This window comes from Coptis chinensis, chromosome 5 (assembly GCF_015680905.1).
Source record: "Coptis chinensis isolate HL-2020 chromosome 5, ASM1568090v1, whole genome shotgun sequence".
In the NCBI taxonomy this organism is placed as follows: domain Eukaryota; kingdom Viridiplantae; phylum Streptophyta; class Magnoliopsida; order Ranunculales; family Ranunculaceae; genus Coptis; species Coptis chinensis.
Genome location: NC_141460.1, coordinates 61475227 through 61547315, shown reverse-complemented (window position 1 = coordinate 61547315; position 72089 = coordinate 61475227). Strand labels below are relative to the sequence as shown.

Below are 72089 nucleotides of genomic sequence, written 5' to 3'. Positions count from 1 at the left end.
ACAGCGTTTTTATGCATTTCGGGGCTTCAAAGTCCATTATGTGCGAAAATGTACCACTTGCGAGATAAAGGAGCAAAAGTCAGCAGAACTTCCTAAGCCGTATCTTTGGACTCGGACCTCGGAATTGGGCATACCTTATGTCAAAACGACCGGCTCGGAAAGAGCTTTGCAATGGTCCAAGCCTTGACCCAATCAGAGGAGCAAAAGTGGACGAAAAGTCTGTGGAAGTCAACTGCAGCTGAAGAGGCCTTTTGGATTTGAAAGAATGGGGTTTTGGTCCGATTCTCAAAAAAAACATGGCTCCAAGCCCATGCACGAATTTTGGATCTGAATGTATAAGAAGAAAAGCTTAAGTCTTTGTTAATGGTAGATAAAATAGTAGAGAATTAGGGTAGATAGCTTAGAATAGAAAGTATCCATTAAAATAGCTTCTAGATCTAGATTTAATTGTTTTCTTTAATTAGTTTCAAATCCCTTATTAGATTAAACCTTTGAATCTTGTTCTTCATTTGATTAGATCAATAAAGTAGTATTCTTTATCCATTTCGATTTTGTCAATTCCAATTCTAGATCTAATTTCAATTCATGTCCTTAGTTCAATTTAGTCATTAAATTAGATTTCATTATTGTTTAATTAAATAAATTTCAATGCTTTATATTATGTTTAGTTTTAATATAAATGGAAATGATTGCTTGAATGATTCAAGGCTAAACCTCCATTAGAGGGGTTGTGAAGCCTTGATGAAAGCTTGAGTCCGATTATCGTAAAGTTAGTCGTATTTTCTATTCCACTCTAGAAATGATTAGTTCACCATGAGAATGGGTTTAATTGTTCACATGCTAGTTATGAATTGGTAGAAATGCCATGTATAATTAGGGATTAGGAATAACCAATTGTTTTCTTGAAAGCGATTCATTCGGATTACGACGATTAAATGTTAGTGGATTAAGTTGAGTTAAGGTGGAATCAATCCCCTCTAACTCCTTATCATAGAATCAACGTAGCATTCCCTTAGTTGATCGATAACCGACTAGTTGCATCTTGTGGGTAGTTGCATCGTAGTAGTCTAATTCCCTTCATAAAAACTCTCATAGACTTAAAAACGACTAGTTAGATTAGAAAACATCCATGCTAGAGCACTAGGAGTGGAACGAACTTAATCTACTCCACTATATCTCATAGGATTGAGAGTAGAAAGATTTGATAAACTAAGAGCATCATTAAGTTTAGTTTACTTACGTTTTGGTTTCATCGTTTATTTCGTAGGTAAACTATTCATTTTACGTTTATCAAATGGCGCCGCTGCCGTCTTAGTTGCACTTTAGCATTGTTTTCATAATAGAATTAGTAATTGTTAAGTCCCATTTCACCCACCCACCCTTGTTTGATTCATACTTTGGTTTGCCGTTTCAGTTTTGAAAAATTCCGCGAGAAAATCGAAGGCCGAGCCAGCTTCAAAGAGAGCGACCAGCTATCTTCTTGGACTTCGTTTATACATTGAGCCAGCAAACAAAGAGAGCGACCAGCTATCTTATTCTTTTGGAGCTTCGACTTTGCCTTGGCCCAGCCATGCCTAAGATAGAAGCCGCCAACGCTTCTCTCGAAATTCGGGATTTCCACGGTTTGATTTGAACCCGAGTTGTCAAGTTTTTCGGTGTTCTATTCTCTTATATACTGAACACGCATAAACAAAGGCGCTATTCATAAAGCGAAGCAAGGGGGCCTTAATCGGGTATTCCTTTCTTCCACACCTCGCATCTCTGTTAGAGGTTTATACTAGTATATCGAGAATTGTTGGGAGTGTTGCATGTGTAGTTAAGCTCGACTTAGTCTTGCATGAGATTAAGATGCAGTGGTACAAAAACACCCGAGCGTAAATACACAACAACATCAACAATCAAGTCTATCTAGTATACCACACACTACACCTCTAACTACTATCACACACACCATACGATATAATGGGGAAGAAAGAGAGACTCCTCTCGGACTTCTACAAAGCCTTGGCGATAGCCCCAAATCTTGCATCGTTCTAGCAAACCCAGCGGGGGATTTCAGAATCCCTCCAAATATTTTTAATTTGTTACCCGTTTTTCATGGTTTAGACCATGAAAAACCTTACCAGCACATGCGTAGGATTGAACAAGTCCTAACAACATTCCACCATCCCTACGGTTGGTTGAACAAATTAAATTAAGGGTATTCCCTTTCACCTTAGCCGATAAAGGCGTCTTGGTTAACTGCCCAAAGCGCCTAATTACGTGGACTCGTGGGCTAAACTTGTTCAGCTGTTTATGGAACATTTTTACCCACCCCTAAAGACGGATGAGATGCTTTCTAAGATTCATTTCTTTCGACAAAATCCTCATGAAACATTTTCAGAGGCTTGGAATCGTTTCACCGATCTGCTTATAGAGTGTCCACATCATAACTTAGCGAAAGACACGTTAGTTCGTGCCTTTTTCAAAGGACTTCAACATCACCATAAAGAAGTCCTTGACATAATGAACGGGGGTAGTTTCTTAAACAAAGGAGCCTCGGGAGGCTTATAAATTTTTAGAGGACCAAACTAAGCGTAATAATAATTGGGGGTAGTGACGATTACTCCCGCTCCGCTAGTTCTTCTTCCACAGTTAAGGCTACCAGTATGTTTGAGGTTAAATCAGATCCTGAGCTTAAAACTCTAATTGAATCCCTCACAAAAAGGTAGATGCCATTTACGTACAACAAAAGCCAATCCCGTTATGAATGTAAATTCAAATCCATGTAGTTTACATTGGAGTCCCGAGCATCCCCGATCCCAATCGTCCTATTGCCTATGAACAAACTTGTTCCATTAATAGTGAACCTAACGCCCCTTGGAGACAAAATCCCATTTCGGTTGGAGAAATAACCAAAACGTCACACCTCGAGGGTACAATCATCAATATGTTAGGCCAGCAGAGCTTTAACCAAGCTCCACTCGACAAGGGCGAGTGGTCGGGTAATTTTAATAATTATAACAACCAAGTGCAACCTCGACAAGGTCAAGCACAAGGTCAAGGTAATTATAATAATTATAATGCTAATAGAGGTATCGTTCCCAAATAATAACTATCAAAATCCACCAATAAATAATTCACGGAAATAGTTCGGTAACACCACCCGTGACTACTACACCCACACAACCGATCGTCTTGACACCTTTATACAAGTGAGCCAAAACTTTTCCAAACCATGGCTCAATCCAACCAACGGCTTCTACAATCCGTAACTAATTTAACCCAACGGTTGGCTCAAGATAAAGCCCAAACCAAAGGTGTGTTTCGAGTAACGCAATACCTAATCCTAAAACAACAAACCACGACCTTTGAGGTAACGGATAATACTAGTAATGAATTTGAAAATGTAGGTGAGATAAATGCCATCACCACTCTCCGGATTCGGGCAGAGTGGTTTGATAACAAAGTAACTATGCCTATAGTTACCCCCCACCATAGTCCCTACACCGCTATATTTACTAGATCTTGAAATAGAAACTGAAGAGCCTACCAATCGTAGAGGTACCGGTTACAACACAACCAAAGAAACGCAAAAGCTACGGTAAAACATCCGGTGACACCATTGCTAAATATGAAGCGAAACCACCGTTTCCACAAAAATTAGCCATGTTAACTAAGGATACAAATTATGAGGAGATTAGGGATGTTTTTAAGAATCTAACTATAAACCTTCCTTTCCTCGAAGCTATTAAAAGCTACCACATCATGCTAAGTTTCTTAAGGAATTGTGTACTACTAGGCGTAAGACAAATATACCAAAAGGCGCCTTTTTAACGAACAATTCCCAACCTTATCCTCAACATAATGGAATTGTTAAGTACAAGGACCACAATTCGTCCCTCTTGTCTGATGCACCTTAGGAGATTCCTATCGACGACGGCTTTATTAGACACGGGGGCTAGTGTTAACTTACTCCCATTTTATTTGTACGGACAAATAGGTCTAGACAAGATGCAACCCACTAAAATGGCGTTGCAATTAGCTGATCGGTCTATTAAGTATCCTAAGGGTGTAGTCGAAAATGTGTTGGTAAAAGTTCGAGGTTTTCTACTATCCGGCTGATTTTGTAGTCCTCGTCTGAAGTCGCTGACTCTCCCCCGACATTTTAGGCGTCCTTTCCTGCAACCCCCAATGCTCATTAATTGCGTGATGGTTCAATGTCCATGTCTTTTGGCCATCTTGCTGTTGAAGTCAATGTTTTAAAACAAGGACACGTTACCCGATTAGTCTATGGATGGAGAGGTTAGCATGATCGAGAGCTTTGCTTTCGAGATTATTTCAACAACACGTTCCATGATGATCATATGCCCAAAATTCTTTCCTTTGGAAAGTCGGACTCCAACATTTTCATTCCTACACTAGTCGATACACATATTATTGATGAGGGCCGGGATAGATGACTTTCTCAAAAGTGAGGACTACCATAGTAATGTGGATATGACCAATCTAGATGGGGAATTCGATGAGTTTCTTCGAGTAGGTGACAATTCACCCTATCAAGAACTAACTTGCACAACATCCACCTCGATTCCCCTCCTTCCACCCTTTCAAAGGAACCCCGAGTTTGCACTCGATCCTGTTGTTTCTTCTGTGCTCTATAATTTTTTAAATCCTCCTAGCAAACAGATACTTCAGAAGGACAAACTTTGTGACACCTTCATTTTCAGAATTGAGACAGTCCCTACACACACAATGAATGAGTTCGGTGCTAAAACCACAACCTCATTGTGTACAGGCTGTCTTTCTACAACTTATCCATATCCACCATATCCTTCACAACCATTCACTTTTCCACACTTATTTACAAGAACACCCACTCATTCAAAAATGAAAAAGAAGGTGCATGATAGGTTACACAATAAGGTTATCCAACTTCGTTTGGATTCCACTAGGTCGTGGTCGTAGGAAATCTTGGTGTTTCATTGTATTTGGATATGTTTCCTCGATATTTATTTATGGAATGATCCACAACTATTTAGGTTGTTGATATATGATCAACTGCATGTTCATACATATGTTTTAGATAAAGTCTTGAGTATCGACTATAAACGACTCAAATTTCTGTGTTGGTGCATTTCCTTTCATTCCAATATATTGGTGAGTGCACCATTAAGGTAACCGGGCCCTCCTATGGAGTGTGTGGCTGTAAAGTACCGGATCCTAAGTCCACGGTTCACATAGTTCCGTTTTCCACTCTTGCATGTTTTCTCGATTTTTGAGTCATGTCTCTCTATATGGTGTGAATTATGTCTTTATTGCTTATTGTTTTTCCTTCTAAAAAAAAAAATAAATAAAAAAAATAAAATAAAATAAAATAAACATAGTAATCTACGAAGTCTCGGGAATCTGACTTTAAAAGACCCACTGCTAAAAACAAATTTTCTAAAATTCTTGTAAAAAATTTGTTTGGGGGTGGGGTGTTCGTGTTTTCGTACTAAATGTTTTATATCCCATTAGAGTTGCTTAGGCCGTGTTATTGTATTACGATTCGGATTGACATGATCTATTAATTTAGAGTTCATTCGTTCGCATAACTTACGTCATGCACGCACTTCGAGGCATTTTCCACTATCACGTATGTCATCCGAAGTCGGAATAGAGTGTTTTATGGATCATTGGATAGGAAATTCTCTCCTGATCATTTCCATATCTCATTCGCAAAAATCGGACCGGTAATGAAGCGGGAATTTTGATTTGAAATTCGCGAAAGAAAAAAAAAAAAAAAAATCGAAAAATCGAGAATTTCGATTTTGGGCTTAGCCCAACTTCAAGCCCGACCAGCCCATGGAGAGCGCTGCCTTTCGCATTCTCATTCTCAATAACAGTTCATCGCGTTCTTCATCTTCCACCGCCATTACCATCTTCCAAACCTAGAAAAATCAAAATTAAAAAGAAATACCATAAACCCACGCCCAAAATCATATCCCAACCCATTTTTGTTTGCAAACACCAATCAAAACAAACTCCACCAATTTAAAACTCGAAAAACCACCGAAAAATCAAACCAATTGGTGCTGCCGCCACCACTCCACCACCACCACTTTTCTTTAGGTCGGTCAAGTTAAACCACAACTACCACACCCTCTACAAAGCCCAAACCGTAATCAAACTCTAAATGGCTCAACGCCGAATTATTCCTGGCGGGTTTTCAACCATTTCGCTACCGTTTTACGGTGACGAAATGGCTAGTAAAGACTGGAGTAGTCACGGGTACTTTCGACCGAGGACTTCTATCACGAAGACTTGGTCGACGGTTCTATAACACCGGGGGAGTTGGAGGGGAGTAAGATTTTTGTGTTGGTGAGGAAGAAGAGGGAGGGAGTTGACTACGGATCATTTGTTGGTGAGATTCTAGGCATTCCGCCTAGAATCAATCTGATGCCGTTTTTACAGATCCCCGGTTTGACGGGTTGAGCCTTTGATGGGCGTTCGCCATCAATGGGAGCTACAATCCAAACTCCCATTGTGTGCGCCGAGGCTTCTCGAGGACCAACCCATTTTCTGACCCGGTGGATTGGTCGGAATGTCCTAGGCAAGGACAAGGTCGGTGACATCGGTCCGACCTGCCTCCGCGCTGGGTACTCGTGAGGCGAAGTATGATTTCGTATCCCGGAGTTTTTTTGAACATGATCGGGGTTCGGAAGGTCTTTGGCACCTCTCCACATTGCTTATTACTAAGATCATCTTGAAGATGAAGGCAACTCCGACCACGAGAGGATTTACATTACCCTCACAAGAACCCCGCGTATCTATAGGGGAGTGTGTCCAACAAGTCTGGTTGAGGGCCGAGGATAGAGATGAAGAGGATGGTGGAGCTGGGAATGAAGAGGAGGCCGGGGACGCCGGATGATTCGGAGGAGGATGAGGAGGATGGCACTTGCTTTGATCGGATGCCTTCTCGCGGAGGTGTTGGTCGATCTTTGGCGCATGGCTATGCTTCATAGGGGCATCGTTCACTCAACACTCTCTGTCGCAGACCTCCGGACTCGGCAGCGCCATTCATTCATCACAACTTCGAGATCCGCACCCGAGAGGAGGATGAGAGATGGGAGCGAGGGGTGGGCTGAGATGGAAGCCCGGTTTAGGTTTAGTAGATATGCTAGCACGCTTCCCACCTCATACGAACTCTGCCTCGAGGACACAAACTAGGCATGGCGTCGTCCGACGAAGGACGGCTCCTGGACCCGACCTTCGGAGCCCGGAGCCACCACTAGAGATCAGACCTCCGCCACCAATGGGCGAGGTGTTTAGAAGGATGAAGCAATGATAGTCGTGTTATTTTTATGTTATAAGTTGTTGTTTTATTTATTTTTTGTTGTTTTATTATAATGTAATTTTATTTTAAAGTAATTTGAATTACGTAAGTGAAAGGACCTCGAATGAAAATTTTAATATAAGGGGTTATTTTCAGGTTGTGTGCTTGTTTCATATTAATCCCACCTTCCAAACTTGTTTGGGGTGGTTTGATCATTTCACGCTTTTATTTTTATAAAAACCCTAGTGTTAGAATTTCATCATGGAGTAAGGTGAAAATATGGCGATAGGCATATCTATGATTGAGAATCATTGTAGGATGAAATCTAGATTAAATAGGTACATTCACCATCAAATATCCAAATAAGAGATACTGGGTTTGAATTAGAATCCAGGATATGAGTTGTTTCCGTTTTCGAGTTTGGAAATTTTAGGATTTCCGGAAACTGCCGAAATTAGTTTTGGCAACTTTCCGATCCATTCTAGCAACTTTAAGCCTATATAAACTTGATACAATCTATCCTCACAACTCACACTACACCTAAACTCCATCACTCACCCTTCAAACCCGCGATTCCCACGTTTCGACTTCATTTTCGCAATTCTGCAACTCGGATAGGCGGCGCCCATGCCTAGTTGGCCTTCAGCTCCCCTACAATTCTGTCGAAAAATTTGGTCGAAGGCCAAAACAGCTTCAAGTCAAAGCGACCAGCTAAGTTACTGGAAATCAAAATACAAAGAGACTGGCCGACTTCTGGACCAGAAATTTTCCAGTTTTACGCGCGTAGTATCCGCATCATTCGCAGCTATTCCAAAGCGTAATTTTGAGATGACATCTCCAATATTGATACCGGAACAGTCTTTCGAAGATTTGTTCCAAAGCACTACTTACGGTGCTTGGTTTCGCCAAGTTGATCACATATGTTGGTGGGAACCTCTTATGGTAAGACCGGCCGGCTGAACTTTATTCTCCAAAGACTTGCATCTTATTTTTATAATAACTGCATTTTCTTTGAGAGACCGGACGGAGAACAAGTGTTCTCCATCAACATTGACGATGAACCAATGGAGATTACCAGGTTCTTGCTAGCATTTGTTCTTGGACTTGCTATGCCCACGAGATACAAGACCCATGGTGCTATTGGGTCGATAATATGCATGTCTACACTTATGAGTCTTTTGCACGCGAGGCTTATGGGGCGGCATTTTCCAGATTGAGGACCAAGGGGACTATAACGCGTTGCCCTTGGTAGCTTTGTCCATGAACATAGGAACTGTTATGTTTTGGATTATGCTAAACATTTTAGGGAATGGCGTTTTCTTACGTGAATGGCGCCACTTGCGGCGTTTTCCTTGCTTTAGCCAATGGACGCCGATTCTATGACCTTCCCGAAACTTTGATGTCTAGTTTAGCACGAGCCTATACCATGAGGCATAAGTACCTTCTTATGCCTTTCTAATTTCACGTATTATGCTATGTTTCTTTCCTGTTTTTGTACATTTCACGGATTGGATTAAGGTAGACACGGTCGACCCACCAATAGTATTATCCGATCTTTCCGTGCAATGACTTGGCATGGGTGGCGGATACAACCTCACCAGGTTGCACCCTACACCCCATCGGACCAAGTGGCACTTAATAGGTTAGCAACCATAGATGATAAATGGCGTGAAGCCGGCAAATTATCATAGCATGGCGGGGCCGAAGGAACCTCACTTCTTTATAGAAGTAGAGGATGACGAAGATGATACGAATAACAACGTGGAGGTAAAGTTTTAGTTTACGTTGAGTATCGCTTATGTCCCAAGCAATTTAATTATGTTAACCCCATAATGGGTGGAACTCTTATAGAGTTCGTCGGTTTTATTTCCTATATTAGTGCGTTCTAACATTGTTTTGCGGATGTTTACTGCATTTCACGCCAGCTTCAATGGTATTTTTCTTACCCTCTTTATTTACAATGCTTTGAGGACAAAGCATGCTTCTTGTTTGGGGGGGCATAGAATCAGGTGTAATTAAGACATCTGTTAGGATATAGATATATATAATATGCATTTGTTTTCTAGTTAAAATTTCAACAATTTAAAAATATAAATAAATAAGTTTATGCTATACACTTAGGAATATTTGTATTGTTTTCTTTCTCCATGCTCTTAACAATCTAGAAGTCTCACATAGTTGTTGCATCGTAATAATTGTTAGAAACTTAGGTTAATATAGGTAATAATCTTTGCATCTATCTATAAATATATTACACGAGTATCTATGATTGTTAGCAATAAAGTTTCTGAAATCTAGGCTAGAGTACTTATTCTACAAATCCTGTGAGAATATAGCCTAAAAGCCTTATATGAGCCAAACATTTGAGAAATGACACAAGGGAGAAGTAAAATCGGATAGAGAAATCACACGTCCACTTGCTTGATCACTAAACCATATCCTAAGTGAGAATTTAGGCTGCTCTTTGGATCGATATAGCCGAAAATTCAAACCTATGAATTATTTTCCGCTAGTCGCCACTCTGAGGCTTTCATTAGCCCTTCCATACACCACAATTCCTTTACCCTGTTACAAAAACAAAAAAAAAAAAAAAAAAAAAAGAGAATAAATCAACCTACCCAATTTAGAATAAGTCTGAGAATAGAATGAGTGAAGAAAGAAGAAGAGAAAAACCTGTGTAAACAAAAAAAATTGTTACTTGCTTCAGAAAATAAAGAAAAGAAGTTTCCATCCAAAGAAAAGAAAAATAGAAATAAAATAAAAACTCCAAAAAAAAAATAGAATAAAAAGGAGTCAAAAGCCAAAGAAAAAGAAAAAAAAAAAAAAAAATATGGCTAAGGATGGAAACAAAGTGTAGAAGCAAAAGAAAATAACAAGGTTTACTCTAAGTTACATAATACGAAGACTCTATTATCTCAGACTTGTCCTTTTGAATATCCATTTCCTTCCTTCTTAAACCATCTCCTAATCCCTGTAACACCTAATAAAGACCTCTAGCTCAATTAGGAATAGGTTAGTGTGATAGTAAGTGGCAGATGTGTTTGATTGACCCCGGCTTCCTTGTTGTCATGGAGATTGTAAGGTAAAGTGTGCCCACTGTACACTGGAGTAACGAAACTTGAGTGAAAAATCAGAGTGTTGTTTCTTGACTATTATTGTGAGAACCTACTTAAGGACGCTATTCCGAGTTCTCAGAAACAAACCTGCTAAACATTTGATAGTACTACTCATTGTATATATGTGTATTGTAGATGATTGATTATTATGCATATATTAACTTAGGGCTTTGACTGGTTATTCTTATGTAATTGCTAGAGAGATGTATAGATAGTTGAGCATGAATAAGGAAACAATAGTTTTATTTTCTTAGTCGTTGTAGTATAGATGAAGTTTGTGAGTACCTTCAATTTGGAAAACTCTCACGAGGCTATAACTTCGTCCACTAGGGAATTCCTAGTGGTTTAAGGCCTTGTGCATATGGTCAATGCAATCGCATTCAATAAACGAGATTAGGTAGAACTCCATTTTGGTCACTTATTCTAATTTCTCATCTTTTAGCGAGGACAAGCAAAATGCTTTGTTTAAGGGGTGGTTTGATAAGAGCCCAAAACTGTAGTTTTAACCCCTTAATAATCATCTTGTTAGACCAATTATGTGAATAATAAGTAAGAGTTAACACCGATTCGCGTTTTTATGCATTTCGGGCTTCAAAGTCCATTATGTGCAGAAATGTACCACTTTAGCGAGATAAAGGAGCAAAAGTCAGAGAACTTCCGAAGCCGTATCTTTGGACTCAGACCTCGAATTGGGCATACCTTATGTCAAAACGACCGCTCGGAAAGAGCTTTGCAATGGTCCAAGACTTGACCCAATCAGAGGAGCAGAAGTGGACGAAAAGTCTGTGGAAGTCAACTGCAGCTGAAGAGGCCTTTTGAATTTGAAGAATGGGGTTTTGGGCCCGATTCTCCGCCCAAAACATGGCTCAAGCCCATGCACGAATTTTGGATCTGAATGTATAAGAAGAAAAAAGCTTAAGTCTTTGTTAATGGTAGATAAAATAGTAGAAATTAGGTAGATAGCTTAGAATAGAAAGTATCCATTAAAATAGCTTCTAGATCTAGATTTAATTGTTTTCTTTAATTAGTTTCAAATCCTTATTAGATTAAACCTTTGAATCTTGTTCTTCATTTGATTAGATCAATAAAGTAGTATTCTTTATCCATTTCGATTTTGTCAATTCCAATTCTAGATCTAATTTCAATTCATGTCCTTAGTTCAATTTAGTCATTAAATTAGATTTCATTATTGTTTAATTAAATAAATTTCAATGCTTTATATTATGTTTAGTTTTAATATAAATGGAAATGATTATGAATGATTCAAGGCTAAACCTCCATTAGAGGGGGTTGTGAAGCCTTGATGAAAGCTTGAGTCCGATTATCGTAGAGTCGTCGTATTTTCTATTCCACTCTAGAAATGATTAGTTCACCATGAGAATGGGTTTAATTGTTCACATGCTAGTTATGAATTGGTAGAAATGCCATGTATAATTAGGGATTAGGAATAACCAATTGTTCTGCGAAGCAGTTCAATTCGGATTACGACGATTCGTCGTTAGTGGATTAAGTTGAGTTAAGGTGGAATCAATCCCCCTCTAACTCCTTATCATAGAATCAACGTAGCATTCCCTTAGTTGACTGATAACCGACTAGTTGCATCTTGTGGGTAGTTGCATCGTAGTCTAATTCCCCTTCGTAAAACTCTCATAGACTTAAAAACGACTAGTTAGATTAGAAAACATCCATGCTAGAGCACTAGGAGTGGAACGAACTTAATCTACTCCACTATATCTCATAGGATTGAGAGTAGAAAGATTTGATAAACTAAGAGCATCATTAAGTTTAGTTTACTTACGTTTTGGTTTCATCGTTTATTTCGTAGGTAAACTATTCATTTTACGTTTATCACTTGCCAATGGTTCTCATGCACCCAAATGGATAATAGTATAAAAATTACATAATCCTAAAATTACAAAATATTTAAATTCTAACGAAAGTCAAGTTTCTGAAAATGTTGAAATTAAGAGCCTAAATATTAAGGAACAAAACCAAAAATAAATCGCCAAAGGCCACATCATAGGAAATTGGGAAGACAGACTGACAGAGATAATGCATGGTAAAGTTTAATGCCAACATTGCCCACTACTATTAGCGTATATTATATGTGAATTCATACCTCGTTATATACATTGTAGCCTTGTAAGCCTTCATCTTCATATATTGAGAAGATATGGACAAATCCAAAACTTGTTCAAATAGTAAAAAGTTTATTTCTTGATGTTCAAATAGTACAAACTGAGAGCGCCCACACACACATAAAAAGAAGAATAATAAAAAGTAAAAGAGAGCCATAGTTTAGTTAAAACATTTCAAGAAATAACTTTTATAATGGGTGAAACGTTTATGTTTCAATAACCATAAAGCAAAAGGAAAGAAAGAAAAGAAAAAAATATTAGAACACAATGTACATATGCCTCACCTTCAATGTCACGATTGAATTTCCATCTTTGTCACCTCCCATCGTAGACCCAACCTGATAGTATGCAAGTGAATGGAAGTGGACTTCCAATATGCTACATAACCAAACACAATTAGATCCAAGAGTATAGGAGGACACATTGGTTTTAAAGAATAATAAGAGGACATCTTGTCATATATACAAAGGAAAATAGACTTACAAACGTCTACTACCCAATTGTGAAACCTTGTTGAACATCTAACATTATGGCCTGGTATGGAGTTGGAAAGCAGCTTCTTCTTGCCTGATTACAATTTGCACATAACCACCATTAAAGGAGAAAACACAGAAGAAGGTTCTGACCATTTTTAAAAAAAAAAAAATGACCACTACTTCCAAATGCAAAGAACACTAATGTATTAAGAAAATTACACTTCTTAGAGCATCTTTAGGAGAGAAACCAAGAAAACACCAAATATTTGAACCAAACCAAAAACCCAACCAAAAGAACATAACAAATAGTTGAAGAGCATCAAATGACGACATTTGGATAAACCCGATAAACCACTATAGCCCATGCAGCTTTCACAAAACCGTACCACAAAAGCCCAAGCCCACACGGTTTTCCAGAAATCGCGCGATGTGTTGCACATCAACTTTCTTCTTTCTTCTCTTTTGAAATCTCTAGCGTGGTTTTTGGAAAACCGCGTGATTGAAGCCCACACTCTAGCCAAAGCCTATGCGGTGTTCAAAAAACCGTTCGTTTTTTCCAAAACCGCGAGAGAGATTTGATACAGCACCAAAGCAAACACCAAATTTTGGCCGATTTGGTGTTTACTTTGATATTTTTTTGGTGTTTTTATCAACATGTGTCTCTCCTGAAGATGAAAAAGCACCAAATTATTAAAAATTTGGTGTTTGATGCTAGGATAGTGTCTCACATAAAGATGCTCTTAGCAAACCTTATCGACATTTAAGAAAGTATGTCAACTTCCATTCAAAGTTTGGATTCACATACATTTCCTACCACAACTACCAGCTTGTTCAACATGAATGGAGGGTGGGATTTGCTATGGGAGTGTTGCACATGCTTGAAAAGTTTTGAATTTAGATTAAACCTTTAAAGTACGTATATTTTTCTTACATAAGGTAGTCCTTACAATCTTCTCAATCAAAACTGCAACCAATAAAAGTACAAACTAATTTTTATAAAATAATGTTCTTTATAATGTACAATGAAATATATTAAAGGATCAACAGCTACAAAATTAGTGTCTTCACCATTTTATAAAGGTTCCTACTTTCCAGGTTCCACTTCTCTCATTGTTGGTAGGAACTCTACATCCTTCAAAATCTCACAAATAAAGTTGTTGCAGTGCATTACAAAAAAAAACAATGATAAAACAAACAAAAAATTGTTTTATCACCACCCCAATCTCATTGTAAACACTATCATTATCACCATTACCAAAATCAAGTCACTTTTGTTCCAGCTTGAAGCAAACTTGTTCAAGCTCTTTTATCCCAGTATAAGAAAAATTACATCAAAAACAATATTAAAGGACTATGCAAGATTAAGACCATGAGTTAGATATAATATCAACATTGTTAAACATCTACTCAGTCATACAAACCATTTAGTTATATTTTCTTATTATTAAGAGAAATCTAACACAGATAGCAACCATAAAACTAAATAACTCAAAGTATATTCATCATTCAAAAAGGAAACACACTTATTTGGTGAAGCTTCTGGTTCATGCAATCTAAAGAAATGATGACCGTAACTAACATTCGCTACTACCCAGGGTTCTCATTAATAATACTTATGTGACAAATTAACTGTAAACTACATTTGTTGGCACCAGCTAGTTTAAGCAGGAAAGTATAACTCTAGGCTAAAAACATTTCCGTTCATGTTTAATTATGGAACGACAAACTCTAGCCCAATCAATTTATTAAAAGTTGATTTAGAGTATTGCTCTAATGTATAACTTGAAAACAATGACTGACGATAATATGCACTGAAACTGAACGCTTAAGTTTATAAATATGCTTCAAGAATATACAAAAATATAGCAATCTACAAAGAAAATATGAAGTATTCAACATATTCAAACGCCATTTTCGGTCGATGCACTAATATGAAAAGCTCCATAAACACCATTAGAAAAACTAAGAATATGTTCTAATCTTTAGAGGCATTTCATCAAACATTTGGGGTTTTTTCTTTAGTTACAAATGGTGGATCGGACAAGGTAGGAATTTTGTTTTGCAAACCTTGTCCGATCCACCATCTCCTCCTCCCCCACTACTGTATCCTTAGAAGTCTAGTAAAGACCTGAACCCGCTGACGGAAGTGATAGATTATCCACTGGTGGGTGAGCGAAGAAAGAGATGAATGAGATGGGTGGCTGCTTTATCCGACCAGAAATAGGTGATTTTAGAACAACAAGTGACTTCTTTCCTCTTTGGCTATTTGTTAATACATATATCCGATCAGTTGGTTCCCTGCTGACTGGACTAAAAAAAGTTTATTCAACAATAGGGGTTTGAATCCTCTATAAATTCTGAGTATGTTTTACGATTGTGACTGAACGTGACTCGAGGAACTGGCAAAATGGCATTGCCCAAAAATCCAAGAACTGCGAGGATTCTCTTGACATTACATTATTATCATGCAATGTAGTACATAGGATTTGGAAGTTTGAAAGACCGAGTAGCTGTTGGTGAACCAAACAAATCACTCCACTGATCTCTAGAGTTTTCATGAATTCTATAGCCTTCGTTTTCCAGCTCCTTTCTCTTTTCCGATTTATATACCTCAACTATTTTCCTGTGATCCGAAGGGTCCCTACGTCGCACATTATAATTTTAATTAAACATTATTGATCCTCATAAAAAACATGAGAAAGAATAGAAACCATACCGTAATATAAGCCTCTCATAGCCATTGTACCTTGCTATTAGAAGATTTTTTATAGTGGAACTCCTTTGGTGTTCATCTCGTCCTGTCAATAGAATTATAGTAAATCCTAGGCGTCGGAGCTCATTGTACAACCTTAGACTTGCTGGAATTGCAAGACACGCTATCAAATCCACCCACTAATTGAATGCAATGTCATTGAAAATCTTGGTCCTATACATAACGCAAAACCATCAATACAAGAATATGCATATAACATAATACGATAACTACATTAAAACTTAATTAATTAGTAATGGCATACCCGAATCCATGTTTAGTATAATACGACAAGTTCGAAAGCAAAGTCTCGTCAATATCAAAAATCCAAACATCCTTTCCATCACCACGAATCTCAACAGTCTTTGCAAACTCTAACGAATCGTCAACAACTAATCCAAAATTAGAAACACACTGATCCCCAGTAACATAATTTTTCACAAGTTCAAGACACTTTTATGGAACTTGTTTCCATGACCCAGTGTCATTAGTTTCAACACTAAACCTCCATCATCTTTTGCGACTTTCCGATTAGCTGAGATGATAATTGATTGTGGTATTACGCCGTGTCATGGGCAAATATTGTTAATCCAATATTCCAGCCCGAATATCGTAAATAACTAGAGATATTGACAAAATCATCGACATCTTGCGTATAAGTTCATGTGTTACAGGAACAAGCGGGAAGAAGGAAGGAGAAGAATGGGAATGGACACGTGTCAGGATAGGATTGGACTTCACTATAGCTGAAGGACTATATAAAGTGATGATCAGGAGAAAGAATATTCATTTGATTCATTCTAGAAAAACTTGTAAAACCAGAGCAACAGAGATAAAGTTTGAGAGACTTTGTAACCGCCATTATTGATGAATACAAAAGCTTAAGTTTTATTTCTTTTTGATTCTCAATTCAATCCAAACCATTTCAATCCATAACTGATATTAAAAGAAGAACTTGATCACTATATTGGCGCCATCCGTGATTCAAAGACAAGAAAAGCTATTTTTTTTCTTTTTCTTTGAAGATCGAATCCATTAGTAGACATTTGAGAATAAGAAGAATTGTTTGTGTTCAAGGAAATTATGTAAGATCAGTGAAGTGTTCATTTTCTTGTCAAGATGCCTCCAAAGTGTGCCACAAAGTTAAACGATGATGATTAATGAAGGAAGTACTTCTCAAGCAACATCCAAGAATGAAGAATGCAGAACAAAGTAGATTGGTGGAAGAAGTATAAGAGATACATGAAGAAGAGGTGTCTTTAAAAGCCTTGTTGAGAAAATTTGAAGAATTGGAAAAGCAGAACAAAGTTTTAATGGTTGAAAACAAAGCTGTGAGAGAAGAGAATGAGAAGCGCGCAGTAGAAGCTATGTACGAGAAAGATGGTGAGGAGCCGAGTTCAGGCACTCTAGTAGTGAGAAAGAGCCATATCGAGGAAGGGAGAAAAAGCCACCTCGAAGAGGCGCAATCAGTAGAGAAATCAACACCAAAGGTGGTGTTGTAGGAACCGTTATTTCATAATACAAATTTCTACAAACCGCTAGAACCACGCGCAGCGGAATTAATAGGTTCTCACGATTTTGGATTAGAGAACATACTTTTTAGATCCAGTTTTGATAACACTGAAAATCCAAGCTTTATGAATCCGAATCAACAATCAACCCCTTGATCTTCTGTTGTATTCCTTTAGAATAGATTAGACGTTGTGTGGGCAACGATCTACCAATCCCCTTCTTTCTCACAAAAGCTAGATCCAATTTTGGATATATCTTTCCTTGCCTCTTTTTCTAATACAGTGAATAGTGAATTTCGGCCAGAGAGAGAGTATTCTATTTATAGGCTACAATAGGGACCATGAGGTGAAATTAGGGTTGGGCCTCCTGACAGGCTTAGGCTTCCCATGTTCACCCAAAACACACGGCCCAAGTCCGTCAACAAATGGCTTATTCCAGTAAAGGCCATTGTTGCACTACCGCCCTAATCCCAAATTACGTGTCAGAGTTTATGGGCTCCATATTATATGCTCGTTGATCTCCCCGTGTTTAAGATATTGAATGTCCGTTGATTAAGTCAAGTTACTGACAACTACATTAATCAACTTCTTATGTCCTTGAGTAGTACCACTCAACCTCATTGTCATGTCGGAATAAATCCACCTGCAGGGTTTACATGATAATCTTTTTGAGCTCCTCAAGAGGACATCATCAACCCGACTTCCTGTGGGTCACAGATACCTTCTATAATCAACAGCACACCTTACATATAATGTCATTACCCAATCCATCGAGTTTGTTGATTCACAAATGAATCTCACTCATTGATGATTTAAAGCAATGTACAATGCACGTAAGTGCCCGTTATTATATCCGGATTAAGAGGAAAAACATCCATAATAACAGAGGCATTTGTTCTCTTATACAGTCAGTATAAAGAGAAACAACCTCACTTGGTCCTGTTCAATACACACAAAGTGTACTAGTGTAATCCTATAGTCAAGATAGACTAATACCAGATTATACTACAACCGTACCAATAGTTTGTCCAAATCCATCTAGGTTGTGAATGATTACTTATACTTTATAAGGTAATCGATGATATGATCTTACGTGTGTTCACACCATATCATCTACAACATAAAGTATTAGACACATGCATATAACTAATAACATATATAATATGCATAACATTTGCCCATATGATTCTCATTCAAAAAATGAAGAATTAGAGTTAATACAAAAGTAATGCTTTTAGTATATAACCCTATCAATCTCCCACTTATACTCAAAGCATTGCTTTTTAGTATACTACTAACAAATCTCCCACTTATACTTAAAGCTATGCTGCCAAGTATCTGATTCCCATCCCCTCAACATGCTGTCAAGGGGTCAATTAGTTTATCTTCTGATGCTATCTTGGTAACATAAACATCTCCTTTTTTCTAGATGGTACTTGCGCTCAATGTGTTTACTTGCTTACAAGAAGTTCCAGACCCAAAATTGATTCTTTGGCTGCCTCAGTGGCTGCCACATATTTAGCTTCCATGGTGGAGTCAGACAAGCATTTCTGCTTGACACTCCTCCATACTATGGCTCCACCTCACAAGGTAAACACACAACCTGAGGTAGACTTACTCTTGTCCCTATCTGACCCTTCAGCACCCTCCACACCGAGAAGTAGTAAGCCACGATAGTGTGGATGTTTACCATTCTTCATTCGTGGAAATACTTTTAGGAGTTCATAATAGTGTAGACTGTATACCCTAAGGGAACCAAATTATCTGCATGGTATACTAACATATAATCCTTAGTCCTTTTCAGGTACTTCAGTATATGTTTTACCGCAATCCAGTGCCCTTGTCCTAGGTTTTTCTAATATCTGCTAACCATGCCAATGGTAAAGCAGATGTCTAGCCTCGTGCATAACATGGCGTACATTAAGCTTCCTATAGCCGAAGCATAAGGAACCGCTTTCATGTGCTCTATCTCTTTTGGTGTCTTGGGACACATATCCTTTGATAGAGGAACTCCATGCCTGAAAGGCAAGAAACCTTTCTTGGAGTTTTGCATGTTAGAATGAGTCAACACAGTATCAATATAGGTAGCCTGAGATAAGCACAACATCATTTTCTTGTGATCTCTTATAATTTTGATCCTAAGGACGTGACCCGCTTCTCCCAAGTCCTTCATATCAAATAGTTTTGATAACCATACCTTTATGTCTGTCAACACTTTCACATTGTTTCCAATGAGTAAGATGTCATCTACATAAAGCACAAGAATTACCACTATGTTTCCATCAAATTTCTTGTAGAAAACAAGATGCTCTTGACCTTTTTCAATGAATCCTTCTGGTTGCTCCATATAGATGGTTTCCTCAAGACTTCCATTAAGGAAAGCTATCTTGACCTCCATTTTATAGACCCACTTGCATCTAATGGGTTTTATACCATTGGGTGGCTCTACAAGCTCCCAAATCTGATCAGAATCCATAGATTCCATCTCAGAATTCATTGCCTTTTGCCAAGATATTACATCTCTATCTTGGAGTGCTTTATTGTAGGTCCAGGGATCAGGATCTTGGTTATCAGTTGTTATGTCTAAAGACATTCCCAAACCAATCACCTATCTGGTTGTCTAACAACCCTCCCACTACTACGAAGCACCTCTTGTTCTTATACGTCATTTGTAACACGTTGTGGTTCCTATTCTTGTACAATTGGTACTGAAGTAGTTTAATGTCTCTCCTCTCAATACTTCTAAAATAATACTACTCTGGGTAAAATCTAATGCACTTGGGTGGAATAAGATTAATGATGTATAAATTGCCTTCTAATGTACCAGAACAGATAAAAAGTTTATTTTTCTTAATGACAACCTTGTCATTTAAAAGAAACAGAATATCCATCCTTAATTAACATAGAAACTGAAATCAAGTTCTTTCTAATATTAGGCACATAAAGACAATTCTTTAACACCTTAGTCTTATTTCTATCAAAAGATAAACAAACATCTCTCGCAACAGCTACTACTCTGGTAGCATCCCCAAAGATAAGACAATCTCTCCAGCACTAAGTTTTCTGGTTTCCTAGAATCTCTGCAATGAAATGCATACATGGTTAGTGGCTTCCGTATCTACACACCAGGTACTAGTAGATAACACCGCTAAACATGTTAAACGACTAGTGCATAAGATATACCTTCATTATTCTCTTTATTGAGAAGAGGACAATCTGGCTTCCAGTGTCCTGACTGCTTGCACTTGTAGCATTTGCCCTTAGAGTTTTTCACAGCTCCTTGAGGTCCCATACCCTTCTTTGCCATGTTCCTATGCTTCTGAACATTATTCTTCTTCTTACCGCCATTAGGCGTAGAAGTAGAAACCTTCTCAGTAGCATAAACCTGAACATAACTATGCTTAAAGAGACTCTCAGCTGACTGATGTTCTGTCATCAGTTCCACCAAAGAATACAACCTTTTGTTCATGTTGTAGTTAAGGCAGAACGGTTCAAACCTCTCAGGTAGTGTCATGAGAATGATATCGACCTGCATTTCCGCATCGATATCAGCTCCAAGGATCTCCAACTCATTTAGATAAGCCATCATCCTGAGTATATGATCCCTTACAGGAGTCTCTTTAGTCACAGTTGTGGTCATCAAGTTTTTCATGGCAGTTTGCCAAGTAGCCCTATTCTGGTGTCCGAAGAATTCCTTGAGATTGAGCATCATATCATAAGCCGTGGTCATGGCCTGATGCTGATGTTGCAGCATACCTGACATAGATGCTAGAATGTAACACCGTGACATCTCATCTGCCTTGTTCCACTTCTTATATGCCTCTTTCTCCTCTTCACCAGCAATATCATCAGGCTTAGGTGGGCATTCCTCATTGAGTACATATTTATACTCTTCAGCAGTCAAAACGATATCCAAGTTGCGTTTCCAGTCTATGTAATTAGGGCCAAGAAGTTTGTTTTCCTTAAGAATAGTTGCTAGTGGGTTGAAAGTAACCATTTTGAAAACCTGATAATCACATAAAATAACTATTATGTAGGGCAAAAACTTCTTGAGTTAATAACAAAAATTAATTAATTAATCAACCAATCACTTGCACCCTCCACACCGAGAAGTAGTAAGCCACGATAGTGTGGACGTTTACCATTCTATATTCGTGGAAATACTTATGGAGTTAACTTAAAAATCAATTAATTAACCCGTCAGCACCCTACACACCGAGATGTAGTAAGCCACGATAGTGTGGACGTTTACCCTATCTACATTCGTGTAGAGAGGTTATTCCTATTAGTTCTACTTCTCGTCAACTTAACAGCACATCACTCGTTAGAGTGGACACATGCCATCTAGACAAGTAAAACTAAAATGCTGGCCTTCTTTTAGTCCTACAAATAATAGTAGTGACTCCGATGGGGAGGATACCATTACTTGCATCTAAGTGTATACCATTACTTAACTTCTTAGTCCATTATTTGTAATGAATCCCTTCAAATGGAGAAGTGAATCCATACATTAATAACTTCATATAGTTGTCCTTTAGAAGTTTGTTCTAGTAATCCGTAATTAGACACATCCGATATGGAGGAAGGTACTAAAACCGACGCGCAAGTATAATTACATTACCAACAAACCAGTAATGGAGACCGTGGGATTTATACGAAACTAAATTCCCGCTCCCACCTAGTTATTTAGAACTGAGGATCTTTCTGTTTACTGGTCAGGCCTATGTCCATGTTATCTAGTATTCATATGGGCTTAGTTTTTAACAAAAATCCACAAATAAAAACATGCATATAGAGTGTCCATGTTATCTATTATTCATGTAGGCTTAGTTTTAAACAAACATCCACAAATAAAAACATGCATATAGAAAAAGCAAATATGAACAATAAAATGGAAAACAAATTCCCAACTGTTATGGCCCATATTCATTCTGCATCCTGTTCGCCGAACTTTTTTTTTTTTTTTTTTTTTTTTTTTTTTTAGAAATCGTGACCTGTTTCCTTCACTGGAAACCTCACGAAATCACTTCATAGACCCCCGAACAGCAAACAAAAATCATCTCATCTTAGAGAAAAAAAATTCTCTTTCTGCCTTGAAGGGCGCGACCCGCGCTCCAAATATACCTATATAGGGCGCGTGGCGTGCTCATACCTTCAGTGACTTCCAGGCGCATCAGCGCGCGCTCAACTTTTGCCTGTATAGGGTGCATGGCGCGCTCACTTACAATTTCTCTCTTTCTGGCGTTAAAGGCGACGACCCAGCTCGGTTGATACTGCATAAGGCATGTGTGTCGCTTCACTTCCGGCGCTTTGGTAGCGACTGCTTGTTTACGAGAAAAAACTAAGATCCAGATTTTGACCAATCCAAATCTTGATCTTTTTTATCTTTTGATCTTTATAATAGATTACATCAATGATAAAAACAATAACACTAATACATACCGTGATTTAAATTACATCCATTGATAATCAAAACTTGTAAAAACGATCAATTTTTCATAAAATAAAAAATGATCCATTTCTTTCCAGAAATCATTCTGACCCTAACAGTTGGTCTAGATGCCTGCAAAACCATGTTGATAAATGTAAAATGAATAGTTTACCTACGAAATGAATGATGAATTCAAAACGTAAGTAAACTAAAACTGATCTTTTAATCTCAATTATCAAAGCTTCTACTCTCGATGCGAATTGCACTAAGTGGAGTAGGAAGTTCGTTCCACTCCTAGTTCCCTAGCATGGATTGTTTTCTAAGTCTAAGAAATCAGTCTGAAGTCTAATGAGAGCTTTACGAAATGTTATGCTAACAAGACGCGTTAATTTAAATAACAAGATATAATAATATAATAAATAACAAGATAAAATATAAACTAAAGTTAATCTACGAAAGCTACGAAATCTGATTGTTTGAATCTAGATAAAAAATAGGGGGAATTAAATCCACCTCGAATCCAACTTAATAACCTAGTATAGATTGTCGTATCTCGATTCTTACGTTTTCCGCGGCAAGAATTTGAGTCTAATCCCTAGTGTTCATGGCATTTCTACCAAGTACTAACTAGCATGTGAGGTTAAGCCCACCCATTCTCATGGCGAAACACGACCTTCTAGAGTGGAATAGATTCTACAACGATTCTATACTAAACAACTAAGTTTTCATCAAGGCTTCATCAACCCCTCTAATGGATGTTTTAGCCTTGAGTCATCAAAACATCATTTCCCATATTATTATAACTAAACATAATATCAAGATTCGAAATCTACTTAATCTAAACTAAACAATGATTAAATTCTAATTAACAACTAAGAAATGGTAACCAACAATAATTAAAACTAGATCTATAAATTGAAATACCACAATTCAAACTTGCTAAAATAACTATTTTTTATTTATCTAATCAATCAAGAATAATGATTCAAAGACTTAATCTAAAACAAGAACTGAAAATGGAACTAAAACTTAAATTAATTAATGAAAACAGATCTAGATTTATCTATATTATTTTAGGTCTAACTAGCTACCATTAACAAAGAGCTAAGCTTTTGTTTTTATATGTTCGATCCAAAATCGTGCATGGGCTTGGAGTCATGTTTTGGGCGAGGATCGGGCCCAAAACTCAATTCTTCGATCCAAAAGGCCTCTTCAAATGCCGTTGGCTTCAGCAGACTTTTCGTCCACTTCTACTCCTCTGATTGGGTCAAGGTTGGTCCATTGGAAAGCTCTTTCCGAGCGGTCGTTTTGACATAAGGTAGGCCCAATTCAAAGGTCTGAGTCCAAAGATATGGTCTTCGGAAGTTCTGTCTTTGTCTTTGTGCACTATTTCTGCCTGCGTGGACCTTGACTTTTCATCTTTTGACCGGGCTTTACAAAGGCTTTGTCTTCTTGAATCTTGGCCTTTAATCACCGAACTCCTTAGTAACCAACCATTGCTCCTTTATCTCATCAAAGTGGCACATTCCTGCACATAATTGACTTTGAAGCTGAAATACATAAAACACACGTGTCGGTATTAACTCTTACTTATTACTCACATAATTGGTCTAAAAGTATGATGCTAAGGGGTTAAAACTACAGTTTTGGGCTCTTATCAACCACCCCAAACAGCATTTTGCTTGTCCTCAAGCAAATATGAGAAATTAGCATAAGTGACCAAAAATGGAGTTCTATCTACTCTCGTCATTGAGTCGCGATTGCATTGACCATATCAACAAGGCGCTTAAACCACTAGGAATTCCCTAGTGGACGAGTTATAACCTCGTGAGAGTTTTCGATGAAGGTACTCACAAACTTCATCTATACTACAAACGACTAAGAAATAAAACTATTGTTTTCTCATTCATGTCTCAACTATCTATACATCTCACTAGCAAATACATAAGAATAACCCAGTCAGAACCCTAAGCTAATATATGCATAATAATCAATCATCTAAAATAAACATATAACAATGAGTAATACTATGAAATGTAATAGCAGGTCCGTTTCTGAAAACTTCGAAATAAGCGTCCTTAAGTAGGTCCTCACATAAATGTCAAGACAAAACCACTCTGATTTTTCCACTCAAGTTTATTTACTCCGATTAATGCGGTGGGCACACTTTACCTTACAATCTCAATGACACACAAGGAAGCTGGAGTCGATCAAACACATCTACCACTTACTATCACACTAACCTATTCCTAACTGAGCTAGAGGTCTTTATTAGGTGTTGCGGGGATTAGGAGATGGTTTAAGAAGGAAGGAAATGGATATTCAAAAGGACAAGTCTGAGATAATAGAGTCTTCATATTATGTAACTTAGAGAAACCCTTGTTATTTTCTTTTGCTTCTATACTTTGTTTTCATCCTTAGCCATATTTTTCTTTTTCTTTTCTTTGGCTTTTGACTCCCTTTATTCTATTTTTGGAGTTTTATTTATTTTTTTTTTTTTTCTTTTCTTGGATGGAAACTTCTTTTCTTTTTATGAAGCAACTACTAATTTTTGTTTACACAGGTTTTTCTCTTTTTCTTTCTTCCTCATTCTATTCTCAGACTTATTCTAAATTGGGTAGGTTGATTTATATTTTTATTTTGTTTTGTTTTTGTAACAGGGTAAAGAAATTTTGGTTTATGAAAGGCTAAGGAAAGGCTCAGAGGGGCGACTAGTGGAAACTAATTCATAGGTTTGAATTTCTGGCTATATCGATCGAAAGAGGGCCTAAATTCTCGCTTAGGATATGGTTTAGTGATCAAGCAAGTGGACGTGTGATTTCTCTATCCGGATTTTACTTCTCCCTTGTGTCATTTCTCAAATGTTTAGCTCATATAAGGCTTTAGGCTATATTCTCACAGGATTTGTAGAATAAGTACTCTAGCCTAGATTTGAAAACTTCTTGCTAACAATCATAGATACTCATGTAATAAATTTATAGATAGATGCAAAGATTATTACCTACATATTAACCTAAGTTTCTAACAATTATTCTGATGCAAAAGCTATGTGAGACTTCTAAATTGTTAAGAGCATAGAGAAAGAAAACAATACCAATATTCCTAAGTGTATAGCATACTTTTTTATTTATATTTTTGAATTTTTTGAAATTTTAACTAGAAAACAAGTGCATATTATACATATCTATATCCTAACAGATGTCTTAATTACACGTGTTTCTATGCCCCCCCAACAAGAAGCATGCTTTGTCCTCAAAGCATTTAAATAAAGAGGGTAGGAAAAATACCATTGAAGCGCGTGAAATTCAGGAACATCTGCAAAACAAGGTTAAAACATACAAATATAGTAATATAAAAAAACTGACGCAACTCTATAAGAGTTCCACCCATTATGGGGTTAACATAATGAAATTGCTTGGGACATAAGCAGACACTAACTTAACTAAAAACTTACCTGCACCCCAGCATTTACTCGTCATCCTCCTCTTCTATATGAGGTTCTTTTCGCATCTGCCATGCCATAACAACTTGCCGCCTTCCGTGGGTGTATCATCAACTAGTGCTAACCTCTCTAGTGTTACTTGGTTGCGATGGGGTGTAAGGGGCAACCAAATGTGGTTGCACCTGCCATCCCGACAAGTCATGGCTCGGAATGATCTTACCACCGCGATTGGTGGGTCTCATGGTTTCGACCCTTTCCCAATCTGTGTAATGCGTATACTGAGAATATGGGTAGGCAAGCGCATAATCACGGCAAACCCAAGACAGGCATAAGAAGGTACTTATGCCTCAAGGTATGGCCTCGCCGAGTAGTAGCAACTAAAACTTCGGGGAATGTCATACCGACGGCGTCCCTCGGCTAAAGCAAGGAAAAACGTCACCGGTATTATTATTGGCGAATAAACCTGCCGTTCCCTAGAATGTTCATCATGATGAACAACATGGTTGTGCCTACATTCAGCGATAGGCTACTTTCGAGGCGATGTTATATTGGTCTTGGTCCATGATACTGAAACACCCCCCCCATAATACTCATGGAAATAGGCATATTCATATAGGTATGAGTTATCGTCATATATCCCCACGTGTGCATAGGGTTAGGGTAATGGCAACCCGAAACCAAAGCTATCAATTGCTTACTGAATTCCATAGTCGTGCCATCAATAGCAAGGGAAAATTTTTGTTCTCCTTCTTGGGTACAAAAAAAGTAATATTATTATAGAAGAATTCAGTTAGCTTAGGTGAAAAAGAATCGTCATCACTCACCGTAAGATGCCGCCATCCTAAGCTGCCGCGATCCGGCTCGGCGAACGATGCTCCATAGGTATCGGTTCCCATCAAGTCTTCAAATGACTGTTCGGGAATCACTATAGGAGGTGTCATCTCAAAACTACTCAGTAGAACAGCTCGCGAAAACACGGAAGAAACCTCGAAAAATCGGAATTTCACATTAACTTACGGGAGGAGGCTGGCGCTCAGATAGAGCGAGTCGCTCGTAGGTTTTGGAATTACATGTTTGAAGTGCGGTCGCTGCTTCTGCTTAGCGCCGCTTCGTGAGATTTTTCGATTCTGAGTGTTGTAGAGGGCGAAGTCGCTCTGCTTGAAGCGCGGCGTAGCGCTGAAAAAAAAAAATTTATGGCGGTGTAAGGCGCTTCTTTGAAGCGAGTGGCGCTAAATAAGTCTGGCCGAGTTTACAAGAAAAACAAAAAAAAAAAGCTTGGAGTGAAAGGTGAGAGATGATTGTGGGGTGTAGTGTGGGTTGTGAGTGTAGAATGATGGAAGTTTAAATAGGTTACGGGTTTCCAAAGCGAATCGGCAAGTTGCCAAATTGTTTTAAAGGCAATTTCGAGGAAATAGAAAACTGCCAAACCAAAACGGAAACTAACCATAGTTTTGATTTCCTAACAACCCTGGTATCTTTTAAACTTGGTTTAGAATAGTAACTTCTAAACTCTCCTACATATCATGCTACCACAAAAAAAAAAATCATAGATATGCCGATATCGGCCTAATTTTCAACTTTTACTCCAAGACAACCTTACGAAGATGATCAAAATAAATTATATTAAAATAATATGAAATCCAAGCAATCTAAAACAAACAACTTAATATTTAAATCTAACTACTGAAATAAAATTCCACTAACAAAACAATAAAAACAATGAAATAACGGGGACCACAACCGATGGTGAACACCTAAGCGTGTGAAGAAGATGGTCCACGAGATGGAGACCGGTTACGTGGTGAAGAATGGCTTGAGCCATCGGCCTGCTTGCGACGACGCCATGCCTCTCGGACTTCGGTGAGACGGACTCATCCCCGAGTGGCATCGTCGTAGCATCTCTATCTGAACAAAGCGGCGTGCTTCCATCTCGATCTTGAGTCGCATCTTGGGCTTGGTGATTACGGTGGATAATCTCCAATTTAGACAAGATATCTTCCGACCCCTTTCGAGCATTTCAACTCTCGTCTGAAAGTTCGTTTGCTTATTTCAATTACAATTTGTCTATGTCGGATATCTTCCGCGAATCGATAACCGCGATCGCATGAACCGGTTCTGAAAAGATTATCATTCGTTCTAAATTAGAAGTATGACTATCGAAATTATCCTCAACCAACCATGTCATATCTTCCCCTTCATTATCGAATCAACTTCATCCTCTGCGGACAACGGCCAAGTCTCTTGGATGCATTCCTTATAAATACTTGCATTAGAATACAATTTGATCTTAATAGGAGCAGATTTTGCGGCGACTCTAAATGAGAGCATGATCTTAGTAATCAATCTGGGAAGAGGTGCCATGCTCTTTCCCACTCCTCAATCACATTCAAAATTAAACCAAGGATGCAGAAATTACACTCATTCGTTTGCAAAATCCGAGCGTCTGTCAACGGTCTTGAAGTCCGATGTCGTCCGACTTTGTCTTTCAGGGGCGTTCCTACCAATCCAGCGATCTGACCCGGTTGATTGGTTCGAGTCGTCTGGCGAATCGCAATGAGATATCGTATTGTATTCACCCTCTATGACCGTATCTTTCATCAAAGCGGGAACTCCGATATCTTTGGGATTCCCGAATGGTCGTATCTAGGTTGGTTCTGGCGTGATTCCTAATAGCTCGACCAACAAGCTCTCGTTACTTCCCTCCTCGTTCTGCTATCCTAATGAAAATCCTATTTCCCTCAATTCTCGTTTCTTATAAAACTGTTCTACCAAATCATAGTGATAGAACTCCTGCAGTCGAATACCACGATCTGTTCCAATCCCTCTTAATCATATTGGGCGTAAAAAATGGTGCGAAATGGTCGGCCTCAAACGCGCGTGCTCGGCAACATTCTTCGTCGTAAGCGCCATTGAAGTTTCTTAGATAACTAATGGTTTTGTAGCCTGTGGGGGATGCGAGTTTGATAAAAACAACGAGAAACAATGGTGGTGGGCGGTGGTGGTTTCACGGTGGTTGTTTTGGAGTTGTAAAATTGTTGGGGTAGTTTGTGGTAATGGTTTGAAGAAGATTCATTGGATTGAATTACTTGGCGTGAGTGTAGTTCGGTTTTAATTTCTCCCTCTTTTTTTTTATTTGGTTTAGGGTTTGTTTTAAACCATGGTAGCGGCGGAGTGGAATAGGAAACACTTCGCGTTTTTTTTGGAAGGAAGCGAGACGATGTATGCGTCTTGCGGCTTGGGCCCAAGCCCAATTTGAATTCGAAATTTTTCGATTTTTAAGCGTAATTTCAAATTCAATTTGCCGCTTTATTCTTGGCCCGATTTTGGCGAATGAGTTATGGAAATGATCGGTAGAAATTTCCAATCAATGATCCATAAAACACTCAATTCTAACCATGGGTGACGTATAAGAGTGTGGAAAAATGCCTCGAAGTGCGTGTGTGGCGTAAGTTATCGCGAGCGAATGAACTCTAAATTAGATGGCGTCAACCCCAATGAAGTATACTAATGGACCTAAGCAACACAAATGGAAAGTTCGAGCAATCCGGATGGAAAGACTGATTTCCCACCCCAAACAAAATTTTTAAACACAAAATTTGTTTTAACATGGAATTAAAAAGTCGTTTAAAGTCGATTCCCAAGACTTATTGGATTGCTAGTTTTATGGGTTTAGATATATATCTATATCTAAAAATGAAAAACTAACTATTATTATTATTTTTTTTTTTTTTTTTTTTTTTTTTTTTTTTTTTTTTTTTTTTTTTTTTTTAACAATAAGCAAATAAAGACATAATTCACACCATAGAAACATGACTCAAAAATCCAAGAAAACATGCAAGAGTGGAAAACGTGAAATATGTGAACCGTGGACTTAGGATCCGGTACTTACAGCCACACACTCCATAGGGAGGGCCGGTTACCTTAATGGTGCACTTACCATTAAATGGAAGTGAAAGGAAGTACACCAATGACAAGGGTCATTCCTCATAGATAGGGTCTGTAAAAGGACTTCCTCTATATCGAGGGGGCGAAGTTAAGTGAAAATGTTTTAATCGTTGACCGTTAACTTGAAAGATACTGTTGTCCTTGGGATTTACCAAGGTAATTGCCCGTAAGGGGGGTGACTTGATAACGAGAAAAGGACCGGACCAGCGGGTTTTAGTTTCCACAGGAAAATATGTAGGCGGGAGTTGTAAAAGCAAAACCTTTTGTCCGACCACAAACTCTTTGCGCAAGATATGCTTATCATGAACCGTTTCATGTTAGCTTTATAATCCTTCAGCGAGATCGTAAGAATCGCTACAGTTTCTTCAAGCTCATTTAATTGTAACTTGCGTTTGACACCCGCCTCATCAATATTGAAGTTAAGGCTTTTTATAGCCCACGAGCCGCGGTGCTCTAATTCAACGGGCAAATGACATGGTTTCCCAAATACAAGTCTAAAGGGAGACATACCTATAGGAGTTTTGAAAGCAGTTCTATAATGCCATAAGGCATCCGATAGGCAGACGACCCGATCTTTCCTATCGGGGGTTTCTGTTGTTTCTAAAATCTTTTTGATTTCCCTATTAGAAACTTCTACTTGGCGCTAGTTTGTGGATGATAAGGAGTTGCTACTTTGTGTGTAACTCCATACTTTTTCACTAGGGATGCAACAACTCATTTGCAAAAATGTGTTCCACCATCACTAATGATGGCTTTAGGAATGCCAAACCAACGAGAAAATATATTCTTTAATAAAAATACAACGGGTCTTATGGTCATTGCTTTCACGGCAAGCTAGGGCCTCTATCCATTTAGACCGTAGTCCACGGCAACTAGAATATAAACTATAACCGTGGGAAACGGGGAAAGGGCCCATGAAATCAATACCCCAAACATCAAAAATTTCTACTATCAAGATTGGATTTAATGGCATCATATTAAGCCGTGATTAAGCCCAAGTTGTTGGCAGCGAATACCGTCTTGCAATGCAATGCACTTGGGCATCCTTAAAAGGGTAGGCCAATAAAATCCACATTGAAGAACTTTAGCGGCTGTTTTCATTCCACTAAAGTGGCCACCACACTTTTTGTCATGGCAGAGCGATAGAACTTCATTATATTCCCCACCGGGAATGCAACGGCGAATAATCGATCCGCACAATACTTAAAAAGGTAGGGCTCATCCCAGTGGTATAACTTGACTCGGCCAAGAACTTCTTACGTTCATTTCTTGACCAATTATAAGGCATAACATCAGCCGCTAAATAATTTCACGATGTCCGCATACCATGGTGATGAAAAATAGCATCTGATGCTCATCGGGGAAAAGAGTCCGGTATGGACTCGGAATCACTACTATCGTCATTTGTAAGTCTAGATAAGTGGTGCGGCAACTCGTTTTCGACCCTCTTTTTGTCCTTTATTTCTAATGTGAACTCTTGCGGGAGAAGAATCCATCGGATTAATCTACGCTTAGCATCCTTCTTTGCAAGAAGGTACCTAAAAAATTGCATGGTCCGTGTAAACTAAAGTTTTAGAACCAACCAAATAAGGGCCGAAACTTATCTAAAGCATAAATGACAGCTAAAAATTCTTTTTCAGTAGTTGTATAATTCCGTTGAGCATCGTTTAATGTTTTACTAGCATAATAAATAACATGGACTTATTATCTAGTTTACGTCCCAAAAGCGGCACCAAGCTGCATAGTCACTAGCATCACACGTGAGTTGAAAGGTTTAGACCAATCGAGGAGGTGTATAATAGGTGCGATGGTTAGAGGCTTTTTAAGGTTTCAAAAGCCTGTTTCTGATTAAAATTAAAATCAAAGATTGCATCCTTCAAAAGCGAGGTTAGTTAAAGGCCTAGCTATTTTGAAAAATCTTTAATGAAAGCGCCTATAAAACCCTGCATGGCCTAGAAGGCTCTAATCTCACGGACGATCCGTGGTTTTAGTAGGGTTAAGCTATCTTATCTAGTTTGGCTTTATCTACTTGATGCCATCACTAGATACAATATGACCTAGTACTATGCCCTTTTTGACCATGAAATGACACTTTTCCCAATTTAAAAGCGAGGCTCTTTTCTTCACACCGTGTCAAGACCTTAGGCGAGGTTAGACAAGCGATTCGTAAAAGGAGTCTCCATAGATAGAAAAATCATCCATGAACACTTCCATAAAGCTCTACCATGTCACTAAATATATGAAGCATACATGTTTGGAAGGTACCGGGGCATTACAAAGGCCAAAAGGCATTAGTTTATAGGCATATGTTCAGAAGGGACATGTGAAGGTTATCTTTTCTTGGTCATCAATATCAATAATAATCTGAAAATAGCGGAGTAGCCATCCGAGGAAAACAATAAAGGCATGACCGACTAGGGCGTTCTAGCATCGATCTATAAATGGTAAGGGGAAAGTGATCCTTTAAATGTCATAGCATTTAAACGTCACATAATCAATCTGATTCTCCATTTCATAGGACCTTGAGTGACAACATAGTCACCCTTCCCGTTCGCATACCATGGTAACTCCCCGATTTCTTAGGAACTACATGAATGGGACTTACCCATTCGCTATCGGAGATTGGGTATATAATACCCGCGTCGAGTAATCGCAAGACTTCTTCCCTAACCACCTCTTTCATGGCGGGGTTCAAGCGTGCTGAGGTTCGCGAGAAGTCTTGGCGTTATCCTCAAATGGATCACGATGAGTGCAAACATTAGGGTCAATTCCTTAATGTCGGCTAAGGACCAACCAATCGCGGACCGATGTTCCCTAATCACCCTTATTAAACATGTCTCTTCATCCTTAGTTAACGAGAAGATATAATTATCGGGTGACTACCATCGGATCAAGTTGAATATATTTTAACTCCGGGGAAGAGGTTTAAGCACTGGTGTGGGCCGGAATGTCCGTTGATGTTTCATAAGTGTCCTTATCTTGCGTAATGAAGACTTGCTTAGGTAGCAAGTCTTAAGTAATCGATATATGGAACAACCGGCCGGCGGGTCTACAATTGGTGTGGACTCGGGATGGTGTTGACTTTCTCTAAGTAGGAGTCATTTACAAAATCTGAAGTTCCAAAAGAAAGGAATTTGTACATATTGTTTTCGAGGAAACGTGTTGTTAAAATAATCTTGAGCTAAACTCTCGATCATGCTAACCTCCCCATCTAGGGCGAATCACATTAAGCTGTTTCATCATTTTAAAACATTTACCTCGGCGGAAAAAAGATGGCCAAAAGATAAGGACATCTTTCCATCGCGACAATTTATAAAGCGCGTTGGCGGTTGCCAAGAAGGGGCGTCCTAAGATGATCGGTCTGAGTCATTAGCGACTTACGTATCGAGGATAACAAAATCAGCGGGATAGTAGAAATCCACGAACCTTAACAAGCACGTTTTCCACTACACCTTTAGGATACTTAATTGACACGTCCGCTAATTGCAACGCGTTATTTTTGTAGGTTGCATTTCACGTAGACCTATTTGTTTATACAAGTATCACGGGGAGTAAGTTAACACTTTCGCCCCGAGTCTAATAAAGGCGGTTAGTCGTGTGGGAATCTCTAAGGTGCATTTTCTGATGGGGCGACCGGGGGTCCTTGTACTTAACAATTCCATTATTTTTGGATAAAGTTAGGGCTGTTTGGGTTAAAAGCGTCTTTAGGTATGTTGGTCTTCGCCTAGTAGTGCACAACTCTTTAAGAAACTTAAGCGTGGTTAGGTAGCTTTTTAATAGCTTCGAGAAAAGGAAGGTTTATCGTTAGATTCTTGAAAACGTTCCTAATTTCCTCAAAGTTTGTATCCACTGGTTAGCATGGCTAATTTTTTGAGAGCGGTGGTTTAAATCTATATTTTAAGCATATAGCTCTACTTGCTGTGTAACCTTGGCTTTTCGGTTTCTTTGGTTGTGATTTAAGCGGGTACCTCTACCGTGGTAGGCTCCTCGGTTTCTATTCGCGGTATCTAGTTCGATATCTGGTGTAGAGAATGCGATGGGGTAACTATAGGCGTAGTTACTTTGTTATCAACCACTCTTCGAGCGGAGAGTGGTGATGGCATTTAGGTCACCTACGATTGTAGTTTCCGTACTAGAATTACCGTTTACCTCAAAGGCTGTGTTTGCTATTTTAGGGTTTGGTATAAACATCCTGGAAACCACGCCTTTTGGTTGGGCTTTCGCTTGGGCTAACTATTGTATGCCCGATTTATGGATTGTAAAATCTGTTGGTTTGATTAGTCATTATGCGGAAAAGTTGTTGGGTAACTTGTATAAAGGCGTCGATCTGATCCGGTTGTGTAGGTGTAGTAGTCACGGGTGGTGCGTTGGAACTATCTCTCGTTGATTATTTATGGGTGGGTTGTGATAGTTATTATTATTAACCGAAAGATACCTCTATTGGTATTATAATTATTATAATTATTCTGACCTTGTGCTTGACCTTGTGCGTGGTTAAGCTTGGTTGTTATAATTATTATAATTCCCTTGACCTTGTCCTTGTCCTTGTCCTTGCCTAGGTGGAGCTTGGTTATAATTGTTTGCTTGCCTAACGTTTTGATTATTATACCACGGAGGTGTTACTTGTTGATTATTTCTCAATGAAGTTGGGATGTTGTCTCTCAAAGGCGTTAGGAATAGGATAGTTATTAATAGAGTAAACATTATCTTGTTACGGTGGTTGTTGTTCATAAGCTAGAGGACAATAATCGTCGGGGTGCTCTGGACTCAAACAGAAATTACATGGGTTGGAGTTTACATTCATGATGGGGATAGGCTTTTGTTGAGCGAGAAATAGCCTCTACTTTTTAGTTAGAGATTGAGTAAATTTTTAAGTTACGGATCGGTTTTCTTCTCAAACATACCGGCCCTTGGTATTTGAAGAAAGAACTAGGCTGGCGGGGATATCATCACTACCCCCATTATTATTCCGTTTAGTTTGGTCTTCTAAAATTTGTAAGCCTCAGAGGCTCCTTTACTTAGGAAACTACCCCCATTCATTATGTCAAGGACTTCTTTATGGTGGTGTAGAAGACCTTTGAAAAGGCCGAACTAACGTGTCTTTAAGCTAAGTTATGATGTGGACACTCTATAAGGAGATCGGTGAAGCGATTCCATGCCTCGAAAAATGATTCATGAGGATTACAATGGAAAAAATGAATCTTGGAAAGCATCTCATCCGTCTTTAGGGGTGGGTAAAAATGTTCCATAAACAATTTGAACAAGTTTAGCCCACGAGTCCACGAAATTAAGCTTTGGGCGGTTAACCAAGGCCTTTTATCGGCTAATGTGAAAGGGAATACCCCGGTTTAATTTGTTCCGCACCCTCTGGTAGGATGATGGAATGTTGTAAGGACTTGTTCAATCCTATGCATGTGCTTTTGATAAGGTTTTTCATGGTCTAACCCATGAAAAGCGGGTAACAAATTAAATATGTTTGGGGGATTCGAAAATCCCCACCGATTCTAGAGCGATGCAAGATTTAGGGCTATCGCTTCGAGGCTTTGTAAAAGTCGGAGAGAGGAGTCTCTCTTTCTTCAGACCATTATGTCGGGGTATGGTGTGTGTGATAGTAGCTAGAGGTGTAGGTGGGTGGTGTACTAGATAGACTTGTTTGTTGCCGTGTAATTAAGTTTGTTGTTTTGTTCGACCGGACCTTAATCTCATACAAGACTAAGTTGAGCTTAACTAAACATGCAACACTCCAAACAATTCGATATACTAGTAGAAAACCTCTAGCGGAAATGGAAAGAAAGGAATACGATAAGCGTCCTTGCTTTATGAATGAATAGCGTCTTGTGTAATGCAGCGTGTTCGATGTATATAAGAGATTAGAACACTGAAAAACTTGACAACTCGAAGTTCGAATCAAACCTAGGAAATCCGGAAATTTCAGCTAAAAAGGCGGCGCTCGTCTGCGAAGTGGTCGCTTCGGTGTAAAGTCGAGTTCGAGTAACTTAGCCAGCTGGTATGGCGCGGCGCTTGGTATGGCGGCGGCTTTCGATTAGTAGATGAAATTCCAGTAACTTAGCGGGTCGCTCTCTCTGAAGCGTGGCGCTCCGTGTATTTTCTCGCGGAATTTGTCAAAGCTGAAATGGGCAACCACAGTATGAAACAACCAAGGGTGGGTGGGTTTAATGGGACTTAAAAATGACTACTTCTACAAAGAAAACAATGCTAAAGTGCAACTAAGATGGCAGCGGCGCCATTTGATAAATGTAAAATGAATAGTTTACCTACGAAATGAACGATGAATTCAAAACGTAAGTAAACTAAAACTGATCTTTTAATCTCAATTATCAAAGCTTCTACTCTCGATGCGAATTGCACTAAGTGGAGTAGGAAGTTCGTTCCACTCCTAGTTCCCTAGCATGGATTGTTTTCTAAGTCTAAGAAATCAGTCTTAAGTCTAATGAGAGCTTTACGAAATGTTATGCTAACAAGACGCGTTAATTTAAATAACAAGATATAATAATATAATAAATAACAAGATAAAATATAAACTAAAGTTAATCTACGAAATTCTGGAATCGATTGTTTGAATCTAGATAAAAAATAGAGGGGAATTAAATCCACCTCGAATCCAACTTAATAACCTAGTATAGATTGTCGTATCTCGATTCTTACGTTTTCCGCGGCAAAATTTCGAGTCTAATCCCTAGTGTTCATGGCATTTCTACCAAGTACTAACTAGCATGTGAGGTCGCCCACCCATTCTCATGGCGAAACCACGACCTTCTAGTGGAATAGATTCTACAATGATTCTATACTAAACAACTAAGTTTTCATCAAGGCTTCATCAACCCCTCTAATGGATGTTTTAGCCTTGAGTCATCAAAACATCATTTCCCATATTATTATAACTAAACATAATATCAAGATTCGAAATCTACTTAATCTAAACTAAACAATGATTAAATTCTAATTAACAACTAAGAAATGGTAACCAACAATAATTAAAACTAGATCTATAAATTGAAATACCACAATTCGAAATTGCTAAAATAACTATTTTTTTTATTTATCTAATCAATCAAGAATAATGATTCAAAGACTTAATCTAAAACAAGAACTGAAAATGGAACTAAAACTTAAATTAATTAAATGAAAACAGATCTAGATTTATCTATATTATTTTAGGTCTAACTAGCTACCATTAACAAAGAGCTAAGCTTTTGTTTTTATATGTTCCGATCCAAAAATCGTGCATGGGCTTGGAGTCATGTTTTGGGCCAGAGGATCAGGCCCAAAACTCAATTCTTCGATCAAAAGGCCTCTTCACTGCCGTTGGCTTCAGCAGACTTTTCGTCCACTTCTACTCCTCTGATTGGGTCAAGGCTTCATCCATTGGAAAGCTCTTTCCGAGCCGGTCGTTTTGACATAAGGTAGGCCCAATTCCAAGGTCTGAGTCCAAATATATGGTCTTTGGAAGTTCTGCTGTCTTTGTGCACTGTTTCTGCCTGCGTGGACCTTGACTTTTCATCTTTTGACCAGGCTTTACAAAGGCTTTGTCTTCTTGAATCTTGGCCTTTAATCACCGAACTCCTTAGTAACCAACCATTGCTCCTTTATCTCATCAAAGTGGCACATTCCTGCACATAATTGACTTTGAAGCCTGAAATACATAAAAACACGTAATCAGTATTAACTCTTACTTATTACTCACATAATTGGTCTAAAAGTATGACTGCTAAGGGGTTAAAACTACAGTTTTGGGCTCTTATCACATGTTAGAATAGTTCTACATCTACCAACAAATCTACATGCTCCGATACTAGTTGTAGGAACCGTTATTTCAGAATACAAATTTCTACAAATCGCGAGAACCATCGCGCAGCGGAATTAATGGGTTCTCACGATTTTGGATTAGAGAACATACCTTTTAGATCTGGTTTTGATAACTCTGAGAATCCAAGCTTTATGAATCCGAATCAACAATCAACCCCTTGATCTTATGTTGTATTCCTTTAGAATAGATTGAACGTTGTGTGGGCAACGATCTACCAATCCCTTTCTTTCTCACAAAGCTAGATCCAATTTTGGATCTATCTTTCCTTGCCTCTTTTTCTAATACAGTGAATAGTGAATTTCGGCCAGAGAGAGTATTCTATTTATAGGCTACAACAGGGACCATGAGGAGAAATTAGGGTTGGGCCTCTTGACCGGTTTGGGCTTCCCATGTTCGCCCAAAACACATGGCCCAAGTTCGTCAACAAATGACTTATTCCACTAAAGGTCATTGTTGCACTACCGCCCTAATCCCAAATTACGTGTCAGCATTTATGGGCTCCATATTATATGCTCGTTGATCTCCCCGTGTTTAAGATATCGAATGTCCGTTGATTAAGTCAAGTTACTGACAACTACATTAATTAACTTCTTATATCCTTGAGTAGTACCACTCAACCTCATTGTCATGTCGGAATAAATCCACCTGTAGGGTATACATGACAATCTTTTTGAGCTCCTCAAGGGGACATCATAAACCCGACTTCCTGCGGGTCACGAATTCCTTCTATAATCAACAGCACACCTTACATACAATGTCATTACCCAATCCATTGAGTTTGTTGATTCACAAATGAATCTCACTCATTGATGATTTAAAGCAATGTACAATGCACGTAAGTGCCCATTATTATATCTGGATTAAGAGGACAAGCATCCATAATAACAGAGGCACTTGTTCTCTTATACAATCAATATAAAGAAAAACAACCTCACTTGGTCCTGTTCAATACACACAAAGTGTACTAGTGTAATCCTATAGTCAAAATAGACTAATACCAGATTATACTACAACCGTACCAATGGTTTGTCCAAATCCATCTAGGTTGTGAACGATTACTTATACTTTATAAGGTACTGATGATATGATCTTCTGTGTGTTCACACCATATCATCTACAACATAAAGTATTAGACACATGCATATAACTAATAACATATATAATATGCATAACATTTGCCCATATGATTCTCATTCAAAAAATGAAGAATTAGAGTTAATATAAAAGTAATGTTTTTAGTATATAACCCTATCAGGTGTAAGAGGAAGAGGTAAAAGCACCAATCACGAATGAAATGGTGCAGGAGATGATACAAAGGCAATTTGGGGACCAGCTACTAGATAAGGTATCAGCTTCGATTCGTAAATTGGCAGACGATGTAAGTAGAAACCCATTGAAAAAGGAAGTAGAGAGGGTGCCATTACCTCCAAAATTCAAGAAACCAAAGTTCACTAAGTATGATGGGACCAGTAACCCCATGGACCATCTATTTAGCTATCGACACCAATTCTCAATATATCACGAAATGGAGTATTGGGATTCAGTACTATGTCAGTCATTTTCTTAAAGCCTTAAAGGCAAAGTGCTGAAGTGGTTCTATACAATATCAGAGGGGACCATTCCGTGTTTTCGTGAAATTAAAGAAAGATTCCTCACCAACTATGGTCATTAGAGGGTGAAGCCGAAATAGGTGTCGGTCCTATTCCAATTGAAACAAGGGAAGAAGGAGTCGTTGAAAGATTTCTTAGCGAGATTCAAGGCTAAAACTCAATCAGTTGAAAGGCTTGACGAGGCTGAAATGATGGGCGTCATGGATTTCTAAACAGGTGTGATACCTAGATCATATATGCACAAATATCTCTTACGAAAAGAAGTTAAAAGTCTACAAGAGTTGTGTGACAAAGATATTAGAGTGGAAGAAGGGGTAAATGCAGCCACTGTGCAAACTATATTGCAAGTGTCAGAGACAGGAAATAGAGACAGATAATGGAGATCGACACGAGAGTTAAGACCCCTCGAGGTCAGATAACAAAAGGCCTTAGGAGCATTATACAAATTGGGATAATCAACCACAACAAAGAAGGAAATATGAGAGGACACTGAAAGAAGAGCTAGATCCCAGTAATTTTATCGCCATCAATACCACATCGGAATATATATTAAAGAGGATCGCAAAAGAAGATTTCGTGACTTGGCCAAAATACACTCTCAGGGAGATGAAAGGCAAGCCTTATTGTCAATTCCACAAGATTGAGAACCATGAGACAAACAGATGCTTGCAGTTATTAAAAGAAATTAATAGACTGATGAAAGATGGGAAGTTGCGAGAGTTCAGGGTTGATGTCAGGACAGCAGAAACTACAACCACACATAAGAAATCCCTTGGAGTAATAAATATGATCTACAAAGGGGAAATACCACAGATGAAAATCATGTGAGATAAAATAAGAAAGATTTCAACAATAAAAGAAGTGCTCGAGGTTAATGTCGAACCTATTATTACCGTAAGTTAGAGTCTGGTATCGGCTAGCATTCCAGGAGCAATTATGTTCGTACCAGATGACCTGTCTAAGGTGATGTTTCCTCATGATAATGTATTATTAATCACTTTGCGTATCTCTAGATATGATGTGCAAACGATACTCGTGGATTGTGATAGTTTTGTGAATATTTTATTCTGAAAAGCATTCACAGGCATTGGTCTCGATGAGACTCATCTAAAGCCACAACAATTCAGTTTGTTTGGGTTTAATGGAAGCTCTACCAAGCCCGTGGGACAGATAAAATTGCAAGTTCGAGCGGGACCTCAGACAGTGAAGATGAAGTTCATGGTTATAAAGCATCACTCCGATCACAATGCAATACTTGCCAGAAAGTGGATACACGATATGCGTGCTGTCCCAAGTACATTCTACCAGGTAATCAGATTTACCATAGTGTATGGCTTACACGAAATCAAGGGGGATCAGTCGGAGTCAGAAAAGTGTAATTTCATCACTGTAAAGGGGATGATGAAGGGAAAAAGCTAAGACACAGGGGCGTCTTGGAAAGCTCTAAGTAGTAGTTACAGTAAGCTTTACCTACCGACACCGATATGCAGATACATGAGCAGGTAAAGTTCACACAAGAGCTAAAGCAAAATGAAGAACCTTGGGAAAGAAAAATAATAAAGGCGGTGGAAAAGGTTTATATTAGTACAGGAGAAAGGGAGCATCATACGTTCATTGGCACAAAAATGACTGGGACCATAAGAGATGAATTGATGGTTTTCTTGAAAGAGAATCAAGATGTTTTTTCGTGGTTGATGCTGGACCTAACTGGTATCTGATAAGTGCTCAAAAAGTGCTATTTAACCCTCGATTATGTCTCTTGTTTAGCCATCTTAGTGGACTAATAGTGTTTGTAAGTTATGTTTTATGATTCTACAAGTCAAAGAGAGAGTTTTGTCGAATATTAGAGAAAATAGGGTAAAACGGAGCAATTCAGAGCATTAAGGATCACATGGGAAGCCCGTGGACAATCATGGAGAAGGCCAAGGAATTGGAGCTATTAAAGATGTGACTTGGACCTATTTTAAAGCCTATTTGGAAGCCCAAGGCCAAAGGATTCGTTGCTTGGACCAAAGCCCGCAAAAGAGGATAGAAGGATAGAGCAGAAGAGACAAAATAGGCTTACGCGTTTGGGACACATGGATCGAGCGTCCAGACTCATTGCTTGCATCTGAGACGCATGAATAGTGCGTCCAGATGCATGGATCGACACTGTAGCCAATTTCTTCTCAGTTTTGGAGACGAAGTTGGACTTCGAAAGAAGTTTATTTGTATTAGGAAACAAATGACGGTTTGGAATGCTTCTAGAGCTCATTGTAACCTTTATAAATAGAGGACCTAAGTGCCTCATGTAATTGGCCAATTCACTTATATTCTTGTCTCTAGAACTTGAGACAGAGAGAGATTAATAATAAAATATCGGTTTTAACTAATTGAGTCTTAATAAATTAATCTTTCTAGTCTTATGTTCTTCGACTCTTCTTCTTCTCGTTCTTCGTGTTCTTCCTTCTTTATGGAAGGCTAATCTTCTCCTTCAAGGGAGGAGATGAAGCCAGTGCTTAAGGTTTAATGATTCTTCTGGTTCATGGTGTTCTTTAATCAGGTTAGTTCTTTATGTTTTTAGTTATTAGTTCCATTGCCCACACCAGGGGATGGAAATATAGAATAGGGTTTATGTTTTGCAATATTAATATCATGCTAGTGTTCTTTACTTTTCTTCTAGTAGTATAATTCTTTAGAGTTAGGGAAGTATTCTTTGTGTTGCCTTAGAAGGGGTAGCTCAGGGAGTGGTTGCCTAGGGGAAGTAATCTTTGTGTTTACCTTAAGTGGTGATTCATTGAATGGCCGCCCTATTAGGAAGTACTCCTTGATGTTGCTCTTGGTAATACATTGAATGGTTGCCCGAGCTTACATAAAGGAAAGAAGATATTAATAGCATAAACATAGGAACAACCTTAAGTAGAGTTAATTGTTAACGATGTTTCGTCCAAGAGGGCATCGACACTCGCTCGATTGCCTAATTGTAATCTACTTATAAGAACAACCATGAAGCAGAAGGTCATAGATTAAAAGTATTGGTGGATTCTAATCTCTTGAATTCCCTCTCTTATAAATTCTCAATAGTTTAGTTAATTTAGTTTAGCATTAGAATCTAAAATCTTTACAATCATAGTTTTTAATCCCTTAAACCCCCCTTTCCAGTCTTGTCCTTCACATAACATACACTTAAAAGTGGAATGATAATCCTACTCATCCTTTACTTATTAAGGGATAATTAAGTTTTGATACGCTTCTGTTTTGTTCAACGACCATACACCATCTACATACACAAAAGAAGATTGTCAAATGGCGCCGCTGCCGTTTTAAGTTGTTTATGTTTAACATTTTCTTTTAATATTAGAACTTTGGATATTAAGGTAATTTTAGCCGCATCATCCATCCTTTTAAGAAAGAAAGAAGCTTGAAGGACATCTCGAAGACAAGATCTACCATCCAGGTTAGTTGAATCTTCATTCTTTTTATTTCATTCTTAGTATAATTGCATTGTAGTTTAGTTTTATTGCTTTCTAGTATAATTGCATTTAGGACCTTTTCAACAATTGAAGTTGTAAGCCAACACAGCGAAACATCAAACTCTAGTGTTTCTTGTCTGAATCTTGGCAAACGGACTATCATCTGTGGGCAGTGGTACTTAAGCAATCCAAGTGATTCACCATAACCCTAGAAGAGACAGCTTTAGACAACGGGCGAGATACTAGCTGCAAAGCCCAACCCAGTTGAAGGAAAGTAGTTTTACATTTTAGTATAACTTAGAATAATTGCATACTATTCAAGCATAGTAGGATAGTTTTTCGTTATTTTCGCATATCATTTTCTAGTGTATCCCCCGTCGTCCATATCATCGTCCAGTAAGAACATAATAGTGGACAAGGTTTAACAACCGACTCACAAGAATACTAGATGAGATTGATACAATGGCCGCACGCAATGATGGAGGTGTTTTGGACACTAATAATCCTGAAGCTATCCCACCCATGCAAGCACAACAGAGGAAGAAGCTGAGTGATTTCTATTCACCAATCATTGGAGACCCACCAAGCAGTATTGTTTTTCCAGAGACGAAGCTAACCAGTTTGAACTTAGAGCATCCGTAATCTCTATGCTTCCAAAGTTCAATGGTTCAGACAATGTTTAGCCTTATGTTCACATGAACAAATTTCTATCAGTCTTTAGAACTTTCAAGAACCAGAATATCAGGGATGAGAGTATCAAGTTAATTCTTTCTCCACTCTCACTCGAAGGTAAAAGCATCCAGAATGGTTAATTGCCGCACCCGATCAATTCAATTAACAACCGGGAGAAGTTGAGAATACAGTTTATGAACAAGTTCTACCCACCCCGTAAGAGATGCCATCAAACAAGCCATCGGCAATTTCAAAGGGAAGGTGGTGAAGAATATCATCAAAGCCGGGAGAAATTCAATAATCTGCTAGTCTCATGTCCACATCATGGTTATGATAAGAGCACACCGCTGGCTCATTTTTTCTTTTCGAGGACTTTCTACTATGAACAAGCGGATGATATAGTCAATGCATCAAGGTAAGTTTACATCATTGGATGGAGAGGAAGCATACAACTTTCTCGAGAATTTAGCTGAAGACACTCAACAATGGAGTACTAGCAATGAGGACGTAGCTAGAGTGGAGGGGGTGCCGAAGCAATTTGGCAACCAAATTCAAGAAGACCCAAATCAGGCGATGATATCAATTATGGCAAGCATATCAACAGGACTTGAAACTCTAAACAAGAAGTTTGATCAGTTCTCTATGAATCCTCCAAAACCAAACAATTTCCAAGCTAAACCTTAGCCAACCAAGCCTTGTTATGCCATTTGTGAGCTATGTTCTGATGAAGGCCACACCACTAAAGAGTGTTAGATTATCACGGATACTAATGCAGAGGCATGTAGTATCAACTCTTTAGGAAGAAATAACCAATTCAATCAAGGACAGAATTATTGGAAGCAACAAAATACAAATCAGAGGAATTTTCCTCCGTGATTCCAAAATCGATCAAATCGGCCTTCGAATAACCAATGTCGGTTCCAAAACTGCCAAAGAACAACCATACAAAATCAACGGTCATACGAAACCCGGCAATACCAAGCCAACACAAAAGCAGAGAGTTAGTACGGATCTTATGAGTGGATATATTGCCCCTACACCTCGATCGAAGCAAATCGGTTATCCCACATTTGGAAGAAGCTATCACCACCATTGTCAATGAGCTGAAACAGACAAATCAAATAACCCAAAAGTTGGAGAATAACTTTAGTGTCATTCAAGGCCAGATAGGGCAAATTGTCGCTTTGCCAATGAAAAGATCGAAAGGAGAATTACCAAGCCGAGCCAAATCCGAAAGGAAGAGGTGTCCTGCAGGTGGATAACCTGGAGATTACTCATGAACAAGTTAATTCTGTCACCACTCTGAGGTCAGGCAAGAAAGTTGATAACAAGATTGTCTATGAACTAGGAAAATATTCTGCGGAGCCTGAGGTAACTTTTGTTCCCACCATCCCACCCAGTTCTAACATTCCAGATATATCTAGTGTTGTGCCACCCACTAAAGTAAATGTTGAAAGAGAAGCTGAAGGAACTACTGTGGAAGTAAGTAAGAAGAAGCCATCACGAGTAACTCTACCTGTCACTCCACTATATGTTACCAAGCCAACCGAAGCTAAAGAAGAGAACCGATATTGAAGAATCCCCCAGCACCGATTCCTTCGAAACTAGTGAATACCAAAAAAGATTACTAGTATAAGGGGATTTGCGATGTATTTCAGAATTTGCATATTAATATCACATTTCTGACCGCCATCAAGCAAGTCCCCTCGTATGCCAAGTTCCTGAAAGATCTAGTAAAGAAGAAGACTAACATTCCAAAAGAAGCTTTTCTCGCTCAAAGATGTTCATCATACCTACAGAATCTATCGGTTGTAAAACTGAATGATCCTGGAAGTCCAACTGTTACAAGCAGAATCAGAGATTCTTTGGAGGAGCAAGCTTTATTAGATTTCGGTGCCAGTGTGAATCTTCTACCATATTTTGTCTATGAGAAGTTAGGCTTGAAGGATCTTAAACCGACTAATGTTACTTTACAGTTGGCAGATAGATCAGTGAAGATACCTAGATGACTCATTGAAGACGTCATAGTCAAGATCGAAAATTTCTATTATCCGATTGATTTCATAGTACTAGACACTGAACCTATATCTGGTAGGCAACCAATCATTCTAGGCAGACCATTCTTGGCCACTGCAAATGCACTCATCAACTGTTGAAACGGTAATATGACGTTATCTTTTGGTAGTATGAAAGTCGAGACCAATGTTTTCCATATGTTACAGCAACCACAGGAGGTGTGTGCTGTGAATGAGGTATGCATGATTGAAGCGTTAGCACAGGATTATTTGACTCATTCATGTCCTGCTGACGAGTTGTTAAAAGCTCAGACAGACTCAGACTATGAGGAACTTAGTGTCGAGGAAATCAATACAATTTTGGATTCATCACCTATCATGGATGATAGCAAGTTCAAAGAAAAGTTTGAATCGCCTATGCCTGATGGACCATCTAAAGAGCTTAAGAAGGAACCGCCTAAGCTAGAATTAAAGCCTTTACCGTCTACACTCAAGTATGTTTTCTTGGGAGATTTGGGAACCTACCAGTAGTCATTGCACCAGATTTGACTGAGGAGCAGGAATCCAGGTTAGTAGCACTTTTAAAGGAATATAAGTCAGCCATAGGTTGGACAATTGATGATATCAAGGGGATCAGCCCTATGATAGTTCAACATAGGATTCATTTAGAAAAGGATTCCAAGACTTCTAAGCAACCACAGAGGAGGCTTAATCCAAATATGAAGGAAGTAGTTCGAGAAGAGGATGTCAAACTCCTTGATGCCAGCATTATCTACCCTATTTCTGATAGTCAATGGGTTAGTCCAGTTCAAATTATGCCGAAGAAGTCTAGAACCACAGTAATCGAGAACGAGAACAATGAGTTGATTCCAACCAGGATTCAGACTGGATGGAGAGTTTGCATCAATTATAGGAAGTTGAATAGTGCATCGAGGAAAGATCATTTTCCATTGCCTTTTATCGATCAGATGTTAGAAAGATTAGCTGGACAAGCTTACTACTGCTTTCTTGATGGTTACTTAGGATACTTTTAGATCCATATTCACCCTGAGGACCAAGAGAAGACCACATTCACATGTCATTTTAAGGATTGTCTGCATCATCTCTCCTTAGTCCTTAAACGTTGTTGCGATACCAACTTAGTTCTGAACTGGGAAAAGTGTCACTTCATGGTAAAGGAAGGGATAGTGCTGGGTCACCAAGTTTCAAAGGAAGAAATTCTAGTAGACCGAGCGAAAATGTCTATAGGAAGTAAGCATGTTGTCGAAAGATCAGTTTTGAGATGGAAACCTAAGCATTCCCCACCTGTTAGTTTATGGGATTTACTCCCTGTTGACCTTCAAAGGAAGATTATTTCTATGGCTCATGTAGGGTTCGGTAAAAGTCCATTTGCACATAAGAGGAGAGTGCATAAGCTAGGTTGCTGTAAGAATTGCCATTCTGAAACTTGTCCTAGGTTACAGCCATTAAGAGAAAATTGTTGGTACAAGGTATACTTTTGCCAATCACATGCTGAGTGAGATCAGAAGAATTCCTACAAAGTGGAACCTAGTGGGTGGGAATACTAGTCTTGAGGATCTGACTTTAAAGGACTCAAAAGTCTTGAGAATCTGACTATAAAAGACTCACATTACGTCTTGGGGATCTGACGTAAAAAGACCTAAAAATTTGTTTCTTGAACTAATTCTGATATTCGGCATCAACGGTAATATCCTACCTTTTTCTCATCCATTTCATTTACTTCTTTATACATTGAGGTCAATGCATGCATAAGTAGGGGGAGGGTGTACTTGAGAAATGAATTTTGAAAATTAGTTTTCAAAAACTAAAATATTTTTTTTTTCTATATCAATAGCATGAGAAAAATAAATTTTAATGATGAGTCTGGGATATATATTCTATACTGCTTAGTGTTGAGTTTGATAGATAGTTGATATTATTGATTTCATTACCGCTTAGACTAATTATTATGCTCGGACATAGTTCTTGTTGATAGAATTCTTTATCAAGGCACCACCATAATACTTGGTCAGTTTTGTGTACTTTTGCTAGAAGAGAGATTTAAACCCCTAGTAAACTGGAAATAGAATTTTTAGACTTAGCTCGTGAGACTTAAGCTTTATACCCATTATTTGGAGAGTTCTTACGAAAAATCCGAGTCTTAGTGACTCAACATCTTTCAGTTCTTTATGTCGTTGTAATATAGTCTCATTATTTGTTGATTTGGTTAATCACGAAGTGACATCAACTGGGGAGATAGTCATTAGGTCTTGTAGTCTATTCGAAACAGAGTATCATACTGATAAGTCAAGTAGTGAACCCATTCACCCTTTATCCCACCTAGTAGGACCATCATGTTAAACCATTTTGAGCATTACAATAAGCCATTTTCTTTCATAAAACCCTTTACCCTTTACCCAACTCCAGACAAGGAGTATAGACAAAATCTTTATCAACCATACCCATATATTTCTGAGAATACGAGGGGCACAAAGCAGAAAAATAACACAAAAGGAAGATTATAAGGAAATACCAGAGAGATATAATGAAGACCATCATTCTGTTCTAAGTAAAAGAAGCTAGTGGAAAACAAGCATATCCAATACTAATCAAGGATATACCACTGACCTAAAAAAAAAAAAAAAATGTGTTGAACAGAATGGATGGAAAAGCTAAGACAAAGGAAGAACTTTCTCTGCAATACAGAATTTGAAGAAATCTTCCAAAGAATGAATGAAAACCCTTAGTGTTTTCAGAAACAACCTTAGAATCCTTTTTACCTTTCCTTCATAAACCAATACCCAAACCAAGTTACAACCCATAACTTATCACTACAGTATGGTACAAAGTCTAGAATAGGTGAGAGGATGCTAAAGTTAAGGACCTGACACTTCATATGTGATTGACATTCTTTCCATGAGACTACTTTTATTCAGAAGTCTGTTTTTCAAGGTAGTATGTGGGATGTTTGTATGCATTATTCTTTTCCCCACATACATGAGGTAAAATAGTAGACCATCTTCTGAGAGATTCTTTTATGAGAGTATGACCGGTGAGGATTGAAAGTCGAGATTATCTACCCTCGATTAATCTCGAGGGTAGATAATGCCTCGATACCCAAACTAGGGATTCCATTTCTTAGATAGGAGAGTATAGAAGATTGACTAAGTACACACATAAGCCTTGATTTAGAATTTTGTCAATTTTTACTATCTCCCATCATAATTTATGAGTCTTTGCAGCAATGTAGTTAGCAATGGAGACTGTTTATTGGAGTAAGCACTAAGTGGGTAAAGAATTTCTCTTTCTGAAAAATACTATCATTCTTGAATATGCTATTGATTGATTTTGTGGGTATATCACCTGAAAACCCTCACGAGACTATAACTCGTCCTTTTTAGGGGGACTTAAAGGTTTCAAGATGCGACTTGGACCTATTTTAAAGCCTATTTGGAAGCCCAAGGCCAAAGGATTCGTTGTTTGGACCAAAGCCCACAAAAGAGGATAGAAGGATAGAGCAGAAGAGACAAAATAGGCTTACGCGTCTGGGACACATGGATCGAGCGTCCAGACGCATTGCTTGCGTCTGAGACACATGAATAGTACGTCCAGACGCATGAATCAAAACTGTACCCAATTTCTTCTCAGTTTTGGAGACGAAGTTGGACTCTGAAAGAAGTTTATTTGTATTAGGAAACAAATGACGGTTTGGAATGCTTCTAGAGCTCATTGTAACCTCTATAAATAGAGGACCTAAGTGCCTCATGTAATTGGCCAATTCACTATATTCTTGTCTCCTACTTGAGGCGAGAGAGATTAATAATAAAAGATCGGTTTTAACTAACTAGGTGAGTCTTAATAAATTAGTCTTTCTAGTCTTATGTTCTTCGACACTTCTTCTTCTCGCTTCTTAGTGTTCTTCTTTCTTTATGGAAGGCTAATCTTCTCCTTCAAGGGAGGAGATGAAGCCGATCTTTAAGGTTTAATGATTCTTCTGGTTCATGGTGTTCTTTAATCAGGTTAGCTCTTTATGTTTTTAGTTATTAGTTCCATTGCCCACACCAGGGGATGGAAGTATAGAATAGGGTTTATGTTTTGTAATATTAATATCATGCTAGTGTTCTTTACTTTTCTTCTAGTAGTATAATTCTTTAGAGTTAGGGAAGTATTCTTTATGTTTGTCTTAAGTGGTGATTCATTGAATGGCCGCCCTATTAGAAAGTACTCCTTGATGTTGCTCTTGGTAATACATTGAATGGCTGCTCGAGCTTACATAAAAGGAAAGAAGATATTAATAGCATAAACATAGGAACAACCTTAAGTAGAGTTAATTGTTAATGATGTTTCGTCCAAAAGGGCATCGGCACTCGCTCAATTGCCTAATTGTAGTCTACTTATAAGCACAACCATGAAGCAGAAGCTCATAGATTAAAAGTATTGGTGGATTCTAATCTCTTGAATTCCCTATCTTATAAATTCTCAATAGTTTAGTTACTTTAGTTTAGCATTAGAATCTAAAATCTCTACAATCATAGTTTTTAATCCCTTCAACCCCCCTTTTCAGTCCTGTCCTTCACATAACATACACTTAAAAGTGGAACGATACCCTACTCATCCTTTACTTATTAAGGGATAATTAGGTTTTGATACGCTTCTGTTTGGTTCAACGACCATACACCATCTACATACATAAAAAGAAGATTGTCAGTATCGACCCTGCTATTTGTTCCCCTAAGTTGAATATGGAAGAAAATGCAACTCTAGTCTATCAAAAGCATCGAAAGGTTAGACCAATGTACGAAGAAGCAGTGCAAGTCGAAATACAAAATATGCTTGATATGACTGTAACACAGTGGTCGGGTTTGTCATTTCGTTCACATTTCAATAAAATTGCAAATGTTTATTTATAAACATAAACTATTAATTCGATCTCGTGATTTAGTTAGAAAGTGGTGGAGAGAAAGTTTGATTTGATATTTCTATTTCCTAATTGATTTAGAGATTTAGAGATTGAAAACAGAATTTGAAATCAGAAAGCAGTAAAATAAAATTAAGGAAAACTACTGTTTTAACCTTTGTACTCTTGGTCAACTAACATTCTCCCCCTTGTACAAATTTAATAGCTTAAAACACATTGTACTCTTGGTCAACTAACATTCTCCCCCTTGTACAAATTTAACCGCTTAAAACATATTGTACTGTTAGTCAATTAACATTCTCACCCTTGTACACGTGGGCATAACCCGATGACTTGGATATTGTGTGTTTAGCGTTAAAAAAAATGTAAAAATTATTGTTTATGCCCACACATTGTATTTTTTTTTTAAGTGGAAAGTTTATTGATAAAATGAATGATAACGAATTTTACAAATAATTATGACAAGTGTGCAACAAGCTGTACCACAAGTCCTTTCTGAATAGCAAATCCTATCCTTCTAAAAAGAAACTCGTTAGAACCAACTATCATAACATTATTGTCCATAACTTTCTGCAGTCTCTTAAGTAGCTCAATAGACTATTGTTTCAAGAACCCAAAAGTGTCAAAACTGAACAGAATAAAACAATGCTGGTTAGCCCTACAAGCTTCCCCATGCTTCTCCATTTTCCCTATTGGTGCCCTATTAGCAGCTTCTCCCACCTCAACGTCACCATTCCCCAACCCTACCAAGGGAGAGACTCCAGTTACATCAACACATGCATGTTTTCCCTCGGACCAATTGTAAATCAAGACATCCGTAGGCCGAAGTGTCGATCTGCCATCATTCGAATCAGTGAGAAAGTTAACAGGAGCCTCTTTCTTCACTTGTATCCCAGCCCTCCAAAATACATCACACAAAATGTCTCTAACATGATCATGTCGGTATTTAAAACCAGGAAAATGTTTATAATGTGCTGCATGGTCCTCAAAAGCATCTAATCTACTTTTTTTGCATACAGGGCAAAGACTTCCTTCTGAGTACAGAGGAATCATAAGACGGTACCTGAGAATGGCACAATACTCCACCTGTGACATACTTTGTCCAAGTCCCTCCATCGGAATAGCAAGTAGAAAATCTTTTGCAAGTAGATTTTTTTTTCTCTAAACACAATATCCTAGTCATCGGGTTATGCCCACGTGTACAATGGTGAGAATGTTAGTTGACTAAGAGTACAATGTGTTTTAAGCTGTTAAATTTGTACAAGGGGGAGAATATTAGTTGACCAAGAGTACAATGTGTTTTAAGCTGTTAAATTTGTACAAAGGGGAGAATGTTAGTTGACCAAGAGTACAAGGGTTAAAACAATAGTTTATCCTAAAATTAAAAGCTGAAAGCAGTAAATGCATTTAAAACAAAACGCAGTAAATTAATCTAGAAACAGTAAAATTACACTAGAAAGTAGTAAATCTAACTCTACTCCTACTGATGGAATGCCATTCCATCCTTAAAATTAAAACTAGACCCTTCTATTTATAGTTGAATGGACGATCGTGATCGAATCTCAGAAATCTGATCCAACGAACGAGATTTGATCACTATTCAACTTTTGACTTTAAGGAATAGTAATCACTATTTGACACTATTCAACACTATTTGACACTATTCAGAACTATTCATCTTTTGACTTTACTAAAAGTTAAATAATAAAAAATCTAAAATATCTACGTCGTCTTCGATGAATAGTGACGTGCTTGGCTTTATCTCTAATTTCAAACCATATGTCCATTTTATAGAAGTAATATACTGTTGCGTAGAGTTTTCTGTGCTGCTAATTTTGACAAGTCATATGCTTCAATCAGAGTTAGGAAACAAAAGATATCGCCGTTCAAAGTTTTCTCGTCTTTCGGGTTGATTTAGGTAAGCTTGACCAAGTTTTTGACCCGAAAATCTCTCCTTTAATTGGCTTAAGGACTTAAGTTTGAATTCTTCAACTTGTTTTATGGTTCTCTAAGCCCATGAGCTTTGTTGGCAGTTTGGAGTTTTAACTGAGCTAATACTGAAGAGTTTAAGCTCAAGCTTTATTCGACTGTATTTCGTGCTAAAATGTAGGTTTTGTGTGTATTTTATCGTTGTTTGTTGAAATCTGTGAAAACATGAAATCACAATTAATTTACATTTATTAAACACATAATTGACCCAAATGTAATGTCTCTACGGGGTTTAAAATACAGTTTTAGGTACTTATCAACCACCCCCAAACAACACTTTGTTTGTCCTCAAGCAAAGAATAGACACTAAAACAGATAAATGGCCAAAAATGTGTAGTCTTAAGCTAATTCTCGTTTCGCAGAGTGCGATTGCATTGACCGTATGCAACAAGGCCTTAAACCACTAGGAATTCCCTTGTGGACGAGTTTTAGCCTCGTGAGAGTTTTTCAAAGAAGATACCCACAAACTTCATCTATACTACAATGACTTAATAACAAAGGCTTGTTCCCTAAATTAGATATCAGATATCTATACATCTCACTAGCAGGGAACGAGGATTAATTCCTTTGAAACCTACGTTAATAAATGTACAATAATCAAAACATCTACATATTAATATGCATGTAGTAAACTTTACAATGAAATGTACAAACAGGGCCGTTTCTAGATCCTTTAGATAGCGTCCTTAAGTAGGTTATCAGAAGTATGTGTTGATAAGATCCCAAAACTATAGTTTCAACCCCTTAATAGTATTATATTTAGGCCAATTATGTTTATAATAAATAAGAGTTAGTAATGTTTACGTGTTTTTGTGAATTTCAGGTCTTGGAATCAATTATGTGAAGAAATACGTCACTTTTGCAAGAGAAAAGAGTCAAATTGCTTTCTAGAGAAATTATATGATTACAACCCAAGTTTCAAGGAGAAAAAACCTTTTTAAAGCCTAGTCAAAGCTGAAAATTCAAAGTCAACGCGGGTAGAAAAAGAGAAGAAAAGTCAACAGAACTTCCGCAGGCTGTATCTTTGGACTCAGACCTCAAAATTGGGCCTATTATATGTCAAAACGACTGACTCGAAAAGAACTTTCTAATGGTTCAAGCCTTGGCCCAAACAGGGTAGTTAAAATGGATGAAAAGAGTGTTGTAGTAAATTCCCATAGAGAAACCCTTTTTGGACTTAAGTAATTAGGTTTTGGGCTTGATTTAGTGGCCCAAAACACAGCTCAAAAGCCCATGCACGAAATTGTAAATCTAACCCTCTCATATATAAAGAGGATTAAGGCTAAACAAAACTTGACTACTCCCCTCTTTAGTTTAGTTGTAAATTAGGGTTCTTTTTTCTCTCTCTCTCTCCCCTTTCTTTAGTTTAATATAGCTTAAGTAATTAGGATTTATAATTGTAGCCTCCATAAAACCTCCATTAAAATACCTTCAAGTTATTATTATTATTTAATTCAATTGCTTCTCTTTCTATTATATCTTATTCTTATTCTTTTGTTCATGATAGTCCCATGAATCAAAGCTAAACTCCCATTAGAGGGGGTTTAAATGAAGCTTTGAGAGGACTTGATTTGTTAGTATAGATTTGTTGCTTAGGGTTCCAAGTTTAGGTTTTTCTTGACTTAGAGATAATAAGAGTTTAACCTAAACTAGAGAATAATGAGTTTGTCATGAGAATGGGAACAAGCTTTATCTCATGCTAATTAGTTTATGACTAGAGATAGTATAAAATAATTAGGGATCATTAAAGGTTTAGTCTTTATATTTTAACCTTGTGTGAGAATATCTAGACTAGGGTTTTCTATACAAATCTATGTTAGCATGTTAAGAAATTAAAAAGTGGATTTCAATCTCTCTCTATTCTTCTCCATATTTTATTCAAATCATATTCAATTGCTTTAATTAAATTAGTATAAGTTAAATTCATATATTTAATTAGTTCATAGTATAAATTCACATCCATAAATATTGTTCTCACCATTATTTTTTTGTGTTTGATTAGTTGAATTCGTTTAAGTTTAGAGAGTTAAGAGTTAAACGATTCAATACTCTACATATTGCATGAATATATATGTGAGAGTAGGAAATAAATAATTGATAACGTAAGAGTAATGTTAGAGAAAAGTAGATGCGTTTTTACGTTTATCATGTGTCAAAACACATTCTCTCATAATTTTTACCACTCAGGTTTTGTTTACTCCAGTGTGTAGTGGGCACATGTTTTCTCACATTCTCAATGACGTCCAAGAAAGCCGAGGTCGATCAATCACGTCTACCACTTACTATCACACTAACCTATCCTAATTAAGCTAGAGAATTTTTATTAGGTATTATGGGGCTTAGGAAGTGGTTTAGAAGGAATGTAAGGGATAACAAAACAATGAGTTAGAGAAAATATGATATTCAAATAATTACTGGAGAAAACCTAGTATTCTTCTGTTTCAAAATTGTTCCATACTTCGCCCTTTTTAGCTTTTCTACTCCATTGGATTTTATTTTTGGAGTTTATAACTTTGATTTTTTTTCTTTCATGGAATTTACTTTTTTTTGTTTTGACACAGCTAACTGGATTCATCAATCGGTGCCAACTGATAGAACGAATTTTCGTATTTGTATAGGTCTTTCTCTTGTCTTTTATGCTCTTCATCATATTTCTCAAACTCATCAGATATGGATATGGGTAAGGAAATAATGGTTGAAAAATGAAATGGCTAATATAAAGGCTCAACGGGGAAAACTAGGGGATTTTTTTTTTTTTTTTTTTGGGTTTGTATATTTTTTTATTTGGTTATATCGGTCCAAAGAATGCCTAAATTCTCGCCTAGGATATGGTATAGTGATCAAGTAAGTGGACGTGTGATTTCTTTCTACTCGAAATTACTTCATCCTTGGGTCATTACTCAGATACACTTATGTTGAGGCTTTTTGGCTAGATTCTCACTAGATTTGGAAATTAAGTATTCTAGCCGTAGGTCCCAGAAACTTACTGCTATGTACAGACATTGACACTCATTGCATGAATATTCATGAAAAGATGTAAAAACTATTGCATACGTATTAACATAAGTTTCTAAGAACCAATCCTAATTCAATGCTAATATGAGATTTTTAGACAATTTTCATCACATAAAAGGAAACAAGACCTTTATTACTAAATACGACTAACTAATTTTTTATTTTATTTTTTTGAATTCTTTTAGGAAGAAAGAAAAATAAATAACTTAAAAGTGCCTAATTTTTGCAAAATGTTTCTCTCCCACCTCCAAACAGATGGATGTTTTGTCCTCAAAGTATCAAGAGAGATAGGGAAAAAAATTACCTAAGAAATGTGAGCAAAAATTTGGTTGAAAAAATTACAGCATGCAACAAGAAAATTAAAAATAGCAAACCAATAAAAGAAAACAACCAAAATACACACATATATATACATACATAATAATTTAGGTCGTTTATAGTCATATTCCTAAGACTTTTATCAAGCATAAGGATTTGTAGAAACTCTTGGCATTCGCACCCAGATGGTGGAATGATTTAGCGAATACAGACTATTCACTAATATGTTGAAAAAATAAACTCGCATTGTTGATAAACATTACCCTACCACCCATCAGGTACTAAATTGGAATGCATGAGTTATTTGGACGAAGGAACTGACACTTACAACTATCTCTCCAAATAGAAGGGCACGATTATCTTATTGTGGCATTACTTGAATGCAACAAAAAATGAGTCATTTAAAATCAGATACTCAAGACTTTATGTTGGGTCCTTTTAAGTCAGATTCCCGAGACTAGGTTCTTGGGTCTTTTTACATCAGATTCCCCTAGACTATGGACACCCCCAAACATGATGAAAATGGGGTGTCATGTTTCTCGATCAACTATAAGGTAATAGTTGAAAGATTTGGGGTTTAGCAAGTAACCCCCCAAATGGTATTTTTACACACCCGTGTTGAAATAGAAAATGAAAATGCATCAGAAGTTGTCCTTCATGAAGTTTAGACATGTAAAATAAGACAACTAGCATTTTGAAGATGTTTAGTTGAAAGATTGTTCTCAACTACAAGAATGATTGAATTGTCTCTTGTATGCAGGGTAAATGTTCGTTACTCTTAGGGTGGTCTACATTTTGATTTACCATGATGGTAGAATTTTTTGCATGTAGTAGATTCCCTAAAAGTATGTTTCAGATACCCAATATAAAAGCATGTGTCCAAAGTTCATCATTTTTGCAAAATTATTAAGCATTCATAAAAAATGAATTCTAATCATGCTCATTAATTCTAAACAGGCTGTCATATCATTTCCAAAATAGGCTAAGATTGATTTTTGTTCAAGTAACCTAATCATGCTTAGAAATTGTATATAACCCTTTGACAGGAGATTCAAGGGAGAGATAAAAGAAAACGTACCTTCCCAAGTTGTGCTTACATGAACTTGGGATCGAAGATGACTTGAGTGGTCATTGACCTGTGGACAGGTCGGGATCAATGCCACTCACCTGATTTAGAAAATTATTTATAAACATATAGAAGCCCACAAACCAAGCCGAAAATGGTGGCACAAGGCCAATAAGTTACAGAGTTTGCCTCCGAGGGCTTGATTACACAAATATATTTACAAAAATAAATAATAAACTAAAATTATACAACACACTTAATCAGTTTTTTTTTTAACTAAAAATTAAATGTGTAGTGCTTAGATGATGGAATCAGAGTCCACAGTATGTATGCGTTCGACATAATCAAGCATGGGAGTCGGCATTTAAGGATACGCGCAAGGCATTGGTTTGTAGTGCAAAATTCTGAAATCTTAAGTCCAAGTCCTTAAGTCCGTAAGGTTTAAGTCCAAAGGTCCTTAAGCCCTGAGCACACACACAATTATTTTTAATTTTTTGATTTTTTAATTTTTGCATTTTATTGTATTTTAATTTTATATATTTATTATTATTATTATTATTTTACATAATTAAAACAATTTCTATGTTTTGTACATTTGAAAGATAAAGGGTAGGTGTGAGGGGGACATAGAACTAGTGGTGGGGTTTGAAAGCGACCATCAGTAAACAAATTATATGTCCATATGACCATATGTTCAACTAGAATGCATATTTCTCTGCAATTTTCTCTCACATTAAGTCCTTGTTGCCTAAACTTGGAATCCTCAAGTTTTGTCTCCTACCTATTCACTTGCTACAACCACTTCACTTACTAACAAGTCAACAACTAACATACAACATTATTAGGCAAAGCACGTTCAAGACATTACTCCACTTCACAAACCAACACGCCAATTCACAGCACCAATTCACAGCGTTGCATCCACCATTCACACTAATTACACAACAAGAACAACTTCACCATCATGCAATGCAAACAGAGGGAGTAGAAGAAAGCTACAATAGCAGCAACAACAAGGATAGCAGCAGTAGCAGCAAGAGCACCGTTGCACCACCTAAACCTGCTACCAAAACATGACCAGCACCACTAAAAGATAACCACCGAACATAACCAAGCAATCAACACAACCTAACACCACCAAAACATAACCAACAGACACCAAAAGCACAACCACCATCACCGAATCCCTCTAGCTGACCTCAAGCCACCATCACTCGAACTGACCTCAAGCCACCAGCCACGCAATGCCACTTTCACTTCACCATACACCAGCTGTATCATAAACCATTCCGACCACCATCTAGACAACAATCAACAGTGACACCAAATCTAGCAAAGCTAACCACCATGACCTCTAGTACCCAATGATCAACAACCACCATTTCTAGCTCCACCATCAACTTTCACAAATCAACCATCACCAAACAATCACCATCTAACCGTCTACACAGCACCACCAAAAAATAACCAGCACCACCAAAAATAGCACCACTGAACAGCTCCCTTGCAAGTACACCTGGAACAAAAAATGAGAGAGGAGACTCGGTCAGAGAGGAGAGAAAGATAAAGAAAGGGACAAAATAGAAAAGAAAAGAAGAGAGAGAGAGACGCAGAGAAGAAAAGGAGGAGAGTGGATAGAGAAGAAAAAGGAAAAGAAAGAGATGGGTTTTTTTTTTTTTTTTTGAAATAAAGGTCTATTTTAGCGACCAGCTAGGCCCATAATCACAAATTGGCTGATTTTTAGGTTTTTATTTTATTTATTTATTTTTATTTTTATTTATTTATTTATTTATTATTATTTTTTTTTTAAGAGGAAAATGAAAAATTGTGGAGGGAATAGAAATGACTATGTGAGTGTTGTGACCAAATTAATTTATTTTGCAAATTCAAGGAAAACGCAACGGCGCCATTGATCTGTTAATAAAACAGCGGTCGGATTTGTCATTTTATTCACATTTCAATGAAATTGCAAAAGTATATTTATAAACAAAAACTAATTCGATCACGCGATATTTGTGAAAATGGATTTTGGTAAGAAAATAATGAAAATAAAAGAAAATAGACTTTGATTATGGAGATAGAAAATCCGTTTGAGCGAATTTTATATCCATTAAAAGAGTTAGTTTCGATTTTTGATCCCTAATAACGACTCTTCATCTTTGAACGAGCGTTATTATCGCGTGAAATCGATTCAGAATCCCATCTCTGGGTGAAATTATTCGATTCCTAATGGTTATAATTATCGAAACACCCTACCTAATGAAGATTTTTTTTTTAGGAATAAGTTAGGGTTAGGCAGACCCCCACCTTTATTAATCAAGAAAGCCTAGCATACATAGTTCCATTAGCATCCTCTTCTACTAACATACATAGTTGCCTATCTATGGGAGGACCTACAAAGGATAAAAAGTCAATAGGGCCCAACCCCAAACCAGCCAAATAATCAGCTGGTTTATTGGATTCCCTGTATACATGATTGAAGGAAACAAAAGGCAAAAAGTGTGCTAAGTTGCTGGATATGAGTCATTAGGTTCATACAATACCAAAGGGGGGCAACAATTTTTGTTATAACCTGTACCGCAAACATAAAATCTGTATCCACTTCCACCATCTAAATGTCCATATTCGCGCATGCACTCAAGCCAATCTCTATTGCCTTCAACTCTTGGAAGAGCACCGACTGTTTACCACCTGACCCAGTAAACGCTAGCAGAACCTTTCCCCATTGCCATCTCTTATCACCCCCCCCCCCCCCACCCCATGACCTGTATCTGAACCTTTAAAGCTTCCATCAATGTTCAATTTTGCTCTTGGTGCAGGTGGGGGATTCCAATTGCACCATTTTGTTACTCAAGGTTTGAAAGAAACTTGGATACCCAATGCAAGGCACAAGGACCTTGACTCAGCAGTATCAATCAAGGATGGTACCTGAACTTGGATATAAGGCTTCAGTTGCCTTATGACTCTAGCAAGGATGACTGCAGCTGGCTGAAATCTGTTTGAAAATCTTCGTGCATTCCTTTCCTTCCAAATGGCATTCACCGCAGCACATATGTACACCTTATAAATCTCCCCAACATTTTCCCTTCCTTTATAGATTTGCAAAATGGAGGACCATTCCCTATTTGAGCTTCTTGTATCTATTACAATCCCCAACAAGCTTTTAATACCCGTTATGATTGCTGTAGAGAAAGGGCATTCAAAGAACAAATGATTGGAATACTCTCAGCTTTGGCTACATAGACATCAAGACGAGTGATTAAGAATCTTTTTATAGACCAGTCTATCCTGGGTTGACAAACTGTTGGAAAACAGTTACCAACAAGTAAACGAATGTCGTGGAATAACCAATTTTCCCCACACAAATTGCTGCCATCTCACCCTTGATCCTTGTCTACGCAGTGCCACGTAAGCACTGTTGGAGGTATATTAACCACTGTGATGTGGTTTCCATATCACTCTGTTAGATGGAAGGTGACCATTAATGGTAGTATTGAGGATGTCTTCTTTCAGTTCTACACACTGCAGGTTATGGATCACAGAACTCCATGTTCCATCCTGTATGAGTTGGTTCACAGTTGCATCCAGGGGAAAGGGGAGCTCAATAACCGCCTGTGAGTGGAGAAGCAACGGACTACTCTAACACCACAAATCATGCCATATGAGAGTATTTTCACCATTGGCAATAGAGTACAAAATGTGCTCTTTTGCATCAATTCTGCTTTTGAGTATGCTCCTCCAAGACCATGCACAGTCAGAAGGAATATTCATAGTCTAGAAAAAGTTTTTCTTGATGTGATTCTTCCATATCCAGTCAATCCAAACACTCTCTTCTTTTGCAGCGACCTTGAAAACAAGTCCGCAATAAGCACTTTTATTCTAAACCTTCATATTCATAATACCCAACCCTCCTTCCTCTTTTGATTTGCAAATGGTATGTATACTTGCTTGATGGAGGCATCTTTTCAACTCAGTACCACTCCAGAGAAAATTAGCACAAATCTTTTCAACTTGTTCCAACATAGTTATAGGTATAATAAAGGTTTTGGACAAGTAAATATGAAATTGGCTAAGCACAGAAGAAATCAACTGTAATCTACCTACATGAGACAAGAACCTAGCTTTCCAATCAACAATACGACTAGTGACTCTCTCAATAAGGAGTTGACATTCTCTTATGCCTAAACAAGCAGAGAACAGAGATAGACCCAGATAACGAATAGGAGGCTTCACCAGATCAATGTTCAAGATATTTGCCAAATCCAGTCCAGCTTGCGGACTTAAAGAACCAGTCATGATGGTTGCCTTGTGAGAATTAATATGAAGCCCAGTAGCATCCCCAAACTCCTTGAGACAGTCTTTGAGAGCATAAATTGATTGCGCTTCCCTTTTGCAAAAAATAAGTACATCTGCAAAGGCAAGGTGAGTAACTTGTGTTTTCTTGCATTTTGAGTGTTACTTTAACTGTTTGGAACTAATTTTTTCTTTGATTATACAACACAAGATCTCCATTACCATGACAAAGATGTACGGGGAGATGGGATCTCCATGTCTAAGTCCTCGAGCCCCAAAGAAATAACCCTCAGGTACACCATTCATGAGAACAAAGTATGAAGGTGAAGAGATGCACATATATATCCATGACATGAATTTAGGTAGGAGCTGAAATCTTTTTAGCATGAATGAGACAGTGTCCCAACTTACCATATCATAGGCCTTGTGAATGTCAAGCTTGACAGGGCATCTAGGGGCCCCTCTCTTTCGATCATAGCCTCTAAAGAGTTCATGTGAGAGTAGAATATTATCATGGATAGATCGACCAGGGATAAATGTCGACTGATTGGAGAAGATGAGGGAATCTATAAAGATTTTTAATTTGTTGGTGAGCACTTTTGAGACACGCTTGTAAATAGTGTTACAAAGTGCAATAGGTCTGAAATCCTCCACTTTAGATGGGTTGCTCACTTTGGGAATGAGACAGAGAAAGGTGGCATTAACTCCTCGGGGAATCTTGTTGTGTATGAAGACATTCTGGACAGCTCTTGTAAAGTCTAGGCCAACCACATTCCAACAATGTTTAAAGAAAAATGGATTAAAACCATCAGGACCTGGCACTTTGTTATCCGGCATTTCAAAAAGGGTTTGTTTGATTTCCATACCAGTTAGGTTTCCTTCAAGTTAGTGTTGCAGAGAAGGAGGGACATCATCTTTAACTTGAAGTTGAATAAAGAAGTTCTCCTCACTGACAACTGCGACAACAAAACCTAGCAGTGCTTTATAGTACTCAACCATGATGCCAGCCACTTCATGTTGACCAGAGACAGTACCGTGGTCATAGGAGAGAGACCAGATCTCATGCCTAGCCTTCTTTTCTTTAATAGAATTAAAGAAGTAAGTGGTAGCTCTATCCCCATCTTTCATCCAAAGACAATCACTTTTTTGCAACAAATCGATATCTTCCGCTAAGGCAAGGTCTTTATACTTCTTCAAGGCCACTCTTTCCTGTTCACCAATCATCGCATCATTTGGGTTATGTTGTAGAAGAATTTGAATATCCTAGAGCTCCTGCTTGGTATTGATTACTCTTTCATGCAGATTAGAAAAGTGTAGCTTTGCCCAAGGCTTGACTCTTTCCTTAAGTAGTTTGAGCTTCTGAATCAACACATACATAGGATTGGAATAGATGGTAGTGTTCCAGACATCCTCTACCATAACAAGGAATTCTTCTTGGATGGCCCAAAAGTTGCAGAACCTAAATGGCTTTGCAGAACTGTTGTAGTCGATCCACTTTAGTAACATGGGAGAGTGATCCGAGACTCCTTGTGACAAAAATTCAGCATTAGTATATGAAAAACTTGAATGCCATAAATTGTTAATAAGGCATCTATCAATTTTAGACATAATATTAGCACTACCAATGGATTTATTTGACCACGTAAAAAAGAACCCATTGTAATTGAGATCAGAGAGACCTGCCCTTTGTAAACACAAGTTAAAGTTCAGAGCTTCCCTAGGGTGCATAGGCTCTCCTCCAACTCTTTCGTTCGCAAACAAAATGTTGTTGAAATCCCCTGCTACACACCATGGGACAGTGATAGAGTTATAAATGAGCCTGATATCTTGCCATAACTGTAGCCTCTCAGAACTAGAGTTACTTGCATGCACCACTGTCAAGAAAAAACTCTTGTTCTCCGGGAGGTAGAGCACCTTGCAATGAATAAACTGTGCTGATTCTGATATTTTATGGACACTCATGAGGAAAGGATCCCAGCAGGCCCAAATACGCCCAGTAGGACTCTTGTTGTAGTTGTGGACATGTTGCCAAGCAGGGCAACATATATTTCTTATTTCATCATATTTGTGCATTCTAACTTTTGTCTCTAAAGTCCAAAAAAACAAAGTTTCTTCTCTATTCGAATCTTATTTATTTCTCTCGCCCTTTGAATGTCGTTAGTGCCTCTCACATTCCATATACTTAAAGGAGTTATCATTATTAACAATGTCTTTTGTTTCTTGAACCCTTAGAACGACCCCTACTCTTCTTCCCCATACTCTTACTTGTGCTGTCCTTCTGCAGCTGTTTGTGCGATCTCAGGGTAGGGCCTTTATGTTTTTGCAAAGTTGGGGTGATACTCTGTGCTGATTCCAGTGGAATTGTATTCCTATCCCCAAAATATTATGTTTCCTCCTCTGAGATTTCTTCGTCTAAAGCATCTCCCTCTTTCTCTGCAAGGACACTAAAGGCATTGTAGTCTTCATTATAGTGCATTACTGGTTCAGTTGAACTGGCAATAGCTAGCATAGCTTCAACATAAAGGATTATGGCCGACTCCTGCTCCATAGTAACTGGAAGAGGCATTAGAATATTACACAGTTCTTGTGCAGTCGGTGTAAATTCACCTGTAGTTCTATCTTCATGTCTGATGACTATTTCTGTTCTAGCCCCCAAACCATTTTCTACTGGGTTACACTCCAAACTAGCCGCATTCACCATCACTTGGTTATTTCTATGCTCTGCTACACCAACCGTATCCGAATGAATATGGCCAGATGGTGGTACTACTTCCCCGTTCTCAGTCCTCAGACAACTACTTTCAGGTGCACTGTTATCAACAGTCAGTCGCTCTGTTACCTGTCCTACCATCCAACCCAACTTGTCTCAAGCAGTTTATAGTTTTATGCCCAAATTTTTTGCAGTTACCACAAAATTTGGGAACCCATCCATATTCCACTACTATTCTTCTAACATCATCTCCACCCATATTGATTTCAAAAGATTTAGGTAGCTCAGCACTTATCTCAACTAACACACAAACTCTCACATACAGTAGCCTCTTTTTTTATGTTGTTAAACCATCCATTCTTTGCGGTTTCCCGATTCTACTTGACAGAAAACTCAATCCCTCCCCAGTCCATAAGTCTTTTGGAACCTCATGTAACTTAACCCAGATAGGGATAACTTTAACAGTTTTTTTTTTTTTTTCAATTTCCGGTGACCATTCCATAACTACAAGACATCTACCAGCTATAAAAACTGGTCCAGCTTCCAACACCACTCTTCTATCTTCTTCATTTCGGAATTTGAAATAGTATAAATCAGTATTAGACACCATTTCAAATTCTCCTTTAGTTTGCCACTTCTTCCTTAAGAAATCTTTGACCACTTTGTATGGGAGACGTTGCTCTAAGAAGAATCCTACTAAGTAGTTGCTCCAGTCATTGAACCCTTTCTGAAGTAGATCCATCGGAACTTGAGCAACCCCATCAACAAATTAAAGGTCAACCTGCTGAAGATCAACATCAGATGAAGCTCTTGTACCTGACTGGAAGAGTGTACTCCAGTTTCTCCTTGACTGATTGGTTGTATTATTCTCTCCATTGGTATTCTGTGGTGGAGCGGAACCAGTTTGTACGGACCTTGCGGACTCTGGCTTTGTGGGGGAACAAAGTTCGGACCTTGTGGACTCTGGCTTTGTAGGGGAACAAAGTTCGTACCTTGTTAGGGCTGAGACATGTTTGGAAGAGGAGGGAATACCGTAAGATTGTCTAATGGTGAAGCCATAAAGAGAAGCAGAACAAGCAGAGGTTTTGATCACACTAGTGAACTCGCACTGTTAACAATGAAGGAATTTACCACTAGTGGAAAAAAAAATTATGAAGTCTAAGGATAAGAAAACCGAACGAAATGGTATTTTTTCTTTTCTTGGTAATAACTCAGGGCACTAGATCAGAAAAACAACTTAGGTTATCTCACTCCCAGTCTCCCATAAAAACGTCCCCATTGATGAACCTTCAGAAAAACATCCCCCCATAAAAACGAAGATAATCCTCACTCGGGCAGAGTTTCTGCTCTGAGATCACAGAACTAAAGTATTATTCTAATTAACAGAAAATAAAACTGAATTAAAAATATTTTAATTAAAAACTGGAAATTAAATTCTTTATTACACTAGAAAAGCAGTAAACTACTTTATTCCTATGATTAAATGCTAACCATTCAATCCTCAAAACTAAAACTAGACCCTTCTATTTATAGTTGAATGGACGGTCGTGATCGAATCTCATAAATCTGATCTAACGATTGAGATTTTATCACTATTCAACTTTTGACTTTAAGGAATAGTAATCACTATTTAACATTATTCAACACTATTTGACACTATTTAGAACTATTCATCTTTTGACTTTACAAAAAGTTAAATAATAAAAAATCTAAAATATTTACGTCGTCTTCAATGAATAATGACGTTCTTGGCTTTATCTCTGATTTCAAACCATACATCCATTTTGTAGAAGCAACATACAGTTGCGTAGAGTTTTCTGCACTAATAATTTTGATAAGTCATATGCTTCAATTAGAGTTAAGAGATAGAAGATATCGTCGTTTGAAGTTTTCTCCTGTCTTCCGGGCTGATTTAGGTCAGTTTTACCAAGTTTTTGACCCGAAAATCTCTCCTTTAGCTGGCTTAGGGACTTAAGTTTAGATTCTTCAACTTGTTTCATGGTTCTCTAAGTCCATGAGCTTTGTTGGCAGTTTGGAGCTTTAACTGAGCTAATACTGAAGATTTTAAGCTCAAGCTTTATTCGACTGTATTTCGTGCTAAAATGCAAGTTTTGTGTGTATTTTATCGTTGTCTGTTGAAACCTGTGAAAACATGAAAACACAATTAATTTACATTTATTAAACACATAATTGACCCAAATGTAATGTCTCTATGAGGTTTAAAATACAGTTTTTGGTACTTATCAATGCTAAATAATGGCATAATTAGAGAAGTGGATCATTCTCAATGGGTGGTGAACATAGTCGTAGTGCCCAAGAAGGATGGTAGAGTTCAAATTTGCGTTGACTTTACCGATGTAAAGAAAAAGTGTCCAAAAGATCATTATCCGATGCCAAGGATATATGAGTTGGTTAATCGAGTAGCTGGTTTCGAATTAATCAATTTCTGCGATGGATATTCGGGATATTTTTAGATTCTAATGGCTATTATAGATCAACTCAAAACGGCATTCATCATTAATGGAGGTATATACTGTTTTATTAGAATGCCATTTGGGTTGAAAAATGTGGGAGCCACTTATCAAAGGCTAGTGGAGAAAATGTTTAAGAAGCTCATTAAATGAATTGTCAAGGTCTATATCGAGGATATGATTATAAAGTCCATGAAAATTGAAGATCATGTGAAGGACCTCGATACTGTATTTCGAATATTGTGAGAATTTAACATGAAGCTTAACCTAGAGAAGTGTACTTTCGGGGTCAGTTCTGGCAAATTCTTGGGGTACATTGTTATCAAGTGAGGCAATCGACGCTAATCCAGATCAAATACGAGCACTTCAGCAGATGCCATCACCAACAACTAGAAAGCAAATATAAAGGTTGACTGAGAGAATAGCTGCTCTCAACAGATTCATCTCCAGATGTTCTGATCGTTGTAAGCCTCTTTTCAAGTTGCTTAAAAAGAATACTAAATTTTGTTGGAATGAAGAATGTGAAGAAACATTTTCAGAGTTAAAGAAATATCTTCAAGAAATGTCAATGCTTACAAAACCAGATGAGGGAGAAAGTTTGCTTCTCTATTTAGTAGTATCTGAATTTGCTATAAGTTTGGTGTTGGTGAAAGTTGAAAATGGTGTTGAAAGACCAGTGTATTTTCAAAGAAAAACAATGCTTGGGGCAGAAACATGGTATTCGACACTGGAGAAATACGCTATGGCACTTTTATTCTCATCTCAGAGGCTGAAGCCATATTTTCAATCACACTCTGTGATCGTTATGACAAATCTCCCATTAAAGCAGACTCCGATAAAAACTGCTCAGTCAGGAAGGATGTCGAAATGGTCGGTACTAATAAATGAATTTGGAGTCGAATATCGAAATCAGGTATCTAAAAAGAGTCAGGTACTGGCTGACTTCTTAGCTGATTTTCCATGTGAGGATGCCAATTGGGGCATGGAAGAGGAGGAGTTTTTAACACTGCAAGAGCCCGAGGATATTATCGATACAAATTATCCATGGGCTGGAACAAATGGTTGGAAACTATTTGTTGATGGATCATTTGGGAGTAAGGGATGTGGCATCCGGGTTGTATTGGTTACACCCGAAAATCAAAGGCTCAAAACAACAATGACATTAGGATTCCATGCATTGAACAACGAGGCTGAGTATGAAGCTTTAATTGCAGGACTCGAGATGGCCAAATCTCTCAAAGTGAAAGAATTATCAATTTTTAGCGACTCAATGCTGGTAGTCAGTCAGATTAATGGAGGATATTCATTAAATGTGATAACATGGTGGATTACTTGAGTTTTATAAAAACTAAGTTGAGAAAATTTAATAAAATAAGGCTGCAACACCTCAATAGAAATGAAAACAGGCATGCAAACGCCCTAGCTTATGTGGCAGCGATGTTAGAAAACACGGAGGGTCACATTTTGCACATCGACATTTAAAAAAGGCCAAGCATTGATGTCGTCGAACCAGAGGTTATGGAAATCGACACACTGGGGGTGTCATGGATGGAAGCATATATATCATACTTATTTGAGGGTAAAATACTTGAGGACAAAAATGAGGCCAGGAGGATCAAATATGGAGCGCAAAGATATGTATTGATTGATAATGAGCTATATCAAAAGAATCCTGGAGGTCCGCATTTAAAATGTATATCACCTGAAGATGCGCATTTAATCATTGTAGAACTCCACGAAGGATAATGTGGAAACCACTCAGCTGGAAGATCATTAGTGAATAAAATAATGAGGCTGATAAACGGTAATTTTAGGGTTTTTGTCATTTAAGTCCAAAGTCCAAAGTCTAAAGTCCGTAAACGTCAGATTAGTCAAGTTATCTTACTCACGTGGGTTGGTAGGATAGGTCGAGTAAAGGATCGTCCATAGCTTAGGGCTCGGCAAGGTTCATAACTGGATTTACAACTTTTAGTGAGTAGGATTTTAGGTTATTTCTTTGGTTTAGGTAAATTAATGGTAATGCAAGTAATGTAAAATAACAACGATTGATTTCTACAAAAAAATAAACAGGGATAGAGATATAGGAAAAGGGTTAATCATAATCATGCAAAATCAGTTTCCAAAGTTAGAGTACCATATCACTATAGCTCTAATCCGTCCTGAGTTCATAGACAAACCCGAAACGACGTCGAGTATCGATCCCTAGTGAGATGCACTCATCTCTGAGATCGTCTTACTAGCATAAGAAGTTGAACTAACATTCCATCTCTGGAATGTCATTTCAGCTCCTAGTTTGATTCTACATCAGCTGGACAAACCAGAGGGCTAACGACCACCATAGGGTCTCGCTAAGACTTGACTAGGTCTCTCGCGAGACTGTTCTGGAGCATCAGCACTCCAAACTTGGTAAGACTCAATCATTTTAGGACTGGATGTATAATCTAAACCTAATTCCTAAGTCATGATATTGGAACATTAAATGGAAACTTGATCCTCACATGAGCATCATTAACCCTCCCCTTGGGAGGATTTTAGCTCATGGTCCTTGGATGGTATCTTGTTGTATACAATGAATAAGTAAAAAGAAATAACTGAAGAACAAGAATTTAACTTGAATGAAAATAGATTTTATTGAAGTGAATACTTACAGTACTTGATACAAAAGCTTGAAATGAAAAGCTACTGAAGGAAATGTAAACTACGGAAGGAAATGAAAGCATGTAAAGTCATAAAGTCTAAAAGTGTACACCTCCCCTCCCATCTCTCATATCATCAAATATATATATCCCCTCTCACGTGAAGCCTTCCCCCCCTATTTATTGTAAATTTTGTCTTTTCTTTCAATCAAAACCTTATTTCATTTTTTTTGTCCTTCTCTTGTCTAATAAATCAAACTTTGTATTTAACAAAGTTTGTCATTTCTTCAGTTACAATATCAAATAATGCATTTAAGCTTTTGTTTTTTCTCTTTGCAAGGTGTCACCAAAGTGTGCCCTTAACTTGCCACTTGTCCATGGTGACTCATCATGCCTTGTGGGCCCGCAGGGTGGGTCCATGTGCTGTGTTCAGTGGTGGCCTGGATTTTGGTATTTTTACAACTTTCTGTCTTTGCATAGAGCTCGTTGCCCTGGTCGTTCTGGCAGTTCAATTGCCAAATTGGCATCCAGGTTTGAAAGATGTGAGCTTCAAAAGTTTGCTGCTTCTTTACATGTGGACCCGTTCTGCACTAGTTTTGTCCCTTTGGAATCTTCGGCTCTAGTCAGGCTCTATTGGGATTCACTGGGCCTGAGTAGGAAGACTTCAAGTATGCACAATATTCCCGTACTTTGCTGCAGGTTTTATCATTATATTCACGTTAACTACGAAAACCTGCAAAAGTACGAAAATATAATTATTTCATGATTATTAAACACATAATTAACCAAAATGCTATGTCTCTATGGGGTTTAGTATTACAGTTTTGGTGCTTATCAGAGGCAAGGGTATTTTTTGCCTCAGATGTGAAGAGATTGTCTTTGTTATGCTAAAAAGTGTATACAATGCCAAATACATGGAAATGTTATACATGTTCCAGCTGAGGAATTACACTGTGTATCAAATCCATGGCCTTTTGCGCTATGGGGCATGGATATTGTCAGTCATCTAGCACCTGGAAGAGGTAAAAGACGATTCATGCTCGCGATCACAGACTATTTCACCAAATGGGTAGAGGCCATAACCTTTCAACACATAAAAGAACAAGATGTGATAAATTTTCTTTTCGAAAGAGTAATATGTCGATACGGGTTGCCATATGCCATTATATCAAATAACGGGCCACAGTTCAAGGGAGGAAAGGTAAAAGATTTCTTGGAATCATACAAGGTAAAACATTTCACATATGTGCTATACTATGCTTAAGGTAACGGGCAAGCAAAACCAACAAATAAAACTATTATGGATAATATCAAGAAAAAGTTGGAAGACAAGAAAGGTCTCTGGGTGGATGAATTAAACAGCGTTCTATGGGCTTATAGAACGACACCTTGAACTACCACGGGTGAATCTCCTTTTACGTTAGCTTATGGCATGGAAGCAGTAACTCTATCAGAAATGGTGGTATCGACATCCAGAACAAATGTCTTAACGAATGGCCAAAATAATGAAGTAATGGCAGCAGAAGTCCTAAATCTCGAGGAAACAAGAGATCAAGCAAGATTAAGGATTGACACATACCATCGGCAGCTCAGATAAGCTTTTAACAAGAAAGTGAGAGAAAAACATTTTCAAGAAGGTGATTTGGTCTTGAAAATGGTTACTCAAGCAACTAAAGAGAAAGGGGCTGGCAAGCTAGCAACAAGCTGGGATGGGCCTTACATCATTCACAAAGTGGGAATCAATGGAGCTTATTACTTAAAAACTACTAAAGGCGTAATATTACCAAAGCCTCAAAATGTAAGCAATTTGAAAGCATTTTATCAATAAAAAATATTCTAAGTATCATGATGTATTTTTCGAAGTTATGCATTCAATAAAGAAATTGATATTTCCAAAAGCAATATCTATACAAATATCGCAAATCCTTGTATTTCTAGAATTATATGTTGATAACAGGTAAAACAATAAACCTTGGTGATCTGTAGATCCTCATCTCGATACTAGGTCAAAGAAAAAACCCTGGTAATATATAGATCCTCATCTCGATACCAGGTCAAAAAATCCAGTTCTGGCTAGTAATGTTGAGTTCGGGTAAAAAAATCCAGTTCTTGGCAGCAATGTCGAGTTCGGGTAAAAAAATCTAGTTCTTGCCAGTAATGTCGAGCTCAGGTAAAAAAATCCAGTTCTTGATAGCAATGTCGAGTTCGGGTAAAAAAATCCTGGTATTGGCAGAAATGTCGATATTAGGTCCAGATCGTGATGAAAATCCTGGTATTGGCAGAAATATCGATATCAGGTCAAGATCTTGATGAAAATCCTAGTATTGGTAGAAATGTCGATATCAAGTCAAGATCATGATGAAAATATTGGTATATGTGGTATCGTATGCTCAATACCAAGTCAAAGAGCAAGGAGGCAAACACCTAAGGTATTTGACAATAAGGGATATTTTTTTTTCTTATTTGTCGGCTCCAAATATGTCAGGGGAATAGTATCAATTTTCCATTTTGTTCTTTTTAAATAATTACAAATGCCATTTGATAGAGTAGTGCGATAATAGTTCATTAAAAAGGGATAACATAAGCAAAACAGGGGTGTTACACATAGAGTTTAAAACAAAATAACATAAAGAAAACATTAATCTTCATCTTCATCGTCATCTTCATCTTCATCTTCATCCTCATCATCACCATCTTCACCATCATCCTCATCGTCATCATCAGTCGAAGACCCATCATTACCTTTTTAATAGCAATATGGGTCTCGAAGCCATTTATCTTAATATTCTTCTTCTTCCTCGTTCTCTTCTATTTCTTCTTCTTCTTCTTTTTGCTCTTCTTCATCATCGGAATACTCGGTGGTAGGACAGTCTAACCAATGAGGCCAGTCTGGAAGAACCATGAAAACAGCAAGAACAGTAAGAAAGTATGAAACGAGATACTTTTTTTTTGTTTTCAGTAAGAGGTTAACAAAAGGTGGTTTAGAAT

The 72089-nt window shown here is 37.8% G+C and overlaps 2 protein-coding genes, 1 long non-coding RNA gene, 1 other non-coding gene and 1 pseudogene across 4 annotated transcripts; 1 reads left to right on the top strand and 4 right to left on the bottom strand.

Moving 5' to 3' along the window:
* Positions 1-2331: 2331 nt before the first annotated feature.
* LOC147498225 (small nucleolar RNA R71) lies at positions 2332-2435 on the bottom strand. The gene has a single exon (XR_015197252.1). It is a non-coding gene; the product is annotated as a small nucleolar RNA R71 (small nucleolar RNA).
* Positions 2436-15490: 13055 nt separating this feature from the next.
* LOC147498224 (acid phosphatase 1-like) lies at positions 15491-18819 on the bottom strand (annotated as a pseudogene).
* Positions 18820-19080: 261 nt separating this feature from the next.
* LOC147498223 (uncharacterized) lies at positions 19081-21287 on the bottom strand. The gene is made up of 3 exons (XM_086563182.1): positions 20633-21287; positions 19488-19537; positions 19081-19152 (listed from the first exon to the last, which is right to left on the bottom strand). The coding sequence occupies exons 1-3, from the start codon at positions 21285-21287 to the stop codon at positions 19081-19083; spliced, it is 777 nt and encodes a 258-aa protein (XP_086419308.1).
* A 40559-nt stretch (positions 21288-61846) lies between these two features.
* LOC147498222 (uncharacterized) lies at positions 61847-65491 on the bottom strand. Its single transcript, XR_015195384.1, has 2 exons — positions 62907-65491; positions 61847-62810 (listed from the first exon to the last, which is right to left on the bottom strand). It is a non-coding gene; the product is annotated as an uncharacterized LOC147498222 (long non-coding RNA).
* Positions 65492-67027: 1536 nt separating this feature from the next.
* On the top strand, positions 67028-67801 carry LOC147498221 (uncharacterized). Its single transcript, XM_086563181.1, has one exon. It carries the CDS (start codon positions 67028-67030, stop codon positions 67799-67801), a length of 774 nt encoding a protein of 257 aa, XP_086419307.1.
* Positions 67802-72089: the final 4288 nt, after the last annotated feature.

Coding starts and splice junctions, on each gene's coding strand:
- LOC147498223 (XM_086563182.1), bottom strand. CDS start 21,287: ATGGTTACTTTCAACCCACTAGCAACTATTCTTAAGGAAAACAAACTT. Junction 19,538..20,632: donor TACTTCTACGCCTAATGGCG/GTAAGAAGAAGA, acceptor TGCTTTATGTAG/ATGACATCTTACTCATTGGA. Junction 19,153..19,487: donor AAGTGTTGACAGACATAAAG/GTATGGTTATCA, acceptor CATGGTTAGCAG/ATATTAGAAAAACCTAGGAC.
- LOC147498221 (XM_086563181.1), top strand. CDS start 67,028: ATGTCAATGCTTACAAAACCAGATGAGGGAGAAAGTTTGCTTCTCTAT.